This window comes from Ostrea edulis, chromosome 10 (genome assembly GCF_947568905.1).
Source record: "Ostrea edulis chromosome 10, xbOstEdul1.1, whole genome shotgun sequence".
Lineage (NCBI taxonomy): Eukaryota > Metazoa > Mollusca > Bivalvia > Ostreida > Ostreidae > Ostrea > Ostrea edulis.
Genome location: NC_079173.1, coordinates 6,264,119 through 6,336,207, shown reverse-complemented (window position 1 = coordinate 6,336,207; position 72,089 = coordinate 6,264,119). Strand labels below are relative to the sequence as shown.

General features: G+C 34.7%; 3 protein-coding genes across 4 annotated transcripts; all 3 read left to right on the top strand.

Moving 5' to 3' along the window:
* Window positions 1-18,730: 18,730 nt before the first annotated feature.
* On the top strand, window positions 18,731-40,440 carry LOC125666634 (uncharacterized). Its single transcript, XM_048899828.2, has 7 exons — window positions 18,731-18,908; window positions 19,053-19,147; window positions 22,688-22,788; window positions 24,303-24,455; window positions 34,090-34,166; window positions 35,912-35,977; window positions 36,160-40,440. Exons 2-7 carry the CDS (start codon window positions 19,109-19,111, stop codon window positions 36,285-36,287), a joined length of 564 nt encoding a protein of 187 aa, XP_048755785.1. The 5' UTR covers window positions 18,731-18,908; window positions 19,053-19,108; the 3' UTR covers window positions 36,288-40,440.
* A 2,158-nt stretch (window positions 40,441-42,598) lies between these two features.
* On the top strand, window positions 42,599-51,610 carry LOC125666624 (organic cation transporter protein-like). 2 transcript variants are annotated; one of them, XM_048899814.2, is made up of 10 exons: window positions 42,599-42,720; window positions 43,665-43,860; window positions 46,277-46,377; window positions 46,537-46,691; window positions 47,533-47,701; window positions 49,666-49,887; window positions 50,252-50,475; window positions 50,786-50,967; window positions 51,066-51,202; window positions 51,383-51,610. In XM_048899814.2, exons 2-10 carry the CDS (start codon window positions 43,786-43,788, stop codon window positions 51,462-51,464), a joined length of 1,347 nt encoding a protein of 448 aa, XP_048755771.1. In that variant the 5' UTR covers window positions 42,599-42,720; window positions 43,665-43,785; the 3' UTR covers window positions 51,465-51,610. The 2 variants fall into 2 exon arrangements, with proteins under 2 accessions (XP_048755771.1, XP_048755770.1); XM_048899813.2 differs by having other exon boundaries at window positions 42,628-42,823.
* Window positions 51,611-56,435: 4,825 nt separating this feature from the next.
* On the top strand, window positions 56,436-60,639 carry LOC125666627 (uncharacterized). Its single transcript, XM_048899823.2, has 2 exons — window positions 56,436-56,607; window positions 58,587-60,639. Exon 2 carries the CDS (start codon window positions 59,185-59,187, stop codon window positions 60,262-60,264), a length of 1,080 nt encoding a protein of 359 aa, XP_048755780.2. The 5' UTR covers window positions 56,436-56,607; window positions 58,587-59,184; the 3' UTR covers window positions 60,265-60,639.
* The last annotated feature ends 11,450 nt before the right edge of the window (window positions 60,640-72,089 follow it).

The following is a 72,089-nucleotide window of genomic DNA, read 5'->3' as shown; positions in this document are numbered from 1 at the left end:
TGTCGTGTCTTTGTGTCAGATCCGTTCTTTTCCCTGATAATATACAATTATGGACTGTTAAGCAGGGAGACATCACAAATTATCAGGTCTTAGTAAGGGTTATCGCCTGTGCGCCCGAGGGTGATAACCCTACTCAGACCTGATAATTTGTGATGTCTCCCTGCTAAACAGTCCATAATAGTTTTATTATCCTGAAGAATCTGAACGTTACAAAAACTATCACACATTTATTGACTTGTGTCATGTACCCCCCCCCCCCCTTTTTAAAAACATTCAAAACGTGAACAAATTCGTAATAACTTTCTCTGCAGAAAATTCTGATAACTTTTCAATAGTTTTCGAGGGGTGAAATCAATGTTACCCTCAACTACATGCAAGGTGAAGATAACGAACAGTGATCAATCTCATAACTCCTACAAGCAATACATGTACAAAATAGATAGTTGGGCAAACACGGACCCCTGGACACACCAGAGGTTTTACACTAAATGTCATATATATTTATTAGATATATATGTTAACGAAAGCAAAACATTGCAGTTTGAGAAAGTTAAACGAGAGAAAGCTTTCAATTGTGACGTCACAGTAGAATGACACAAAAACAAAATGTCAAACGTAAACATTTCGTAACGTATTTCAAGACAAAAACGTAAACATCAAGTGAAATGCAAAATTGCATTAGAATAGAAATATATTTCTTCTCGATTGTTATTTGTGGCCGTTAATGTTGATGCTGAAGTTTATGATTAACGATCCAGCATATTTTCATATGGTTACGTTGCTCGCTTAAGGTATCTTCTAAAAGGAGACACCACAGTTATCATCCTGCGCGTGAGGGAGACATCACGAATTGTCTCCCTTCACGTGACCAACCCTCGACCAATGAAATTGACTGTATTATTCTGAAGAATAATAATATATAAATATTGCATGTATTTGAGGGTAACATTGAAAATTTTCACCCCGAGAAAACCATTGTCAACCGAGGCGTAGCCGAGGTTGACAATGGTTTCTCGAGGGGTGAAAATTTCCAATGTTACCCTCAAATACATGCAATATTTGTTTTATTATACTGAATGTTATGTAAACTGGAAAGCAGAAAAACTTGCGTCTGTTGACATTTGATCAATCACTGCCGTGCGATATTTCGTATTTCGATGCGGGTACTCGCGTTTATTACAAACGCTCAAACGACGTCTAGCAATCTAGCAATCTACGGCGAACCGTACGCGCATAAATTTGACGCATGTGATAATTTTTTATAATATCACCCGTTGTCAAGTACTGTTACCCGTTGCTAGATACTATCACCCTGGGGCGCATGTTTTTTGTTCTCAGGGGGTAACAATATGTTTTTTCAAATGCTTCTCGACCAATCAGGTTGGAGTATTTTACATGAAAGTATAATAATACATCATAATGGTTGAAGTCCCGTGGGGATCCGGGTTAGAATAGGTATTCAGTACCCTCTTGCATGTCGTAAGAGGCGACTAAATGGAGCGGTCCTTCGGACGAGACCGCAAAAACCGAGGTCCTGTGTCACAGTAGGTGTGGCACGATAAAGAACCCTTCCTGCTCAATGGCCATAAGCGCCGAGCATAGGCCTAAATTTTGCAGCCCTTCACCGGTCTTGGTGACGTATCCATATGAGTGAACGTTAAACAATATTCAATCAATGAATCATAATGGTTGGCAGTTAAAGGATCTTCCGCGTATTACACGCGTAATTAACACTCCGACAATCCTTTTTATTATATGATTGAATAATTCCTAGCTCTCTCATTGGCTGAGATCCAACAATGTAGAAATCATACTACGTTATGTTTACCTGCACGGGACGTTCTAGGTGAACATAAGGAATTATTTTTTCCACATAGGACCAAAAATAGGTCGGGAATTTCCAATTTTCACGCGATCGATTATACTTATTTTTGCTGTCTAATGAAATTCCGCGTTTCTCATTGGGTTCGGCTAAGATTTCAGCAGGTTTGTTTTCCGGTCGTCACATTAAAAATCTTGAGGTTTTTTAAATCATTCAATCATATAATAAAACAATTATTGCTGTTTTTGAGATCAATACGATGATTTAGCCACCTTCAAAGTACAATATTCACCGAGCCCGAAGGGCGAGGTGAATATTGTACTTCTCAGGTGTCTAAATCATCGTATTGACCTCAAAAACAGCAATAATTGTATAATATAGGATCCACGTAACATCATCTAGGATTCAATTATCACCCCCACAATCCTGACAGGTCAGATGAGAAGAAAATATTACTAGAAGGAAACTGAATTGCCTATTTTAAAGAACCCCCTACAAATCTGAAGAGTATGTCACGACCTATTCTGCTATTAGAATATCCAAATTAGTTCTCATGTATCCAGATTTATTTTTTTTAGAGCTAACATGCTCATCAGCGGTATGGTAAAACTCAATGTCATCTGATGGTTTAGGCAAATTCGATTCTTTATCAACGCTATTTCTTTGAAACAGTTGACCTTACGCATGGGTAGGGAGATGGTGTTTCACAACACATTTCGGATTTTTCCCCTTTTCAAACTTTTAATACAGCATTCCAGCATTTAGTCGATACTCAATGATATCCTCCGGACATGATGTGAAATATTCTAATCACGCCAGGATTTGGTCCTGTTTCATCAATATACCGACTCACTAATCTACATTTTACAGACAAAAGCAATTTATTTAATCTATTTAATCTTTTATTAAATCACTTGCCTCCCTTCGGGTGATTGATGACTTCAGATCTGGTGCAAAACATTGGCCGAACAAATTGATTTTTGATGCGACCTTCGTCTGGATAAGGCGGGTTCTGACACATAACAGAACACGTAGCGTGCTTTCCTCGACACTGACAAGGACTGATCAGCGTTACGTCCTTTTCAAGTGTTTACAAATTACTTATCCAGTAACTAGATTACCAGAAAATCATGACCATCCCTTCTGATAATCTTCAATAGAAATGTAACCTCAGTCATGTCCTCAATAAAACGCCGTTTCAGTAACCTTGACCTCTCACATGAAGTATTGAGAGCCGATGGGAACCACGGTCTCTATGTGAGGTAACAATTCTGAGTCTGAAAACGTTTGCTAAACTAAGTAGCTTAAATAAATGTTTAGGGATTTTCTATGCAGTTATATTGACCTTTCACTTATGACCTTGAATCAATAGGAGCCTTCGTACTGGGTACCGTACTGCAAAACTGATGAAGTGTGGCATCCAGTGACCTCTACATCTAATAATTAGTGATATATGACATCTAATAATTACTTATATACAACATCTAATAATTACTTATATACAACATCTAATAATTACTTATACACAACATCTAATAATCACTTATATACAACATCTAATAATTAGTGATATATGACATCTAATAATTACTTATATTCAACATCTAATAATTACTTATATACAACATCTAATAATTACTTATATTCAACATCTAATAATTACTTATATACAACATCTAATAATTACTTATATACAACATCTAATAATTAGTGATATACAACATCTAATAATTACTTATATACAACATCTAATAATTACTTATATACAACATCTAATAATTACTTATATACAACATCTTATAATTACTTATACAACATCTTATAATTACTTATATACAACATCTTATAATTACTTATATACAACATCTAATGATTACTTATATACAACATCTAATAATTACTTATATTCAACATCTAATAATTACTTATATTCAACATCTAATAATTACTTATATACAACATCTAATAATTACTTATATACAACATCTTATAATTACTTATATACAACATCTAATAATTACTTATATACAACATCTTATAATTACTTATATTCAACATCTAATAATTACTTATATACAACATCTTATAATTACTTATATACAACATCTAATAATTACTTATATACAACATCTTATAATTACTTATATACAACATCTAATAATTAGTGATATATGACATCTAATAATTACTTACATTCAACATCTAATAATTACTTATATACAACATCTTATAATTACTTATATACAACATCTAATAATTATTTATATACAACATATAATAATTACTTATATTCAACATCTAATAATTACTTATATACAACATCTAATAATTACTTATATACAACATCTTATAATTACTTATATACAACATCTAATAATTACTTATATACAACATCTTATAATTACTTATATACAACATCTTATAATTACTTATATACAACATCTAATAATTACTTATATACAACATCTAATAATTACTTATATACAACATCTAATAATTACTTATATACAACATCTAATAATTACTTATATACAACATCTAATAATTACTTATATACAACATCTAATAATTACTTATATACAACATCTAATAATTACTTACATACAACATCTAATAATTACTTACATACAACATCTTATAATTACTTATATACAACATCTTATAATTACTTATATACAACATCTAATAATTACTTATATACAACATCTAATAATTGGTGTCCCGTGGGGATCCGGGTTAGAATAGATCCTTAGTACCCCTTGCTTGTCGTAAGAGGCGACTGAATGGGGGCGGTCCTTCGGTTGAGACCGTAAAAACCGAGGTCCCGTGTCACAGCAGGTGTGACACGATAAAGGTCCCTCCCTGCTCAATGGCTGTATGTGCCGAGCATAGGCCTAAATTTTGCAGCCCTTCAGCTGTAGTGGTGACGTCTCCATATGAATGAAAAATCATAGAGAGGGACGTTAAACAGTATTTAATCAATCAATCAAAATTAGTGATATACGACATCTAACATTTACTTGTATACAATATCGATTAATTAGTGATATACGATTTATTGATTGATTGAATATTGTTTTAGCGTTAAATTTTCAAATTTAAGATAAACCATGGTCTCTTGCTTAGAGGAATGTAAACGATAGAAGAAGCAACAATTTCTTCCACTCTCGGAGAAATAAATGACAAAATCTTTTTATTTATTGAATTACTTTAAAACTTACATTTTTTCCAAAAACCGTTAAAGTTTGCGTCATTTTATTAATTTCACCTTATCAAAAGTGACAGAAAATAGTAAAAATGACTGCATAGGAGACATATTTCTAGCCCTATAAAATCTAGGAGCAGGTCCCACTGAGGGCTTCAAGGCGGCCCCAGACACCCTGCCTCAAAAAGTTGCCCCCCCCCCTAATTGCAATTCCTGGATCCGCCCCTGTAGGTATATGACGCGGTCATGGCGCAAAGAGGCGCTCGATCGAACTCGCCGGTTACGAAAAGAACGCTCTACCACTGAGCGACCGCGGTGTCTGGTGTTTGGACTGTTTGTTTCCGTTATTTTGTACATGCACAGTTCGTGATATTGACTTATTTAATCCTCCACTATTTTGATGGTAGTATGGAATGATAATAATGTAATCTTGAACTGAGGAATTGAACCCATGTTGTGAAGGATGAACGCTTGCCAAAGTCTTCAGACAACATTCCCTTCGACTGCATCCCCCTACCACCACTACACACACACTTTAAAAACGCCGTGAGGGTAAAGTAATAATAATTCAATAAAATAAACATTTGAATTACAAGTGTACAGGATATAGAAATTTTGATTACCCGAATGATTAACTTTAAAGGTGAAGGTTACTTGTCAAGTTCAAATGACAAACTTGCCACCATTTATCCTCAAGAATATCAGGGACGCGGTCTTTCACAATCCCACCTTGTTTTGTTTTTTTAAATTTACTGGTTTCAGTAATGAAGATGTTTTCCCGACTAACAACGAAAGTCTTAGATTTTATCATCACCACTCCTCCAGCCTTCAATTTATTTTGTATTTTTTTAATGTATTCCACAGATACCTTATTGAGATTAGTTAAAGCAATTTGCAAATGGTTCTTTATGCTGGTTTGCCAAGATTAAAAGCAGGATTTTTCAGGGGCAATCCTGTTTGGACCCACCGGTATTTAAATGTTTTTAAATAGCAAAGGAATAGCTTTAATTTCCGCAAAAGTATTTATCTCGCCACGACTTTATGGCAAATAACCATCTCAGCGGAAAATGCATGGGTTAGTCAGTTACTCATTTCTAATAAAGTATTTCCCATAAAAATAACACATTTCATTTGCACGTAGTGTGATTTTTATTGTTTCGCTGATAGTTAGTGTGATTAAAAGACATAAATAATGTCCCCTGTTCTCCCCACAAGACAGAAGGAATGGATACCTCGTAGTCCTATCATTTTATGTCGACATAAAATGGAGCATCAGAAAATAGCTCGCATTGTGTTGATGACCGTTATAAGTCTCTTGTTACCTCTAACAGGTCCTGTTGAATGGTTCATTGAAAGTTCAGAACATTAGTATGACTTTTTGACGGATTTCCATCCACTTGTTTCAAATTATGGTTTCGAAAAATGAGATCAATTGTAGATTAATGTACTAAAGGTCACGTTTATATATTAGTTGTATTTGTTGTGTAGCGGTGTGATATATTGCTCACAAAGTTATATATTTTTGATTTTATGCATCAAATTTGATGAGTAATATAAAATTCGCTATTTATTATACTGTCATTTATAATGCGGTACTGACCTTCTAGAAAATGGATTGATTTATGGCTCAAATTTCGCCTAATACTCTCCAGTCAAAGGATAGAGACTCGTCTGTTGCTTATCCAATATGTATGGACATGCGCTTCGTAATACGCATGCACAGTATAGTTATAAATAAAGGCACGTGCAAATTTAGACATGTGACATCTTCCTAAAAATACTTCTAACAAATATTTGATATATCTTATTATACATAAAGTAATTTTATATTATATTTATGTTATAAATTATATATATGTCTAACATTACATAAATGATAATATAAAATGCATTCAATCCAATAGGCCCCAGACACCATTGGTAAGAATTATTCGGGAGTATCCGAGGATATTTTATCCCAACTGATATTGTAGGTTTTCAAATTAATGATGAAAATAAAAAAAAAAAAACCTGTGACGTCTTCATAAGTATGTCACACGTTTTCTATTGATAACACGTGATTTGTACGTGTGACTTTTGAAGATACTAATCTGTAAGTATCTCCTTGCTACAAAAGATGGTTGTGTGAAATCTACGTCAATGCTTATCACTACTCAGACGCATTGTTAACTGTATGTATTGAGGGACGATGAAGAAAGTCGTTATTTAAAACTCACAAGCGTTCCTTTCTTTAAAAAGATTGATAACGTCAGAACAATTATTTTCAAAGTCTGCGCAAAATGGGATCCAGAATGTTTCTAAACAGGAATGCAATAAGCAATTTGTGGAAAAATTAAGAATCTTCAATTGAGTCAAAGTTCAAGTGAGTCAAAGATTGAGTATGTCAAAGTTCAATCAAACACTTTTCTTGTCTTTCGTATGACTTTCATTACCACAAACAAGTTCAAACAACCTTATTTCATGTAGATCTAAACATGCGTATATTGTATATTTCCTATTATGATCTTGTAAAGGGCTAACATACTATATATTACCACGTAATACAACAATACAATACTATCTCAACACAGCACAAGAGATATTAAAGACCTTTGTATTTTAAAGAATTAAAATGAATCCAAATAATTCGTTCACTAATAAGTCATTTGCTGTGAATATTAACAATGTTATGCATTCACGAAAAGGTGAATATAACGAACAATAATGTTATAAAGATTACAAAATTATGAGTTGGGCAAACATGGACCCCTGAACATACCAGAGGTGGGATCAGACAAACACGGACCCCTGAACATACCAGAGGTGGGATCAGACAAACACGGACCCCTGAACATACCAGAGGTGGGATCGGGTACATACATGCAGAAGGAGTAAGCATCCCAGTTGAGCGCTCACACTCGCGTTATTCCTTTATCACGATCAAATAAACGGAGTAATCTACAGTTAATATCCACGTGTAAAGAAGGCCCTAATTGGTTGAACATGTAAGACAGAATGTCTGACAGTAGTTTACGCAATATGAAAGGTTGTATTGGTAAACTAGATCGTTATAACGACCGTGAAATTGAGGAACATTAGACTTTAAACGAGACTGTTGAAACCCCCTGCACCATCAACTTGTTTATCAGTAGCATTTATCTTACCATAAGCAGAACAAGCTCTTGCATATCGAATCAGTTGAGAGATATAACCACCATATGCAAGTGATGAAGGAATATTACTACATAGACATGGGAAGCTGACGATGGAGAAGCTGAATTCGTCCCATTTATCATAAATCTGAGCTGTTAGTTTGCCGTCAATATATATTTTCAATAAAATATTTCAGTTTAAAGCAGAAGTGGACGACTCTGTTGTGTCTTTTATTTCGAGTTCACAGGGATATATCGAATTGACATATGAATGAAAACCATTATTGTTAATAAATGATACATCTCAATGTTAAATTGAAGGCCACAGCAAGAGATTTTTTCTTCTCATGTAGAAGTTTGTGAATAAATTCTGCTTCGTAAGAATATTAAAAAGGTCAGCTAAAAAGGAGCAATATTTGTGCCCATGGGAATTCCAACAGTCTGCTGGAAGAACTGATCACTCAAAGACCACGAAGATACATATGTATTGTCAGTGAGGAACTCCAGCATATATTTTATTTCAACTTCAGAGTCCCTGTGCATGGAATCAGAGTGGTGTTTAACAAAGAGATTTTTCGGATGACTGATCACTAGATATGAATATTTTCCGTTTTCCATTTTATTGAAGAAGCAACTGTCTATGATGTCAAAAAGTCTAGTATTAAATTTATAGTAAGGAAGGGTCGTGTAAAGTGTTGAAAAATCATAGGTTTTAATGTTGTTGATTTGAGAAAATTTTGCGATTTTAAATTTACTATAAGTTCTTTAGAATATTTTGGAATGATATGGTTTATATTTTTGCACTATAAACTATTTGTGTAACTAAAAATGAGAAGTACATGTATATTTATAGGAAGTAGAAGATGTAGAATTGAACGTGAAACACGTGTATGCTGGAATACATCTCCTTTATAGCGATAATAATCTTCAAATTAAGTCCCTTGAATTTTGGTTTCCTGGACAAAAATTCAGTCTGCTCAAGTACAAGTTGGCTCCTTGTGTAACTTTGGACGAATATGCAATTATTCCAAAGTTGATAAATATCATTCATTTAATATATGTTTTTATATTTTAAAAAATGAATAAAATGCTATAGGGTCAGAAAAAAATCACCCCCCCCCCCCAAAAAAAAAGCTTTAAAATCTCTTTTATCCAAGGTATGGAATATTAGTAAACAAATATACAGATTCATTTATTTTTAATCAATTATGTCAACTAAAACGTTCTCGTTTAGAGTCAGCACTTTGCAATTTCTATGGTCGTTATGCCGGTCAGTTTTTGAATTGAGGCAGGCTACTGGCAAAGAAGTTGATGTTAAAGGGGCTTCAACTGTCTCGTTTAAAGTCAGCATTTAGCAAATCCTATGGTCGTTATAACGCTGTAGCTTGCCATTACAGCGTATCATTGGTTCACATGCTGTCTGACGTGTTTCATATCGACTGTTAAACAGTACGTAGCACACTGATTTTGACTACGGATAACTCCGTTTACCTGATCAAGGCGGTGTGACCGGTCGGCAGGGGATGCTTACTCCTCCTAGGCACATGACCCCACCTCTGGTGGGTTCCAGGGGTCAGTGTTTGCCCATCTATCTATTTTGTATTGCTTGTGGGATTTATAAGATTGATCACTGTTCGTTATCTCCACCCTTTGTCAATGAATTGTAAATGTCTTTTCTTTATGTATTTTGAAGGCTTCAATATGTACATGTACTAGTATGAAAAAAGATAACATGTGAAAGGCGAGCGATATATCAATGATAGGTCATGACAGGTTAAAAAAAAAAAAAAAAAGGGGGAAAGGTGAAGATAGCGAACATAGATCAATCTCATAAATCTTATAAGGAGTACAAAATAAAGAGTTGGGTAAACTTGAACCCCTGGACACCAAAAGAAGGGTCAGACGCCTAGGAGGAGTAAGTATCCCCTATTGACCGGTCACACACCCCGTAAGAGCCGTATATCTTAATCAGGTAAATGGAGTAACCCGTAGTCAAAGACAATTGGTATGAAACACGTCAGATAGCATCCGATGCATTGTTTTAATGATTTGTTACATTTGGTCGTTAGCATTTGAAAATAATAATTTGGAAATCGATTTCAGTCTGTTTTGAAAATCATATAACTAGCTCTCATCAGGGGCAGATAATACAGTAATTTGAAGGTATACGGCTGTACGTTATGCTGGCTGGAGAAATTTTGATTAATCATTTCTCCGAATCTTTCAACAATTCTTTTTTTTTACCAAGGCAATTCACATAAGTACAATAATTCAACATGCCATGTAAGTCTAAAATTTACTAACAGAATTTCAAGGCTCTATTAATATGTATCAATTCGTGATGTAGAATTCATTTCATTTTCTTTAAAATACATGGAAATTATTTTTTTTATTTTTACATTCTACTTTTACTATTTTTTCAATTTAATTAATTAATTACTTTTATCATTACACGTAATTGAAAAATGTTCAATTATAGATTTAATTACCTTTAAAAAGTAATCAACTGCAATTAATTACCATTACATTTTAATTACCCTATCCCCTGTGATCAGAAACGGGACTTGCTTTCCAGTTGTTAAATCTGATTAATTTACAACACCGCTATGCTTAGGACCGCATTAAAACGTAATTCATGATAGTTTATTTCTGTCAATATTTGAATTTCGTCATTATTTGATTTAATTATTGATTATGAATTCAACTGAATTAAATCTGAAACTTAAGAATCGCCAACTGTTTACCCATTTTCAACCGACCCTTCTATTCTCAAGATAGATTAAACCTGCATGAAATTTCAGCGATTACGGTTGAAGTACTGTGAATAATTCATAGTTATTGACATATTTTGGGATTATTCAGTACGTTTTTGCTGTAATTGAATTCAAGGTTAAAATCTACCCAGGAATCGTCCACATTAATTCCTGACAGAAACACCAGACCCCCACACTCCGTCAGATTCCTCATCCTCGATTTCACTGCGATGGCGGTAATAGCTCACATTCAATAGAATCAAAACTGTGTGATAATGCATGCACGGTAGGAATCTCAATGTGTTCCACTTCCAGTTTCTTCAAATATCTTTCTATATGTCAGGTCAAGAATCTGTAGATCAAGGTCGTAAGCAATTTGTACCTTAACTAAATTTGAAATATCGTTGTCTTAAATTTTTTAGAGGTCAATGATCACGCTTAATGTGTTGTCGTTAGAGATAACAGGCGGCGGGATCTGATAGCTGCAGCTCCTTTTCGTCTCTGTGTTTCTTTGTTTCTTTGCTCGTATTCATTATACACTTAATAGATTTATATTTGATACTTGAAAAAGCAACAGTTGTTTGATAATAAATATCGATATACATTGTCTACTTCTTACAAACAAAGATATGATTTTGTTTCTGTTAGCTTTTGAATGTATTTGCCCTCCGTTTAATGATTATACGACAATGCTTGGGGCATCACGTACTCCATTCTAAATTTACATCGAAAATCAGTAAAGCATGCATATCTTCATAAATTGTCACAAATGTTTGAGACAACGACGTCGATGATTGTTACCTTGAACTAGAATTAAGACTACAATTTTTATTTGTATGTATCATGTATGTAATACACACAAATCTGGATTTACCGGATGTATATCTGTATGTATTTTGTGGTAAGTGTCTTATATGCCGTTTCTGATAGTACGACATAAACCTCGCTTTATAAGACATTGATACACCTTGAGACACGCACGTGCCCGCGCGCTCATCATAGAACACAGTGTGGTCACGTGCCCACTCGCTCATCATAGAACAGTGTGGTCACGTGTCCGCGCGCTCATCATAGAACACAGTGTGGTCACGTGCTCGCGCGCTCATCATAGAACACAGTGTGAGTTGTTCTACACTGTCTCAGAAACACGTGACCACACATTGCCATAAAATGCTCCTAAAGTTTATTTTAGTTTTATTGTTTTGCAATGCATGAGGGCAATGCAATAACATATGTTGCCTTTTGACAGAAAGCAGTTGTGTATTAAATGAAGCAGGGTATTGCAATAGAGTATCAGGCAGAGCCAGTTGTTCTGTGAATTGACTGGTGCAGATTTATAAATCGTCAATGAGAAAGTAACACATTCATATAAATTTTCAATGTATTCAAACATGCACACATTTCTTGTAATACTAGTAAATTAAAACATTTTAAACTGGAATGATTTTTTCGTCACCCGCTAAATTCATTGATAAGAATTTGTTATTAAAGAGAAACACACATACATGTACATGTACCTATTATGCACGTGCATGTGGTTTTCTTTCAATTAATGGAGACACAATTTTCATACATACATGTACATTCACTGTACACTTATATATTTTGACAAACAAAGCTGAATGCTTAAACATTAAATATCAAAATAAAGGTTCTAATATTTTATTGGTTTATTTGAACAGACCCAGGTAAGTTACGGGTATTTGAACACACAAATGAAACAAATGAACAGGTAATTTATGGACATCTGAACACACAACTGAAACAAATGAATGGGTAAACGTCCACGACCAATTTTCATATAATTAAGAAAAAGATGAATTAAGGTTCTACATAAAGAAAGCACCTATTCCTGCTAAAGGACACCTAGAGCTGCACGATTCCTGTGAGTTTCGTCCTATTTCCGTCTCCTATTATTGTGTTTTGCTCGGCATCTCCCTGTTATACAGTGTACACGTGGTTAAGACATTTATCTATGTCACAAAATGTTGGGCGAGCTGTCTAAGGTTTTTGAGCTCGTATTCAATCCCAAATGTGCATTAAGTGATGCTAAAACAAATATGCAAGCCAAAAGATGCTGCTTGGTATTGTTTGGAGTATAATAGCAGGAAAACAATCGTGTCCAATATTGCGTCATTAATAGCTCTATTTCGGGCATTTTAACAATTGTTCACACGGCACAGACCTTTTATTGCATTGAGGAAGCCAGTTAATATGATAATATTATTAATGATAATAGTTTGGATCATAGCAGACATGCACTAAACCGGGGCCTATTAAATACAATCTTAAATTTCTGAAAAGTTACGAACGAAATCCGTTGGGTCATATCCAATGCCACTCTTCGTGTATTAGTTGAGTCACTGGAGACTGATATTACCTCGCTGATTGCATTATGTGGTATCCGGCAGAGACTACCCGTCCCCACCCCCGAGTGAATGATGAAATTCTGCGGTCTTCTTATCACCGTTTGATATACGAGTACTTGTTATCATTGAGAAATTCATCCAGATTTATCTCCGCTCAGATGTGCAACGCATATATAAAAGTACAGCCATTGCATTAACTTAATGGATTTCATATTGTATGAATTGTTTGGTTTATATTGCATTGAATAAAGAGCAAACTACGAAAACAAGAATAATTATCTCTGTATTTTATCAAAACAACTTTGATATTTTCCTCTTTGTTGCAAATCCCTATACAATTTAATTCAGTCATCAGACAAATTGTGGTCCGGTATTTGAAAAGGAACCTGTTCTTAATATTTGTGAACAGTATGAATTGTAGTATTTTCCAAAATTTTGTACAAATTCAATTGAAATTTAATTAAGTGGCCTATATGAATGGAAAGCGTTTCTAACTAATTTGATTCTAAGGATTTTCAATAGCTTGATACAAACTGCATAGTAAGGTATGCTGTTTTATTTCACCCAGTGCCCTGTACTTTTTAAAAAAAAATTATCATAGAATGTTGTCTGACGTGTTTCAAAACAATTGTCTGGCCGGTTTGTTTTACATCCCAATTTTGACTACGGATTACTCCGTTTACCTGACCAAGATAGAATCACAGCGGGTGTGAAATGCAGACTGATGGATGCTTACTCCTCTTAGGCGTCTGGTGTATCCGGGGGTTCGTATTTGTCCTTCTCTTAATTTTGTATTCTTTAATTTATAATATTCATGAGATTAATCACTGCTCGTTATCTTCACTTTTCCATACATTCTTCCATATGACAAACAATTGTACTGAAACATTGGGTTTTCCCCCATTCATTGTTGTTGAATTTGACAATACAGTACGGTACAATTCTACTGAAAGAGAATGCAACTTATTGGAAAACGTTTCTGCTGCAAGAACAATAACCGGGATGAGAATAGATTCCTGCAGATTTAGGGTATGCTGAATTACGTTGGAACACCTTGTATGTATGAAATGGAAGAAAAGCTCACATGCATATATTATAATTTTCATACCTGACTTTTAGGCATCTATCTATAGGATATTGATTGCATCATTGAATTCGTGTCTATTTCTTCATTATCACTGCTAATACCTTTCGTTATAGTATATATAAAAAAGGTTCTCTAACAGTCATATTCAACCAAATTTACGAAAGATGAAGGGAATTTGCGAGCATTGGTGAAATTCTGTTCTTCATCTATGTTTTTAAAAATTAAATCATCGTCCCCTCACATCACTAAGTCATCGTCCCCCACATCAAAGCTGGAGTGTAATTGCCTTGAAGTTGATGAATTAAAAGTAGAGTGTTACTTCGTTTTCAAGTTTTATGCATCATTGAAAAGGTCTTATCATCAAAGAAGCATAAGGCCACTGAACAGTGTACTCTTAATGATGTGGTTGTCAAATGGAGTGCGGAACTTGCCTGTCTTCAAAAACAACAACAGTTCACTCAGAGAATGTCATTTACTTCAGAATCGCCATTTTAATCACTGGCGTATTGGTTGTGTGTTAACACATGCGCGATAACTTGTGTGAAATAATGAATCTTTATATAGACCTGATTAACATGACGCAACAAAACCAATAGAGACATACAAATCAGTGACCTGGATTTTATATATATGCGTAGGAATTCGGATATGGAATTTTTCTGTTATACATGTCCTATTTATAATTCCGAGGACTGACTCCAACTTGTAGTAAAAGGTTTCTCTATACTACACGCATTGATGAAGTTTTCCGTCCAATTTTTCGTTTCATACATGCATCAAATAAAGAATTATAAGTTTCATTTCTTAAATACCTCAATACGAGAAAGCTATGCAACATGTAATCTGATTGGCCTAGATAGACACGTGCAGGGATGATAAATCTCAAACATCATATCTCACCCTTTCAGCAGCCCTGTGCACTTTCCGTAAATTTTACGTTAAGGTGGACTACAGTTAAGTGTGACGTCACAATAAGTCCGAGTCATTGTACTTTAATTCATAGTTCGTAAGGAACCTCACTATTCGCAACTTTAGGACTAGGCTATTGCGCATGAATGTTCGGGAGATATGAAAATATATTCACTCAAGAAAATTCACATTACATTCGGGCGTTGCCATTGGGGAATATGATTTTTCTTGGGTGAATAAATCTTCATATCTCCCTCACTGTCATGCAATAAATGTATAATGTCAAGTTGAAGGCCATAGCAAGAGATTTTTTCTTCTCATGAAAGGTGAAGATCATGAACAGTAATCAATCTCATAACTCCTATAAGCAATACAAAATACGGTAGATAGTTGGACAAACACGGACCCCTAGACACACCAGAGGTGGGAGCAGGTGTCTAGGAGGAGTAAGCATTCCCTGCCGACCGGTCACACCCGCCGTGATCCCTATATCATGTAGAAGCTCCTTTTAAGAAACTCTGCTAAATAGTTCAGATAAGAAAGATGCCGACAGACTGTTAGAAGACCTGATCAAGAGTACTTGTGCGTGGTATTTAACAAAGTAATTTTTTGGATGACTGATAACTTTTTATGAATATTTATAAGCAACGTAATAAAAATCGGGAACATTTCTATCGGGTGCAAGTAAATCTCATTCTTGCATTCTTGAAAATCTATCATTCTTGAAAATTTCACGAAAACTGGCTTGAGAAATCGCGTTCACAAAAATTTTAACCAAAGAAAATTACAATAACAATAATGATAATTAAGAATAATAATATAATATAATAAAACTTTATATTTCTGTTGAAAGAAGAAGGTGAGTTAAGACAATATGTTCCCAAACTTTTAGTGACGAGCTCCAACCCGCCGAGCCTCATGACTATCTTATTAAGGTGCTCCAACCCGCCGAGCCTCATGGATATCTTATTAAGGTGCTCCAACCCGCCGAGCCTCATGACTATCTTATTAAGGTACTCCAACCCGCCGAGCCTCATGACTATCTTATTAAGGTGCTCCAACCCGTCGAATATCTCAGTAAGGTGCTTCAACAACTGAGCTATCTAGTACAGGCTATGGACCCCCCCCCCCCCCCTTCTATCACCTACCCTGTAAATTCCGATAAAGCTGGTTCAATAGTTTCGGAGGTTAAACGTGTGATTACTCGGGCATAGATAGATATAATTAAAAATGTAACAGGTAAATTAGATCAATTTGGAGTGGTACTGATGCAGGTGCGATCAAACGAAATTTTAAATTCAAGTAGTTAAATATCCCAAACATTTCTGTCATCCAACGATCAATATGGCATAAACATCTTAATTTAAGAAGTTAAATATCCCAAATATTTTTGTCGTCCAACATCGATGGCATGATTTCTTTCTTACTCTGTAAATATACAAACTTTCCAAAGTGACATTCAAAGACTATACTTTCAATTGTGATGAACAGTAGAAAATCTATAGAGTGTTACTTGTACTTGATATCGATCAATTTGGATCAATACTCATCATACTCAATTTCAAGGAGGTGCGAAGGTATTGATGACAACAACGTTAATTAATTGTTTTGTTGGACATTGAACTTTTGATCCTGTCCCTATCAAAGAACGTATATGTCTGATGAATACTGATTATATACATTATTATATAGTACAGATTATGTCTGATGAATACTGATTATATACATTATTATATAGTGCAGATTATGTCTGATGAATACTGTTTATATAGATTATTATATAGTGCAGATTATGTCTGATGAATACTGTTTATATAGATTATTATATAGTGCAGATTATGTCTGATGAATACTGATTATATACATTATCATATAGTGCAGATTATGTCTGATGAATACTGATTATATACATTATCATATAGTGCAGATTATGTCTGATGAATACTGATTATATACATTATTATATAGTGCAGATTATGTCTGATGAATACTGATTATATACATTATTATATAGTGATGAATACTGATTATATACATTATTATATAGTACAGATTATGTCTGATGAATACTGATTATATAGATTATTATATAGTGCAGATTATGTCTGATGAATACTGATTATATAGATTATTATATAGTGCAGATTATGTCTGATGAATACTGTTTATATACATTATTATATAGTGCAGATTATGTCTGATGAATACTGATTATATACATTATTATATAGTGCAGATTATGTCTGATGAATACTGATTATATACATTATTATATAGTGATGAATACTGATTATATAGATTATTATATAGTGCAGATTATGTCTGATGAATACTGATTATATACATTATTATATAGTGATGAATACTGATTATATACATTATTATATAGTACAGATTATGTCTGATGAATACTGATTATATACATTATTATATAGTGCAGATTTCATGCATCATTAACATTGATAACTCATATTAAGTCGTTCCTTCAAGCTTCATCAGACTATATAGTGAATGGAGATGATCTTATAAACGGATGTCCCGTGTCACAGTAGGTGTGGCACGCTAAAGAACCCTCACTGCTCAATGGCCGTAAGCGCCGAGCATATGCCTAAATTTGAAATCCTTCACCGGTATTTGTGACGTCTCCATATGAGTGAAAAATTCTCGAGAGCGAGCGACGTTAAATAAGATAAAATCAATCAATCTAAAGCTGCAGATGAGGAGAAATATTGATTTATCGATTGATTGATTGTTTTACATCCTGTCGAATATTCAATTTTTCCATAAAAAAAAATCAATATATGTTGCAAAATGTATTTATAATTGACTGAAGAGTATTTGTCGTTCAATATATAAAATCGATGATCGTCAGCATTCCGAAATTGACGCGCATGTTGATGTGGATGCAGGTTAACGTAAGTGTAGTTTTTCGTGGACTGTGTATTTTTAAAAAAAGCAGACGATTGTGACAAGAATGGATGATTCAGTTTTACACTGCCCTTGAGCAGAGAACGATTATAAAGTTTAATTAAAAAGTTGGAGAATATTTTACGGAAATATACAATGTCCTATACATACAGTTTATGGTGATATTAGGACCTGCTAAAAGTTCAATATTTATTTATTAAAACTATTCACGCACGTGCACACTTACACACCTACTTTTTTTTTTTACACAAAATTGCTACACGTTTTATTGGATGTGAAGCAGAATTCATATTTGTAATTGTTTAATTAGTACCAGTATTACTTTAACAATTTCGCTCATTGAAATCAAACCCTAATTGTCACAGTACGTACTACTGGATCATCAACCACTAAATCCCTGGATTTACGTGGGGATAAAATTCACGAATGTTGTACATGTATATTTCATTTCTTGTCACTGCTTTGTTACTGGTCAACACTGTTTGTGTTTTCCGGGAAAATGTACTCCGCCCTGTTTTTAATCTTAATTCTATAATGTACTTTCGATTTCGTTGGCGCCTGGTACAAAAGTAAACAAATGCCAACATGGTAATATGATCATTGTGCAATTGTGTTATGAGGCTCGCTGACATTTGATGATAATCTATGAAATTTTGTTCTGATATTTAAGTGGCAGACACACTTCTCAAGCTCTCAAAAACGAGGTAAGTTTTCCAGAAGAACAGAATTCCAGTTTTTGAGTTTACCTGATTTCCAAATAGGCTATTTTTAACTTGTACACGTGTTTCTTGCAAACGAATTAATTGAAAGTTTTTATTTATTTTCTTATTCTATTCTAAATTTTTCAGATCTGCCACGCGATTTATTTAGAAGGTCAGGTTTCCATAGCTGAAGAAGACACGAAATGGCAGGGACTTCACAGACATCAAAATTAACAGAGGCGGTGAGACAGTTATATACATGTACATGTAACACACAATAAATGGAACTCGATAGGGATAAATAATATGTTTTACGGCGTGACCGTGTTTGAGGGCGAAGCAAAAAAGTTTTGACATTAGTATCTATATCCAAAACAGGACAAAAACAACCCGAAGTTAGCACGCAGGCAGAGCTGTATCAAAGCATCCTAATTTTTGGACGTTTGATCCACCTATATATTGAACGCGGGAAATATAACGCAATTGATGTAAACAGTACATTGTGACGTCAAATTCAGTGTCGTTATTTAGCAAATTTACAAACAAAGCGTTTGAACCACAACAAAAAACATGGCGTTAATCGTGGAGTGATTATATATGATTACGAAAATAAGATTTGCATGCTTTTACGGATTTTATGTGTAACATCTCAGAACGACGTGAACTAGGGTAGACGAGATTCAAAATGGAGGAATACATCTCCACGCGCTAATATTCGAATCGACGCCATTGGTACCAAACTTTTCAAGTTCCATAGGTATGGTTTAATTTTTCATTATTTTCCTATATTTTCCTTTTAAACATGTATATACGTGTTACCTATAGGGAGAGCTCCGCTCTCACGGCCCTTCGGGCCATGAGAGGGCTTCGCCCTCTATGAATGCAAGAACTGCATTTTATCGACAGGTATATCTAATATCGAAAATATTTGTATGACTGATTGACAGGGTTCCAGGGCTCGAAATTAACATATGCCCGTCAGTTTGTGACTGCTTAAAAGTCTGGCGGACTGACTGACATTTGTTTTAGTCAGTCTGATGGGACTGGTTAATTTTCTAAAGCATCATTTTGGAAAATATACTTATGAAATTTTATACACACATTTGGCATGCTTCGATCTGTAGATATCCGACAAATCTGATTTGTAAATATAAATCCCACATTTAAGTGAACATTACAATATTGTCTGAGGCATATTGAGTTAAATTTCATTTTAATAACATTAACGAAATATGTTTAATTATTTCTGGAAAACTGTGTTGGACTGGTAAATTTTTCTGCAGACTGGTTGAAATTATACCCCATCAACAGTCCGACTGGACTGGTGATCGACATAAAAAGTTAGCTTCAAGCCCTGATGGATGCTAAGTCCAAAGAGTATGTTGAACTTGAATACTATGTTGGCAAAGCTACCACTAGAGCGAGTGCAGCTATATGTATCTGAGCAGATCCAGACATTACCCCCCCCCCCTTCTTCAGGAAAGTGTAAAAGGAAAGGTTCCACCTCATGCTGTGTTAAGGGCCCAATTATGTGGCATTTTTTACAACCAGAATTATGCTTACAATAACGAATAGGCAAATAAATGGATGGTGGGTTCACATCCTTCATTTCCGCATATGTATGTTTCTGAAATAGCCTCTAGCAGGGGAATTAAGTAATGTGATTTTAAAAACAAACTGGAAAAATTCATGTTATTGTACTGGAAATTGTACAATAGTCTTATAGGGTAATAAAAATCATCAACAATAATATTGTGGTCTTAGTAAAGTTTTAAATGTAATTGATTTAATCTCAGAGATCTATTATAAACGGATCCCGTGGGGATCTGGGTTAGAATAGGTCCTCAGTACCCTTTGCTTGTCGTAAATGGGACGGTCCTTCCAGGGTTGGCTAAAAAGTGGTCAATATGAGTATTGACCGGGCCGGTGGTCAATACTGGTTAAAACCAGTCAATACTGGTTAATACTGGTCGATTGAAAATTATTTGGTCATTATTAACAGTCTGTGTTATTTATTTTAAATGTTTTAAGTGACCATTATGGTAAATACTGTAATTCATAACATACACTATCAGTTTATAATATACTTATAAGTCATAATATTAAAAATAAATAATGTACAAATGACTGTTGAATTTGGGATGATGTAAAAGTTTCTGTTCAAATTCCTTAGTTTAAGAAGAACTACCTATAAGTATTTTTTCATCAATCTTCATTTTAACTGTTGAATAAACATTTGAGGGGGTGGGTTGGTGATGTTTTCATAACAATAACATGTACACTGGTCCTCTCTGGTCCCAGGCTATGCTTAATATTAACACCTGTCAACTCTGCTTCCTGTGCTCAGGTAATGTCCAGCTACCTTTTATTCTTTCTTAATCTGTCCAGGTACATGTATTAAGAGGTATGTCTCCAATTGTCAAGCTATGCTATAGAACTGTGACCCTCTGATAGGTACTGAAGATATTTCGGTCAGTTTCAGCAAACCAAATATTGAAACTTATGAAATTATATTGGATTATCTAATGAAAAATATTAATCAACAATTGATCCATATAATGAAAAGACTTGATTTATCTTTATCTTTGCAAGAAATGTACAACAAAAAAAAATGGACAGTTTAAATCACAATTGACCAGTATTGACCACTTGGGGAGTATTGACCGGGACGGTTAAAACCACTGGCTAAAACCCAACCCTGGGTCCTTCGGATAAGACCACAAAATTCGAGGTCCTGTGTCAGAGAAGGTGTGGCACGATAAAGACCCCTCCCTTCTCAAAGGCCGTAAGCGCCGAGCATAGGCCTAAATTTTGCAACCCTTCACCGGCATTGGTGACATCTTCATATGAGTGAAAGATTCTTGAGAGGGACTTTAAACAACATTCATTCAATCAATCAATTGTTATAGATGTAATTTGCTACCTCCATTAAGTTTAAAAATGCTGTAAAAACTACAGGGAGTGAACATCACTTCACTATAAGCAGGAATTTATTATCAGCAGGTTTGTTGTAAACATGTTTACTGTAATTTGTTTTCAAATCCCACATGCGCATAGAAAACAAAAATTTAATATGAATGTAAATTATGAATTATTGATTTTGAAAAACAAAACCAAAGTTACGATTTAATTAGAACTCAACAATACATGACTGTACTGTAATACTGTAACTCGTGCCTTTCTTTGAAGTTGTTGGGAAATTAACACGTAGAACACTAGACATGTGTGAGAGGTTCAAGTTCAATCCCCGGCCACGACGTAGAACTATTACTCAATGTTCATTGTGAAAATACGCAACAAATGCTTCTTCACCATGTGCTTTGTTTAAGGAATGAAAGTCCCTGATCGAGACCTTGTTCCTGGTAGGAGTAAATATGATTAAGAGTCCATTGTGCTATATAGGCACCTAATATTGAGAGAATGTTTTTACGAATAGAATCTCTAAGCAATTCATTTAAAACACCTACCCAAAGCAATTCATTTAAAACACCTACCCAAAGCAATTCATTACGAAGAAGAGGAGAGGAATACTGCATTTCCCTAACTTGAAATTCATAACTGGGAGTGTTACATGAGCTTGCACTTAGGATTTCAATCAAAAGAATCATATATACATGTATTATTTTATGCCTTCAACAAAAGCTTTCTAGGGATACCAACTTCGATTTTATCAATGTAGTGAGAGAATTGTGTGTTTGAAAATTATCAATGAAGATACGATAGTGTACGCCATTCCCACAACTGATGAAATGGTCACACCCCTTTTTCCTTTCTATTTTTAGCTGATGGTCAAAGGTATGAGGAAACACTACAATGAGAAAGAAGAAGGATTATCTCAGGTCAAAGTTCAAGTAGACATCATTTGGTCAACAATTCAGAAAAGGTACTCCCTAAATAGTACTAGACATTACATATATACATTGTAGTACTAGACATTACATATATACATTGTTTTACTGGACATTACATATATACATTGTAGTACTAGACATTACATATATACATTTTTTTATTCATGAAGTTCATCAAGAATTTAAAAGTTAAGTTTCAGAAGAATGACAAGTACTATTCAAAGCCACCATCTATGGGGCTCATGTTAGTCTGATATCATTAATATGAGGTTTATGTCAGTATGATATCATTGATTCGAGGTTTATCCCAGCCTGAAATCATTGATACAGGGTTCATCCCAGTCCGAAATCATTGATACAGGGTTCATCCCAGTCCGAAATCATTGATACAGGGTACATGACAGTCTGATATCATTGATACAGGGTTCATATCAGCCTGATATCATTGATACAGGGTTCATATCAGCCTGATAACATTGATACAGGGTTCATATCAGCCTGATAACATTGATACGAGGTTTATCCCAGCCTGAAATCATTGATACAGGGTTCATGTCAGTCTGAAATCATTGATACAGGGTTCATGACAGTCTGATAACATTGATACAGGGTTCATCCCAGTCCGAAATCATTGATACAGGGTTCATATCAGCCTGATAACATTGATACAGGGTTCATATTAGCTTGATAACATTGATACAGGGTTCATGTCAGTCTGATAACATTGATACAGGGTTCATATCAGCCTGATATCATTGATACAGGGTTCATGTCAGTCTGATATCATTGATACAGGGTTCATGTCAGTCTGATATCATTGATACAGGGTTCATCTCAGTCTGATATCATTGATACAGGGTTCATCTCAGTCTGATAACATTCATGACAGTTAAATATCATTGCTGATACACCTCATCAACCAGACATTACCAAGATCTGGGTTAAAATAGGTCCTCAGTACCCCCTGCTTGTCATAAGAGACGACTAAATGGAACAGTCCTTTCGGATGAGACTGCAAAGACTGAGGCATTGTGTCACCGCAGGATTGGCACGATAAAGATCCCTCCCTGCTCAATGGCCATCAGCACCGAGTATAGGCCTAAATTTTGCAGCCCTTCACCAGCAACGGTGACATGTCCATATGAATGAAAGATTCTTGAGTGAGACGTTAAACCAATCGATACTCTTTTATGACCAGATAATAAACTATTTCATTTCATTTAATTTTATTCAAGTATAAAATATCACAGAATGTCATGATTGTAAATTTAAAATAACAAATTGAAACCTGGCACAATCTATAGCACTATGCAGTTATAACAGTTAAATAATAAGTGACTGTATGAATAACATGACAAATGATGATATCTTAACCTAAGGATAACCCATAAAAGCTTAAATTAGCTTATATCCAATGGGGTCAACTATACCCTGATCCGATATTTTTCAATATTTTGGACTGGTCAGAAATTAGCAAAGTTAAAATATTTTACAAGGATGTTTGCAAGCATGCAGTCAAAATAGTTGATGTTCAATTTTGAAACAGATTCCAGCACTTGCATGCAGGTGACAAGGAAAATGCTGGGGAACCAGTGCTGGGCCCTGATGACAAAGAGCAGTTTGTGTACCTTAACCAGCAACTCTCACAGCTGACAGACAACCTCAGGAGCCTGGTGTCTGATGAAAACCAGGAACAAAGGTAAGATTAGTGCTAAAGGGGTGGAGGAAATCAACTCAGCTGAAAATAACGAACAATCAGTGATCAACGACAACATGTAGACATATTTTTAAAAATTCAAAAATGAAAGTAGAAGGCTGCTGAATTGATTTCCATTAATACAGAATTACAAGAGATAATACTTTAGATCCTTCAAAGGTACCCTACTGAAAAATATTGATAAGATATAATGTTATGTAATGCAAATGACACTCTAAGTACTGCAGTGAATGTTAGTAACACTAGTACTGCAGTGAATGTTAGTAACACTAGTACTGCAGTGAATGTAGGTAACACTAGTACTGCAGTGAATGTAGGTAACACTAGTACTGCAGTGAATGTTAGTAACACTAGAACTGCAGTGAATGTTAGTAACACTAGTACTGCAGTGAATGTTAGTAACACTAGTACTGCAGTGAATGTAGGTAACACTAGTACTGCAGTGAATGTTAGTGATGTTAGTACTGCAGTGAATGTTAGTGATGCTAGTACTGCAGTGAATGTTAGTAACACTAGTACTGCAGTGTATGTAGGTAACACTAGTACTGCAGTGAATGTAGGTAACACTAGTACTGCAGTGAATGTAGGTAACACTAGTACTGCAGTGAATGTAGGTAACACTAGTACTGCAGTGAATGTTGGTGACACTAGTACTGCAGTGAATGTAGGTAACACTAGTACTGCAGTGAATGTAGGTAACACTAGTACTGCAGTGAATGTATGTGGTAGGTTCCTCTCTATCCTTAGATTTAGTATGGAGGTTAATTATGGGAGTTAATTCTAGAGATTAGGTGGGTAGCTTTAATAGAAATCTTAATCAATCTGTCTTCAACAAATGTGGATATGTCATGTGCATATGTAGTATAGGAAATGTGTAATTTGCAGTCTAGAAGAAATGAAGTTATTTATTTGTCATGTGATAATTTTAGATATAATTATGTACTTTCATTAACCCAAATGCACCAATCCTTTTAATGACATCTTGCTTTGTGAATCAGTCTTTTCCAGTTTTCTTGCCCTGGTCTCACATTTTATTTAAATCAATTTTGAAATATTTCAACTTCATTTTAAATTCTTTTAGCAATAAGATGAAATAAAATAAAGGATTGCTCTTTAAATCATGTTTTAATTCGCATGGACAAGAGTTGCAAAATAAGTTTCTCAGGAATAATACTAGTATGTTAATGTGTACATATAGCAATGCTATGTGATTAATTCCACCTTCCTTATATAGCTGTGTGTAGATGACTGCAAGGAGAAGAAGTGGTAGTGGGAGGGGGTGTAGGTAAATAGTCCGATGAACAGATTGAATGTTATGTAAAATTATTTCTCGCCAATAAATCCTATAAGATATTGGAAATAACATTTCTCCAGCTTAATTTTAGGGATTTAGAGTAATTAGGATGTTCTTATGATGAAGATCACAACAGCAGATTACAAAGTTTAACCTTATTATAACTGTAACTGACCTGCTCTCACAGCCCCATGTACAAATAACCAGTACAGTGAAAACTGACTAATCCAACACCTGAGGCAGAGCAATCCATTTAATTGGGCATTCCGATCCTTATTTTCATTCTCAATTTCATATTTCATAGTTTTACGCTGTTTATCTCAACACACTCGTATTCTGACAAACATTTTTTATCTCCCAGTGCATGTCGGAATAGACAGGTTTCACTGTAATTAAATATATTCATTGTATAAAAACTGTCGTTTTCTGCAGTACCTGTATGATATGAAGCAGGGTCTCATGCCTCGTTCACACGAATGCGCATTAAATTTTACTTCGCATTAAATTTGATGCGAAGCAAAATAATGCGCATTAAATTAATTCGAATTAAATAGCGTTCACATGGCGGTAATATTTAATGCGAAGTAAACTAATGCGCATTAAATTCGATTGCATCTCTAAATTAAAGGGTACGCACAATAAATAAAAGAATATAGATTATATCATTGAAAATTATTTTATAGATATTTTAATGAATATTGTGGAGATACAGAATTCATTGTTTGAAAAACACTTTATATCTTTTAACAATGTACATGTAACTGATCTACATACAAGGAGTGTTGTCGTGTTTGTTTTCATATGTTCCCAAGAAATCACTTGTTATTTCTTCTGACGACCAGCATTCACTTTAGACATTATATTGCTTCTTCATAAGCCCAGTTAAAACATTGGAACATCTCTTTCACCATTCCGCTGACTACTGTTGTGACGTAATTTTTAATTACTAACACGTATTATACACTGTAAGTCTACTATGACCTCATATGGCATAAAGAAATTCAACAATGATTGAGCGGCCTAATATTTGTTTTACCGTAAAATCATATTATCACTATTTCAAAACATTTTTGTCGTATTTAAGAGCAATTCTTTCCATATTGTATTACTCAGTATGCCTATGAAGAGCACATATTTACGTCTGACATTATCTAATGACATGCTGTTTGTACATGTTCTTTAGTGATTACTATCATTTTGATTAGTTTTTCGCACAAAATTAACATTGATATGTATAGCTGACCACGGGTATGATGCATGTGACCCAAATTTGCCATTACGCATACGTCTACATTTAATGCGAATTAGCTTCGCTTAGCGTTCACACGGAGCTAATGCGAAGTAAATTTAATTCGCTTTAAATCGCGACGTCAATTTTAATTCGAAGTAAACTAATGTGCATTAAAATCTCCGTGTGAACGCGGTTCAGATTTAATTCGCATTAACTTACGTTTACAGTGCAACTAGTGCATTTTCTTCTGACCTCTGAGACCAGGGGTCATTTATTTAAGCCCCCCCCCCCATCTACCAAACATACACGGATGTCACATTCAGGGTGCCTTTATATGACAGATCACTTATTCTGAATTGTCAGAGTCAGGTAATAATAATTCCTCTCCCTCAAGCTTATCATTGTTAAAGTGTCCATTTATATCCTGCATGCTTTTAACACATGCTCCATTGCAGTGAATCATAAGTGTATGTCAATAACAGACACGGATCAGTTTCATTCATTCTTATTGTCTTTGACGTGTTGGCGGCAATGTTTTGTCACTTTTGTAAGAAGACGTTGTAAGGATTAAGTGTATGGGTGCAGTATCCCCTTTATAATTTTTTTCTGTATGGATTTCAGTGTCATAAGGTTCGGGAAATGACTGTGGTAAATGGGATCGTGATGACAGGACTGTATTTGTTAAAAGCATTGTTTGTTAATACACGTATATTGCCCCTGAATTCAAATATCAAACAAAACTCCCCTTTGGGTACAGATACTCTGTTTAATGCATTTCTTTTTATTACCATCTTATTTCAAGATTAACACAAGATGTGGGGGTTTTAAGTAGGAGGGGTGTACTTTGACATTGAATACTGAAAGGACAAAGGGATCGTAGGATAATGAGACAATGGGATGATAGGAAAATGAGACAATGGGATTATAGGATTTCATTTGAAACAATGGGATTATAGGATAACGAGACAATGGGAATATAGGATTTCATATGAGACAATGGGATTATTTCACATGAGACATTGGGATTATAAGATTTCATTTGAAACAATGGGATTATAGGATAACGAGACAATGGGATTATAGGATTTCATGAGACAATGGGATTATAGGATTCCATATGAGACCATGGGATTATAGGAAAATGAGACAATGGGATTATAGGATAACGAGACAATTGGATTATGACCTTTGATATGAGCAATAATTCTTCAATATTAAGTATCATGGGTTTACAAGACTGCATCAGAATTTATAATCTGCCCCTACCCCCTTCCTTTCACTCCTCCTGTAAAACAATGCTACAATTGGATTATTAAAACACAATGGTGTCTTACTACTCCTCTTAGTTACATTTTCTACATGCAGAAGTTTTAAAATTGAATTAACCCCCAACACCTGGGAGAAAAAGCTTCACAGCAATATAGTTTCGAAATGGTTGAATTTCTACGTTGAAATGTACATTGAAAATGTGTATTATGATTATGATTGATAATGGGATTGATTGATTGACTGAATATTGTTTAACATCCTCTCGAGAATATTTCACTTATATGGAGACGTCACCATTGCCGGTCAAGGGCTGCAAAATTTAGGATATGCTCGGTGCTTATGGCCATTGAGCAGGGAGGGATAGTTATCGTGCCTCACCTGCTGTGACAGGAGACCTTGGTTTTTGCGTTCTCATCCGAAAGACAGCCCCATTTAATCGCCTCTTACGACAAACAAGGGGTACTGAGGACCTATTCTAACCCGGATCCTCACGAGATCTTGATAATGGGAATGTCTTGATACATGTATGTTTCTATGATGATATGAGTGCTGATGTGTACCCAGCAGGTACTTTTGCTGCTGTATATGCCTTGTGTTTTTCAATGTTTTCTTGTCTCATGTTTTTTTCAAAATTTCATGTACAATTTATACTAAAATAATGGTTCTTATATACAATGAAGCACATATGATTATGTTTATGATATGTTCAACATTTGAAGAAAAGAAAAAGAAGATAGAAAGTATATTCAATTTACATTGAACAACTTGAGCTCAAAAGTAGGATTTATAATGGATTATTTGGAGTAGTAGACACTTGAAATTCATGCTGGGGATTATCCTAAAATAGCTGTTCCTCCCACTTGCCCGAATTTTTCAATTTTCGTGGTACATTCAGGAAAATGTCCTTGACCTTCAGACATGCTTCATAAACAAATATTTAGGTTAAAGTGAAGTCTATACAGAAAATTTAAAATAATCATAAATCTGTAGTAAATTCTGCTTAAACAGGATGATAGGGATGAAATGTCTGGGGGATGAATTCACACTGGGAATATTATGTTGCATACAGAACAGATGTATGTCTGTGTTTGTGACAGTAAATGTCTATACCACTGTCAATTGGTATTTCACAGTCAACACATTTGCTGTAAATGATTAGTATATGTTCATCCTAATTTCTGAATTAATCTAGATCGACATGGTCTCTTAGTATGAAAATGATAACATCTGTTACACGTGTTATACCAGTTAAGTAGTTCTGTTGATCAACATTTGATAGTTATACAGAATTAATGGGTTGTTGTTTTAGTTCAGACGGATCAATGTTTTACAGATATTTTACCGAGATTCTATGCAAACAGAGTAAATGCGAGGAAGCAATTTCAAACAAGTCTTGATGTATGCATACAATATTCACGAACAAATGACATTCAAGTAGGGTTTGCAGTTTAGTAGTATTTAGTGCAAATGTATTTAGTACAAATGTGTCGTATGTAGTACAATCGTGTCGTATTTACTACAGAAATGTCGTATTTAGTACAAATGTGTCATATTTAGTACAAGTGTGTCGTATTTAGTACAGATGTGTCGTATTTAGTACAGAAATGTCGTATTTAGTACAGATGTGTCGTATTTAGTACAGATGTGTCGTATTTAGTACAAATGTGTCGTATTTACTACAGAAATGTCGTATTTAGTACAGATGTGTCGTATTTAGTACAGATGTGTCGTATTTACTACAGAAATGTCGTATTTAGTACAGATGTGTCGTATTTAGTACAGATGTGTCGTATTTACTACAGAAATGTCGTATTTAGTACAAATGTGTCGTATTTAGTACAGATGTGTCGTATTTAGTTCAAATGTGTCGTATTTAGTACAAAAGTGTCGTATTTAGTACAAATATGTCGTTTGTTTGAACTGCGTAACATTTATTGCTGTCTTTATAAACATTCACTGCCAACAATGCATGCTTGATTTTGAAGTGTATGTTCTTACTTCAGAATGAAGAGGTTTTGTTGTACTTATATTATTGCTTTTGGGAGTGTATGCCACTCATTCAAATGTTAAGTAGTACTGTATGAGTGGGGAAAAATATCAGGAGTGCAGTGCACACAGAGAGTTGAAGAAGCGTACAAACATACCATTATAACAATGATGACAATAAGCTTAATGATATTTCAAACTGTATTATCCCTTGTGGATCCGGGTTATAATAGGTTCTCGGTATCCCTTGCTTGTCGTAAGAGGCGACTAAATAGGGCAGTCCTTTGGATGAGACCGCAAAAACCGAAGCCCCCTGTCACAGCAGGGTGTGACACGATAAAGATCCATCCCTTCTCAAAGGCCATAAGCGTCGATCATAGGCCTAAATTTTACAACCCTCCACCGACAATGGTGACGTCTCCATATGAGTGAACCATTCTCGAGAGGGACGTTAAACAATATACAATGAATCAATCAAACTGTATCATCGTATTGTGTGTATGACTAGAATAACAGTATTTATCGTATTATGTGAATGATAAGTACATGTATAAGAGTTCAATTTGTATATAACTATATACATGTATCACATTGTGTGATTGACTGTAGATTTCAAACGGCATTTTTTTCACCGTGCTTTCACTATTTGTCCAGCTCTCAGTCTTTTTTCCATTGTCTTTCGGAACTCCAAAGTCAAATGATCGATCTTTAAATTATAATAAAGACAAGGGATGTATGCGCAAGAGTAGAAGGACACCTTCATATTGCATCAACGATATCAAAACTCTAGATAACGATTTCTTAATGATATAAACAATGTGTATATCAATACAGAGAATTTTAGGACGTCTATTTCAACAGTTCAAAATTTCAACAGGCATGGAAGTAGAATGAAATATAAAAAATAAACCCCATTTTTGAAAATACAGGAAGGTATGAAGTGCGACGCTTCACGCCGGCATACTTCATGACCATGCCGGGTTGAAGTACCGCAGCTCATACGTTTATTTTCAAAAATTGGAATTCATTTCTTAGATATACATGTTTAGTCATAAAGCTTTTAACATAACGTAAGGTTAAGGATTGTTTAATCCAATAACACTTACCTTGGTTTTGCAACCAAAAACTACAGCATATTTCTTTGTTTGATAATTAAACTTATTTAATATGTTTGCTATTCAGTGTGATATTTGTCTATAATTGTGTTGTATGCAAGGTGAAGATAACGAACAGTGATCAATCTCATAACTCGTACAAGCAATGCAAAATAGATAGTTGGGCAAACACGGACCCCTGGACACACCAGAGGTGGGATCAGGTGCCTAGGAGGAATGCTGCTACATAAATATGATAATGGAATGCTGCTACATAAATATGATAATGGAATGCTGCTACATAGATGCAAGGTGAAGATAACGAACAGTGATCAATCTCATAACTCGTACAAGCAATGCAAAATAGATAGTTGGGCAAACACGGACCCCTGGACACACCAGAGGAGGGATCAGGTGCCTAGGAGGAGTAAGCATGTGAAGTATAGGAACCTGCCCGTTTTCCGTCTCTCTGCTATCAGGAATATGATCGCTGAAAGTCAGCTTAATTTCCCACCATAAGTCCTTGTAGCATTTATTACTGTTAGCAACCCTTGTTTTATAAGCCTTGTAACTTGTTTTAAATAAACATTTACACGATGATAATTCTTTCTTTTTTTTTTTTTTCTTTTTTTTTTTTAGATATATGTATCAAAGTTACTGCTACAGTGAAATTAACACAATACATTTATTTGTTAAGGACGTGGGATACTCGTGCAATAAGTCTGTTGTAGAATTTTGTAAAACTATTTGTAAATGTTAGGAAATAACTTGTTAAAAACCCTCATTATCAAGGTATTTGTCTTTTGAAATTACCTTTGTTTTTGCATTATTTACAAATCTTTACTTGACAGTTTAATGACGAAACGATTCTCCAAAATCGAGTCTTTTTATGTAAGCAAACAAACCAGTGAAACGTTAATTTTGTAATTTAAAGCATGTTCATTTTGTACAATCACAAATTTTAACATTTAAATGACACATTTTACCTTAAGTATACTTGAGATGTGGTATATTTATTAAACTTGAATCAATATCCATTTATTTTGAAAACCTCGTAAACAATAACACACATCAATCTTTGTTTTCAAAACAAAAAAATAAACTCTCTATAATGAGCTTATGTCATGAGGAATAACCTTAATTTTTTTGTGAAACCTTCTAAACATATTAGACTGTAGATTTTGATCATTTAAAGTGAAAAACAAAATTTGAAGAAAAATCGTGAATCAGTCCCTTTAACACAGCGAAATCCCACGTAAACACAGAAAATCTTACTTCATTTGATATGTCAGATATCCAGGGTGTCTTAAAGTATGACCATAATACAATGACATATATATATATATATATATATATATATATATATATATATATATGTGTGTGTGTGTGTGTGTGTGTATGTATGTATGTATGTATGTATGTATGTATAGATAGATAAATAGATATTATACATTTATTGCATGATAGTGAGGGAGATATGAAGATTTATTCACCCAAGAAAAATCATATACTGAGCCAGAAAAGCTGAAATTTATATGAAAGCTTCCTTATATAATACAGATTCTAAATTGTTAAAATCATGGCCCCGGAGGTCGGATGGGGCCACAATAGGGGGTCAAAGTTTTACATACAAATATATAGGAAAAATCTTTGAAAATCTTCTTCCCAGAACCATTAAGCCAGAAAAGCTGAGATTTATATGAAAGCTTTCTGATATAGTGCAGATTCAGGTTTGTTAAAATCATGCCCCCCTGGGGTAGGATGGGGCCACAATAGGGGATCAAAGTTTTACATACAAATATATAGGGAAAATCTTTAAAAATCTTTTTCTCAAGAACCATTGGGCCAAAGAAGTTCACATTTACATGAAAGCTTTCTGACATAGTGTAGATTCAAGTTTGCAAAAACCATGGCCTCCAGGGGTAGGTTTGGGGCCATAATAGGGACTACGGTTTTACATGCAAATAGATATGGAAAATCTTCTGATATGGACCAAGGTGACTCAGGTGAGCGATGTGGCCCATGTGCCTCTTGTTATTATATACTTTCAATTTCATTTAGAAACTAACAATAATTTTATTTTTAACAATAACTTTATCGGTTTAACTGAGTAAAAGATGAAAAACACGAAAAATTTGAAAATTAACGGCGTAAAAATTTGATTGTGACGTAATGTTTGCGGGCCAGAATGTTTCGTGTGATATATGCCCGCAAACTTTTAAAGAAAAAAGAAGAGATGAAATTGAAAGTATATAATAAGATAGGGGAATATGATGTTTGAGAGGGAGATATGAAGTTTTGTTATTCCTGGCATGTGACCGTCTAGACCAATCAGATTACGCGTTGCATAGAATTCTCATACTGAGGTATAATAAATAGATATAAACATACGAGTTGGATAGAAATCATATCAAACCACGGGAGATTCTTTTCATAATGTTAACCCCTCTCTCCATCCCCACCGGTCTGGTTGTTAATTCACGTTATTGTATTGTTGGGAATTTTGTTTCGTGATGCTTTGTAAACAAAATACGTAAAATTGGCGTTTGTGACGTCATAATCGGCATACGAAAACATAGTGTAATAATTGAAATTTATGTAATGGCTGATATGTTTGCCCAACTATTTATTTTGTATTGCTTGTAGGAGTTATGAGATTGATCAATGTTCGTTATCTTCACCTTTTATGTGCTGTATAAAGAAGTAAACATGTGATAAATGTTTGAATTTGCCTTTCAACAGACACTTGGATTACATCAAGGCATACTATCAGCAGTGTTCAAAGGAAGACAACTCTAATTTTGTTGCTGCGATCCAAGGTAATATAAGAAAATCTGATAGAGATGGGAAAAGAAGGATGCTATATATACAATAATATTTTGAAATTAAAAACTTTCAAATCTACCATGTTTAGTTTTTAAAAGGCAGTTTTAGTAGAAGGTAACATGAAAATAAGAATTAAAAAAAAAACTCTGCTAGACTTGAACCCTCGATCTTTTCTGTATTTGTCCACTTTTTGTATTTTTTTTTAAATTGTACGGATATGCAAACTTTAAAAAAAAAATTACAATCTATGTCTATCTGTCTTCATACTCCTGAAAAAATAAAGTAACTATAGTCAAGTATACTCAATCGCCTTTGTAATATTTTCAATATATATTATACAATTATTGACATTTTCAGTCAATACAATGACGTAGCTACCTGAGAAGAACAATATTGACTGAACACGTAAGGCTGAGTGAATATTGTACTTAGAGGGTAACTTAAAGCATCTCATTGACCGAAAAAGGGCAATAAGTGATTTATAGCATGATCGAATACATCAATGATTCAAAATTCATTTTTAGTTTCATTAAAAATTATAATGAATGTCCATGACAATTTGGTTAGTGATGGATTGGTTTTGTTAAGAATTTCACTTAAGACTTGCATTGTAATTAATTGTAATATCGTATGAATTGTTTACTGAGTATCATCAAATGTGGCATAGTTGATGCAAAATATTGAATATGTCTCTGAGGTTCAAAGTCGGGCGAAAGTGATATCTCCACTAAATAGATTCGAAATACGAAATACGAATTGTACTTTGCATAGCAATGCATATTGTGGTGTCAATTATCACCTACATATTGTGTTTATATCTCTTAACGGATTCGATACACATGAGCTTGTTCTGCGTATGATCAGTTTTTAAATAGAGGCAGCTACTGACAAACCAGTTGATGTCACAGGGATTTCAACAATCTTGTTTTAAGTCAGCATTTTGTAAATTCCATGATCGTTACAACGACCTAGTTTGCCAATACAACTTGTCATTTGAGTCAAATGCTGTCTGAAGTATTAATACTGATTATTAGGTCGGTTGTTTTTTTTTTGGCACACCGAGTTTGACTACGGATTACTCCGTTTACCTGATCCAGACATAGGACTCACGGTGGGTGTGACCTATCGACAGGGATGCTTACTCCTCCTACGCACCTGATCCCACCTCTGGTATGCCCAGGGGTTCGTGTTTGTTCAACTCTTTATTTTGTATTCCGTTTAGGAGTTTTGAGATTGATCCCTGTTCGTCATCATCACCTTTCCTTTAACTGGCTTACTTGTCATAACATTTCATCAATATATCGCTCGTTTAAAAAAACAAAAACATTTTATCTTTATGCAGAGCAAAGTTCCGATTACAAGATCTAGTCGAAAGTGATTAGAGAACTAAGTTTTCATTGGACAACCGCCACATTCATAAACAATCGTATCAATATTTAAATTTCCAATGATTTCGGTCTGATTGTGGAGAAATCAAATGTTATATTCACCTCAAAGGCACGTGTGTAGATGAACATAACTATTCTATTTCTTCTAATTTGGGGGGGGGGGATTTCAACCAATTGGAAAGCTTTGAAATTTTTTGATCATGTAATAAATATTTATATTAATGATTGTCCTATATTCATTATATATATGTGCCCCAGAGGAATGTTTGCTAAAGTGTATACAGGAATTCTTGATATGCTCTGGGGAAACTACAATAAGGTCAACCATACTACTCGGATATTTTTTTTAGACTTGGAATCGATGCATTCAGCAAATTGTTCAGAAACAGAAGAAATAGAAAATCACATTAACAGAGGTATGGAAAAACTGTTGGAGTCCTCTTATACTTAATTTGCTCTCATTGGAATATTTGTAAAGTACGAAATAATTTGTATGGATCACACACTATACACAGGTAAAATTGCAACATATGTTAAACATAAATATATATCCAATCATAGCAAGTTCACCTGTACATACGTATGTCTTCTTCTGCAGCCATTCGACATTTGTCCAAAATTACAAAGACGCTGAATGGGGAAGGTCAAGGAAAGATGAACCAGTGCAAGGTCACCTGTAGTAAGCAGGTCACCAAAATGTCAGGTCTGCGGGAAAGAAATCAATAAAGAAATAATCCGAGAAAGTGACCACACTGCCTTCATTGTTCGTGTTCAAGTTTCATATATGGTTCATCCAATATATTGTATTTTTAAATCCTTTCCCCCTTTTACATTTACTCTTTGTTGTCCAGAATGTATTTTTTCTCAACGACTGCAATTCATGATTGGGATTAGTTTTTAGCTCTTCTGAGCCGAAGGCTCAAAGAGCTAATCATATGGCCATATGTCTGGCGTGTGGTGTGCAGTGTGCGTCAACTTTTTTGAAAAATGGTTATATCTCAAGAACCCCTAGGCCAATTTTTGTCAAATTTGTCACAGGGTATCCTTGGCCCAAGGGCTTTCATTTGTACTAAAACTAGAGTTGTGACCCTTTAACAAGGGGAGATAATTAGGAAAATGCAAACAAAAGTAGTGGTTCCTAAAAAAAATCTTCCTTCTCAAGAACCACTGGGCAAATTATCACCAAACTTATGCATAAGGATGAGGATAGGTTGTAGATAAAAAATTGTTCAAGACATCATCCTGGGGCATAGGGTGTGGTCTCAAAGTCACTTCAAAGTTGACCTAGAATTTTGTTTTGTTAAAACTTTGATATTTTGCTTAGTATAAGGATTAGGATCATCAAATTTTGTCAGTTGATGCATCTTAGGACTTAATATCATGTTGTCTCAAAAGTAGGTCATGGTGACCTACTTTTTGAATTTCGCAGGTAATTATTATGAAATGGATTTTGATGAATATCTTGGACACTTTTGAGCCTATGATCATCAAAAGTTGTCAATTGATGGATCATGGGACCTTGAACTGCATCATGTAAAAAGTAGGTCACCATGACCTACTTTCTGAATTTTATGGCTAATCATTTATATATACATTTTAGGTTGTTATTTCAGATACCAAGAGGTTTAGAATCATCAAACCTTGTAAGTTGATGCGTCTAGAGGCCTTGAAACATATTTATAAAAAAAAAGTAGGTCACAGTGACCTACTTTTGAATTTTTGCAGACATTCAAATTTCACATTTTCAATTTTAGATGCATATTTTGGACACTATGAAAGCTAGGATCATCAAACTTTGTTAGTTGATGCATCTTGAGTCTTCATAGTTTGTTCACCAAAAAGTAGGTCACTGTGACCTACTTTTGGAATTTGACGTCTATATTTTAATATTTCAGATACTATTTGACTTACAATTATCAAACTTTGTCAGTTGTTGCATTTTGAGTCTTCAGAGTGTGTTGACTAAAAAGTAGGTCACCGTGACCTATTTTTGGATTTTGACGGCTATATTTGAATATTTCAGATACTATTAGACTTACAATCATCAAACTTTGTCAGTTGATGGGTCTTGAGTCTTCAGAGTGTGTAGACCAAAAGGTAGGTCAATGACCTACTTTTGGAATTCGACGTTTATATCTGAATATTTCAGATATTATTTGACTTCAGTTATCAAACTTTGTCAGTTGATACATCTTGAGTCTTTGGAGTGTGTCGACCAAAAGGTAGGTCACTGTGGCATTCTTTTGGAATTTGACAGCTATATTTGAATACTATTTGACTTGTCAGTTGATGCATCTTGAGTCTTCAGTGTGTCGACCAAAAGTAGGTCACGGTAAATGTTCAGGTACTATTTGATTTAACATCATCAAACTTTGTTAATTGATGAATCTTGGTTATTGTGAATTTTTGTCTTTTCTACAATGTAGCAGAAGAGCGTTTCTAGGTCCATGGGCCTCTTGTTAAAAATTCCTATAGAAGCTTACTTAAATATGTCATCAGAAAGCATTCGTAATTTAGTCAATATGAATTGCTGTTGTTGCAAATTACATGTATATCCATTATGCTCCTGCCTTTGTATTGCAATTTTTGTGTAGCTTATATTTAATATGTTGCCGTGCTAATGATTGGCTGGTATCGTGACATTGCTAGTAATGTACTGTAATATATACTTGATTTTCGCCTGTGATTTTTATACAAATTTCTGTAACAATTTATATAATGGTATAGCGAAGCCGTTTGTCTGCCCATTAACTATTATTAAGTTTTCTGTGTCTCCGTATAGCTGGGACATGTTAGTGCCCAAAATTATCAAACCATATCAGTTTTTGCATTTTAGGGAGGGAATGTGTTGGGCCTAAAACTAGGTCACAGTGACCTTGGTTAAGAATGTTATGATAAGATTTTATAAAACCTAAAACTAGGTCACAGTGACCTTGGTTAAGAATGTTATGATAAGATTATATAAAACCTAAAACTAGGTTACAGTGACCTTGGTTAAGAATGTTATAAGATTTTATAAAACCTTGCCCCTACTTGGAAACCTAACACTATATCATTTGAATGCATATTACATTTTTGTAGGTTAGGTAAAACATGACTTAAAACTAGGTCTCAATGACACAAATTGTTCGTAGTTTGAAAAGAAATAATAAAATATCTGCAGGGCTTATGACCAAAAGTTGGTGTGTATGTTTTATGTAATTAATTCCACACACACACAAAAAACGCAACTCCACATACCTATTATTTTGATAAACAAATACATTGCATGTGGATACCAATTCAAGCATTACATTTGCCAATACACTTCCTTATATGACAGTACTAATGAAATCGATGTTCGATTTCGTGTAACATGAATTTGGTCACGTGATAATTTTTTAGTTCTCTTTTTTGGTGAAGTTCATAGTTAGGAAAGGTAATTAATAATTTGATATTTAAACTACAATAGGATATTTCTAAATGCTGGTTTGTGAAATGCTTTGATTTGTTCTATGAGACCTGATTCATAGAATTCTGGAGATTTCAATGGCTGTAACATCAAGGGGATTGTAAGTGTCAAGCCTGGGGATTTTTCTTTTTAAATTTTCAAACATCACATTTGAGAATTTTTTCACCCATGTTGAAAAATCACGAGCTTTATGTGAAATGCCACAATTTTTCACCTATGTATAGCACTAGATTTCCTGACTCCTGCTGCTAGTGCTGGTCACCCGGCGAAATAACAGTCACTGCTTACGTTACGGGGTAGATATCTGTCACTGCCTAAGTAACCGGGTAGATAGATATCAGTCACTGCTTAAGTTACCGGGTAGATGTCAGTCACTGCCTAAGTTACCGGGTAGATGTAAACAAGTTATCACGATGCTGGTATCGAAACTCTAAACGGGGACCTCATACCAGGCTAGTGCGACTGATGTCTGAATTGATTGTTGTACTACTACAAGGCAGTGTCTTGTCACTAATGAAACCATGAAATGACATGGTCTACTTGCAAGTGATATTTCCACTGAATAGAGAATTATGATTTGGTATGTCCAGGGCTCCGTTTTGCCCTTCTCTTAATTTAGGATCTTTTATAGGATTTATAAGATTGATATATATATATATATATATATATATATATATATATATATATATATATTCGTTATCTTCACTTGTCCATCCTTTTTCTTAGTTAAATTGAGAAAACCAATAGGATCGGGCAACAGGCATAGCCTATATAGGCCCTCTCTCAACAATGTTGTGTTTTTGATATTACTATTATGTTTTTGATTTGTTGTCTTTTTGATATGTTATTTTATAAATTTTGATATGGTTTTTTTTTTCATGTGTAATGTGTTTGATATAATGTCATTTTGATATGTGGTCTCTTTTGACTAATATAACACATATTGTAGTGTAGGAATTTTTCCTCTCGAGAAATTATAACAGACTTTGCCCCAAGACCATAAACTGAGAATAAACTGAGAATAGACTTAAGTCAAACTTCTGATTACTTGTATCTAAAGATTTAAGTAGCACAGATGTTATTAAAAAAACAAATGTGGGTTGATAGAAATTTCAAATGCAAAAATATACCAAAAGTTTTATTTGTTTATGAAATTATTGCAAAAGTTACCTGGATTTGAAATTTAGACTTGAGTCCATCCTTAGTAAATGGTCTTGAGGCCTGGTGTCAAAAATTATGGCTATAGTTATCATTGTGTTCTAATTGTTTAAGAACAAACCCTGATTGGGTGTACCATGTGCCGTTGCGATGCTCTTTTTATATACATTGTGATATAACGATTTAAATTTGCCAATTAAGACTATTTTTAGTTATACTTTGTCTAGTCGCTTTTTTGAAATTTAACTAAATAAATTATCAGTAGGTGATCATGTTTTTTTTTTGGTTTTGTTTAATGATTGTGGGTTTTTTCTCATTATCCTCCACCAATGTTATGTAAGTGACGATATTTAAAGTCAGGTTTTGCAATTGCATACAACATAAATTTAATTATGATAGAATATCTATTCTCTAATCTTACTGTACTATATGAGCTCAAAGTGTACCAGACAATTTTCAGATATAAAACAACACTTTTATTCATAACTCAACTTTTTGACAAACGGGGTGATTTCAGCTTCTCCATCTTCAACTTCCCATATTTATTTAGCAGTATCTATTATATTTCATTATCATCTGTACATGGAGTTTATGTCTTTGATTCGTTATACATAACCTCCATTTATGTCTCTGATTCTTTATGCAATAGCCTCGGTGGTCTAGAGGTAGAGCGTTCGCCCCGCACGCGAAAGGTCGGGGTTCGAATCCGACCGCGACAGATCTCATTGAATAAAACGGGTAGTGACAGTTACATCGCCAAACGCTCGGCGTTAGGTGTGAATGTCACTGGTCCTCGGAGATGACCTTAGAAACGGATGTCCCGTTTAACAGTATGTGTGGCACGCTAATGAACGCCCCACTCCTCAATAGCGGTAAGCGCTGAGGATAGGCCTAAATTTGAAGTCTTTCACCGGTATTGGTGACGTCTCCATATGAGTAAAAATTATCGAGAGGGGTGTTAATTAAGATACATTCAATCTGAATCGTTATGCATGAGTTTGTTCTGCGTATGATCAGTTTTCAAATTGAGATAGGCTACAGACAAAGAAGTTGATGTTACAGGTGTTTCAAAAAATCTTGTTTAAAGACAGCATTTCGCAAATTCTATGGTCGTTATAACGATCTACTTTGTCAACACAACCTGTCACTGGGTATAATGCTGTCTGACATATTTCATACCAATTTTAGGCCGTCCTGCCGGTCAACAGGGGATGCTTACTCTTTCTAGGCACTTGATCCCACCTCTGGTATATCCAAGGGTCCGTGTTTGTCCAACTCTTTATTTTATATTCTGTCTTGGAGTAAAGAGATTGATTACTTTTCATTCATATGTACGGAAACTCTTTCATATGCAAATAAACACTTTCAGTTATTCATATGCACAGAAAACACTTTTGTATGTACAGAATCATTTTGAAATAGAAATAAACTCTTTATTCTGTGCAGGAACATTTTTCGTATGCACAGAGCAAAAAAACAAAACAAAAACCCTTTCATATATAGAAGAGCACTTTCAGATAGATTCTATAATATTGTAGCTACTTCTAGCAGGGCAAGGAATGTGCTCGCAAATTTCCCTGATTTTGTATAAAATGACTGGTGTGTTCGTACTGTTTGATAACTTTGCACGGGATGTGTAACGATGCTAAGCGCCCGACGAGTGTTACTTCATATTCATAAACAAATTCTTTTAATTGCAAGTTTTTGATATGGAAAAGAGTATATGCCATTCCTATTATATCGTGTTGAGAACTTTTCGCGGAGCTTTTGGCTGTATTTCATCCCACATGCAATATGCCTGCTTGTGATCACGGTTGGCGATAATGGTGAACGAACTTCCTGCAACGTTTTCGTTGCCATCTGCAGAAACTTGCAACAAAATCGGGAACTTCTGAACACACCGACTAGTTTCAGTATTGTAAAAACAACAATTTATTTAACTCCGAAGAAACAGAATCAGTAGAAAAGTACGCCCCCTATCTAGGATACTCAAGTTCATCCACCCTCTGGTGTCTGTGTTTGCCATAGTCGGAATTTCGTATTCTTTATACGGATGTATATATAATTGCTGTTATAAAATTTAGAAATTCATTTCAAAATTAAGGATTATCTCCCTCATGCATAGCTCTTATCCTTGAACGAATTTGGCTCCACTTTTTTGGCACGCTGTTTTTGGCTATATTTAGCTCTAAAACTTCATAGTTATTTCGGATTTCAAACATTTCGGTTGAGCATCACTGAAGAGACATTATTTGTCGAAATGCGCATCTGGTGCATCAAAATTGGTACCGTATAAGTTTTACATTATAAGAGTTCACGTTACGTTATCTTAACCTTTTCATTACAAATAGAAATTCCTATTCACGCTTTCCAGTGATTTTATTAAATAATCAAGACAGCGCATTCATTTTGTATTTTTCATGAATATTAATGGAAAGTGAAGAATAGCTAACATCAACACAAATCATCAGGCACTTCAGTAACATCGTCCAAGCACTTAAGTAGCGTAGATGGATTATGACGACATTATCGCGGATTTGGATTCCTTCGGTAAATACCAGCGGCGTATTTTTTTCTTTGTTTCCATACCGTGTTTGTTTACAGGATTTGGAGCTCCTGCTACGAACTTTATTATAGGTGACCACAAGCACAGGTAAAACGATCCCTCTCTCTTGACTGTTGTAGTCTTGTACATGTCTTAAAACATCAGTGGAGTAAAATGTAATCGTGATTTGAGGAATAGAGTGCTAGTTATAAGAGGTTTCAATGAGGGAGATTGAAAATGACAAAACAAATATACCCACGAAAAGACCAATGTATTCAATGACACACCGTCGAAATTGCTATATTTTTCTCCTTTGCAATGCATAATTAGATCCACTCATTTCTTGTAACATGATCTTCGGATCCGTCTTATGGATGGCTAGTTGATACATCTAATATGGGTAATGTTTTTATGTAATATAATATGAAAAACGTAAATAATTTTAACATATTTGAAAAGACATTGCAACCTATCTTTGGGTCAAATGTTGTTTGACGTGTTTCATGCCGATTGTTAGGCCATTCTTGGCACACTGATGTTAACTACGGATTACTCCGTTTACCTGATCAAGACATAGGGCTCACGGCAAGTGTGGTCGATTGACAGGGGTTGCTTATTCTCCTAGGCACTTGTTCCCACCTCTGGTATGTTCAGGGGTCCGTGTTTGCTCAACTCTCTATTTTGTATTGCTTACAGGAGTTATGAGATTAATCACTGTTCGTTATCTTCTCCTTTTATCGTTAATATATATTTGCTTTTGGTTTTGTGCTGATTTGCGCTGATCCGGCGATACAGTTCGTATTGCAGCGCCAGTTTGACACAATATTTGCATTGTAAATGGTGTTTCAAACAATTGTATTTCAAACCATATTTTTGACATTGGTATTTTTCATTTAATGTAGATATTAGATATTTGTGCAATTCATGCTAATTGTTATAACTGCTGTAGGTGTCGAATCCCATACTATGACAATGACACGTTTGCTGTACAGTCAGACGTACATTTGGCAGCCATTAATAGAACAATACCAAGGAATTCCGATGGAACATATTCATCGTGCACTGTGTTGATGAATGGAACAGAACAGAAGTGTTCAGAATGGGTATACGATCAATCACAATTCACGCGCACTGTGACGTCTGATGTAAGTTTACATGTGTTTATCAATGAAATTAAAATATCATAATTTGAAGAATGTGCATGGATTTAGGAGGACCGATCAGTAAAAAATGAACGTTAATACGTTTATAATATGTATTGACAATCTGATTGTTCGTGTCGTTGGTCATTTTGGTGGGTTTTTTGAATATATATTTTTTTTTGTATGACCGTATATTCGTGTTGTGGATCCGACACTTTTAGGTATCGGGTGTTGTTGGAACTTACTGCATATATATATATATATATATATGTGTGTGTGTGTGTGTGTGTGTGTGTGTGTGTGTGTGTGTGTGTTTACTTGTAAGATTTAGAAACATAAGTAACATAAAAAAGACTAATCCTGCTCGATAGATTTATTTGTTTAAAGTCCAATTCAAGATTTTTTAAGTCATAGACACATCGCACATTGTAGGTGAAGTGCCCCAGATTTAGACGTACGCATGGTACTCCGGGCCGTGGTATTGAGGATTCTTTATCGTGCCAATGCATATACCATGATACGGGACCTGTGTTTTATCCGAATGATTCGTGACTTGGAATGCCAGTCGCTTGATGAAGGAACAACCACTGTCTATGTTAACCGTCTTCGGTTTGAGATGGCGCCGTAATTTAGAATCTACATGTCACACGTAGTCTCTCCATTGCACTCCCTTGCCCCTAAGGCCAAAATAAAAATATTGTTTGTTTCCCCTCGCCCGACCGAGTCTGAAAATTCACACCGACCCATAAGTTTTTATTACACCATTCTGGTGAAGTTTTTTTTTTTATTTTAAGAAAAATTCAAGGTCGTTTCTGGTGCAGATCAGTATTTTATAATGACAAAAATTTTCTATATCTTCTTTGGTTTCAATCCAAAATTAAAAAATAATGATAATACGAATACAGGAGGTGTTCTGGTCCGAAATCTAGAAATTTCGCTGCCTCCAGCTGGAGGCGGCATTCTCTGGCTGATTTCAAATACTTACAAGCCGAATTTAATTTTAAGCTCATAACTAATCAATAAAACGATTCTTCTTGTACTTACTAATATCGATATTATGGGTTCTTTCATCACATAAACAGTCTCTTGAAAACATTTTATCAAACTGTCAAGCTTTGTTTTGAGTCACGAGACTCGTTTGCTCAAATGCCAGTGAAAATTCGGTTGACTACAATTGTTGTCTTCTGTTTAATATCGAATTTTGGATTGATATTTTCTTTTAATCGATATTAATAAGTACAAGAATCATGATTGTTTTATTGATTAGTTACAAGTGAGTTTAACATTGAATTCGGCTCGCAATTCGGACTAGTGATCTGCAAGATCGAGATGGAGAAATGTTGTCTATACGAGAAGCGAGGAAACAAGAGAATTCGGGGCATCCAGTGTGCAAGTTGTGTTATTCAGTAGGGGAAAGTGTTGATATTTCGGACGGATGCGATATTTTTGACAGTCAATCAGAAGCATTCTCAATTTAACTTATTTCTGAACTAATGCTATATTTACAAACTGGAAAACACCTAATTATATGCACATGTGTAACTCAGCTCTGATTGGTTGATGTCAGCATCCATTTTGTTTGATCGGCAAAATCAAGTCCCATTGAAACGTTTTCTGGTAAACTAGATCTACCGATATCATTTAAAAATATAATGAAAATCACTATCATATATAAATTAAGATAATGTGCAAAAAACAAAAGCATAAAATGTCAGTGAACCATAAATAAAAGACAGCAACCGAGTTTACCAATTTTATAACACCATGTGTCCAAAACTAACACCACTGTCCATAGTTGCAACATTCTCCCTAACTTTATTTAAGTGTTAGTATGTGGTATAAATAGCAGAGAAAATTCTGATGAAACCCAATGTTCGTCGAATCAACCAATATGTATGCATGTAGTCCAATGCCTAAGTTTAGTGGTTAGATAATGAACATTTCCAAAATACATGAAGTACTGTCCGAAATATCGACACCTTTCCTAATTGCAAAACGTGGCAATCAAAGCAGAATTTACGCGAGAACTGACTATACGAGTTTGATGAGGAAACATGGATGATGTGCTTCACGACGTTTGGTATCGGGCATTGTTAATGGTTATGGGAATTTCATAATAAATAAAATTCTGCTAGCTAAAAAAAAAACCTTTTTACCTACCTACCGACCTTCCTCTGAAATTTAGGGTCGGGAGAGGGGAAACAAACATATTTTTAAATGTGGCCTAAGTTTCCATGACCTGTATGTTATTCTAAGCGAGGCCTTGAATTGTGCACTTTGTTAACGTGTTCTGATATTTCCAAATAATGATTTGTGTTTCATATTTTGAGAGAGAATTTCCTTTCTCAGTCAAAACTCTAACGGTCATGCCGTGTTTTTGGAGAGTTTAACTGAACATATCAATGTTTCCTGGTTTTAGTTCAACCTTGTGTGCGATTCACTCCACATCCGTTCACACCTGAAGATCACCTATTTGATAGGATTCCTGGTGGCCTCAATGTTTTCCCAAATTGGGGATGTGTAGGTATTTGATTTGAGTTCAATAGTCTTGTAAATGGAAGATGAATGCTTTATTCACTTAAATACTTCAATATATAACTTTATTAGTCCCCAAAAGTTTTGACTAAGAGGTGCTTGATTTCTATAGCATAATGCACACTTTCCGTGTACGATTGGCAGGTATGGAAGACGGACTCTGATGTTGATCATAATCACTGCCAGAGCAGTAACTGTCTTCATCCTCCCGTTTTCAAATAGCCCGGCCATGTTTGGGACATTGAGATTCTTTGAGGGGTTAACTTCCCTTGCCTCCTACCAGTTGTCGTTTGTAATTGGTGAGTGAAATCCATACTTTGTAATTAGTGAGATAAATCTATACTTTGTAATTAGTGAGATAGATCTATAGTTTGTAATTAGTGAGATAAATTTATACTTTGTAATTAGTGAGTTAAATCTATACTTTGTAATTAGTGAGATAGATCTATATTTTGTAATTAGTGAGATAATCTATACTTTGTAATTAGTGAGTTAAATCTATATTTTGTAATTAGTGAGTTAAATCTATACTTTGTAATTAGTGAGATAAATCTATACTTTGTAATTAGTGAGATAAATCTATACTTTGTAATTAGTGAGATAAATCTATACTTTGTAATTAGTGGGTTAAATCTATACTTTGTAATTAGTGAGTAATATATAATTTTTGAGTGAAATCCATACTTTGTAATTAGTGAGTAAAATCTAATTGGTGAGTGAGATCTATACTTTATAATTGGTGAGTAAAATCTAATATTCATTCGTGAGTGAAATGTATATTTTATAATTGATGATTGAAAATATGCTTTTTAATTGGTGAGTGTAATCTATACTTTGACTGTGTCAATATAGCATTTTACCATTGTAGTACTTCTAAGACGTTTGAGGCGTTCAGAGAAAATAGAAAACTTTTAGACTAAATACGCTTACAGAACACCGTAATTACGATAGCTATTAAAAGAGCGAGAGAATGTAAAGTCTTTATAGATAAATCATTTAGTGATATTTAAAACATGTGCAAACATCTGTAGTTGAGAAATAGTCTTACAATGTTAGTTTAAATTGCTATACATTTGATGACTTATTCTTGTAATGCTGCCAAGTAGCGCACAGTGAAGTTTGGTTTTCTTTAAAAATCAGTGATAGAATTGGTTGGCCCAGCGGAGAGATTATTGACGGCCAACTTTTCCAAGGTTCTGTACTGTTTGGGAGAATTTCTGCTGATCTTACTTGCTTATGTGGAGAGAGATTGGGTATACCTAACTCTATGGCTGGCCATTCCCTCTGTTGCACCGATCCTGTTCTGGATGTATGTAGTGTTTTTTAATGTAAATCACGGAAGTATTAGAGTTTTATGGGTTCTCACTTTTTAATGTCTTATCCGAAAGACCCACGTCTTGTCTTTTAATGCTGAGTACTTAATGGACTACCTTTTGCGTTATTTATTCAGCTTTGATGTTCAGCATACATTTTCAACGTGTGAACAATGCTGATTTGAACATATTCTATTGCATCATGCATATAACAAAATTGGATATATATTTTTCCATCATAGTGAATCCTTTCCTGATAATACATGGATTGATTGTGAAAAATAGATTACATTTACGACCAATCAGTGACAGTACCTCAGTGGTAGATCGTTTGGTTCGTAAACGGGAGGTCGTGAGTTCGACTCCCAATCGTGGCAAAGCCATGTCAAGCATCAGCAATCGCTGATCTTTCGGATATGACCTTTATGACCTTCGGATATGACCTTTAAAATGGAGGTCCCGTGTTGTGACAGTGATTGGCACGATGAAGAACCCTCGCTGCTACGGCCCTGATCACCAAGCATAGTTCTAAAGTGGTTCTTCAAAAACGCTGGCAAATGAAAAAATATCAAAGGACGTAAAGGAAAGAAACAAAAAGATATACAATAAAGATTTTGTTTGGAAAAAGTTATCCAAAATACTCAAGTGTAGATACACATTTTAACTGATATTGTGAAAATATGATTTCGGAAGACCAAACTTTTTAAATACAAAGAAGACAGCGTTAAATTCTGAAGGATGTAATATACATTAAGATCCCGTTTAATGTTATACTGTACAGATGAAGATAGATGTTAATGGCAAACTAACAACTCAACTTTATGACAAACAGGTTGACTTCAGCTTCTCCGTTGTCAACTTCCCATATTTATGTAGCAATATTCCATTATCACCTACATATGTTGTTTATATATCTCAACTGATTTGATACGTAAAAGCTTGTTCTGCGTATGATGAGTTTTTAAATCGGTAGGCTACTGACAAGCAAGTTGATGTTATAGGAATTTCAAAAGTTTCGTTTAAAACCAGCATTTTGCAAATTCCATGGTCGTTATAACGATTTAGTTTGCCAACACAATCTGTCATTGGGTTAAATGCTGCCTGGCGTCTTTCATACCAATTGTTTGACCGTTCTTGACACACTGCATGGTTCTGAATACGGATTGCTCCTTTCACCTGATAAAGACATAGAGCTCACAGTGGGTGTGACCGGTGGACAGAAGAAGCTACTCCTCTGGTATATCCAGGGGTCCGTGTTTGTCCAACTCTCTATTTTGTATTCATTATAGGAGTTTTATCACTGATCGTTATCTTCACTGTTTTCTTACTCCTCATTTTAAAAACAAGTAATTTCTGATAATTCGTTTCTGACTATTTGATATCTTCACCTTTCAGTATGTGATTATAGTTTGCACATTGCCTTTATGTTAATTTTTTATTAAACCTATGTAACTATTGTGCCCAAATTCTACACCATGATATGATGTACATCGGTTGCACGTGTACTAAACACGACTCGTTTGTTATTGAAGTTACCATAAATGAACAGAAGTTCTGTTTGTTTCTTGAATGTTTTTTTTTTCCACACGAGAATGTTTCATTTCGTATTGAGACGCCACAGCTTTAGGTGGAGATACACAAACTTAGACCAATGGTGAACGCAGAGAGCCTTAGAAATGACGATTCTTTTAAAACGTGCCTAAAATCTGTTGCAACATGGGACCCCTGTTTCTAAGGTCATATCCGAAAACCCTTGTAAATTTAGAGGTGACGCATTGAGGGGATTAGTTACTGTGTATGTTAAAAGTCTTAGGGTTGATGTAGCTCCAGACATCGGGAAGATAGAAATAATTGTTTATAGTTGGATTAAGGAAGGATATCTTGACTGATTCATTGTATTTTGATTATCATTATATTGTTGTACTTAAGTTAATTATTCATTTGCGCATGACAATTTTAGACCAGGTGTGATTCCAGAATCCCCGCGTTGGCTGACGTCACGTGGAAGAACAGAGGAGGCCACGAAGATCCTGACTAAGATGGCGAAAGTTAACAAAATTAAAAAGAATTTCGATGCTAGTAAAATCAAACGACAGGATGATCGAGGAATCAAAGTTATCCTGGGAGAACTTCTACATTCCAAAATCCTGATGAAGAGACTACTGATAGTCCTAGCGAACTGGTATCACTGTAAAGCACACTTATAATGAATTCTCCCTCAGAGCGTGCTGGTAACACTGTAAAGCACGCTTATAATGAATTCTCCCTCAGAGCTTGCTGGTAACACTGTAAAGCATGCTTATAATGAATTTTCCCTCAGAGCGTGCTGATAACACTGTAAAGCACGCTTATAATGAATTCTCCCTCAGAGCGTGCTGGTACACTGTAAAACATACTTATAATGAATTCACGCTTAGAGGGAAGTGATTTCTAATCCCTGTACTTTTGAAACATATTATGAATTTATTGGATATAACAAGTTATGTTTATTACGAATCAGTTTATTTTGTTAGTCCCAAACTAACTACAAAACTTGAATTAAACAGGTTTGTAGCCGCATACACATACTATGGTCTGACTATGAACGTTGGGTCACTTGGCGGGAATTTGTATGAGAACTTCTCTCTTCTCGTGCTAGTTGAATTGCTTGGGTACACTGTAACATACTTCTTGAACAAGACAGGAAGGAAACCCGTGCACCTTCTGGCTATATTTGGATGTGGTGCTGTTTCAATTGGATCTATTCTGCTTATTCTCTTTGCGGAAAACAGTAAGACTACAAATACTCGTTGGTTATGAAGAATAATATTATTTTTAATGTAAACGTCCTCTTCCTTATTCCTAGTAACTAAACACAACGATTATAAACATGCAGTCATATACTCATGATTTCTGATTTATTTTCTCTCACGGATCAACGGAATGTATTGGGAAAATATTAATTTATATTCCCTAAAAAGTAATATACAATGTAATACGAATGTATCATAATTACGTGTCAGAAGCGGTAAAGGAGTTGGAACCGAGGATGATATAAGAAAGATGATACGACTTTCGACAGTACCTCTCTTTTATTTCAGCCCTGTATTCAGTGCACATCGTCCTTTCCCTATTCTCCCGGTTCTGTATATCTGCTCTCTTTGCTGTGTTGTACGTGTACACCGGGGAACTATTCCCAACCGTGATCAGAAGCATAGTGATGGGAACTGCCAGTATTGGCGCCAGAGTCGGAGCGCTGATATCACCCTACCTATATGGCATCGTAAGTATCGAAACACCCAACCTTCTATAAATTACATCGTCTACCATTACATTCATCAGAGGAATGGATTGTGTTATCGAACAGAATTTCGTTTTCAGACTGATGACAAGGTAGGGAAAATGTTGCCATTAATCACATACGCCGTCCTTTCGATAACCGTGGGACTGTGCTCTCTGAAATTACCCGAGACAAACAAAAGGAAGTTGATGGAAACAGTGGGAGAAATAGAGCTGAAGTAATTTTATTTTCATGCCTCTAACCATAATTTTTGAAATTTTTCATAATTTGCTTTTTCTATTGAGCTCATCATAAATACAATAGCAGTCTTAAATAGGGAACGAAAGTGTTTAGAATCGGTGATGGCATTTCGAAGCTCAACCAGGGATCAACAATCCTTTATTATTATTTTTTACAGAGAGGTGGGTAAAGCTGAGGATGTTGAAGATCTAGACGAGCCGTCAGATAGATTGCCTCTCCAATGGAATCCCTCTGCTTAGATGATTTATTATCACTACTTAGAAAAACCGGCAGAACTCAGTATTTTGTGAATCTGTGAATACAGACAATATGATTCGACTAAATTCTTGTTTACAATGCAATATGCATATTTATGTATATTCAAATACAATTGTTATTTGCTATACATATTTTTAAAAAACACGATTTTCTTAACCCCAGGTACGATTTTACTTGATGGATAGGTAAAGATAACGAGCAGTGATCAATCTTATACATATAACTCCTATAAGGAATATGAAATTAAGAGTTGGACAAGCACGGACCTATGGACATACCAGAGGTATGACCAGGTGTCTAGGAGGAGTAAGCATTCCCTGTCAACTGGTCACATCCTCCGTGAGCCATAGATCCTGATAAGATAAACGGAGTAATCCGTAATCAAAATCAGTGTATAAAGAACGGCCTAACAATTCATATAACGATACGGTGAAATCAATACACTAGTTTTCTAGAGTTATCTTACAATGTAAATTCAAGTGAGCTTACATTCTAATGCAACTTGTGTGTATATGTAATTTGATTGGTCAATTTACTTGACATGTCCTACTGTATATACCAAATGAACTAGAAACAAGAGACCAAAGATGCTATTAGCAAATTAACAATTCAACTAAATGACAATCGAAATGACTCCAGCTTCTCCATCGTCAATTTCCCATTAGCAAAATTCCACTATCACCTGCGTATGGTAATTATCTCTCTCAATAGATTCGATACACCAGGACATGTTCTGCATATGATCAAATTTTCAATCAATATCCCATGGTCCGTTGTTTTCAGTAAGCTTTTGAGATGACAACTTGTGAGATACTAATAGGGACACATCTGCTGGTTTATAAACGAATATGTTTTTTTAATTGTTAGTTCTTCGACTTGAAATCTGTATTCCCTCACACACACAAAAGACCGAAATTGATAAAAATTGGCCCTTTCAATTCAAAATTTCAGAAAAAGAACAAGATGCATACGTTTGAAATATCGTTCTCGCAAAGTACATCTGAGTATAGGGATACTTTTCTCCACTGGTATTATTTGAACATGCAAGGTGAAGATAACGAACAGTGATCAATCTCAGAACTCCTAAAAGCAATACAAAATAGATATTTGGGCAAACACGGACCCCTGGACACACCAGAGGTGGGACCAGGTACCTGAGAGGAGTAAGCATCCCCTGTTGACCGGTCACACCCGCCGTGAGCCCTATATCCCGATCAGGTAAACGGAGTTATCCGCAGTCAAAATTAGTGTGCCAAGAACGGCTTAACAATCGGTATGAAACACGTCAGACAGCATTTGACCCAATGATAGGTTGTATTGACGAAGTAGATCGTTATAACGACCATAGAATTTGCGAAATGCTGACTTCAATCGAGACTGTTGAAACCCCTGTACCATCAACTTGTTTGTCAGTAGCTTACCTCGATTTAAAAACTGACTAGACGCAGAACAAGCTCTTGCATATCGAATCAGTTGAGATATATAAACACCATGTGCAGGTGATAATGGAATACTGCTACATAAATATGGGAAGTTGGCGATGGAGAAGCTGAAATCATCCCGTTTGTCATACAGTTGAGTTGTCGGTTTGCCGTTAATGTCCACTTGTCTACATTCAAATTGAGGTGGGTTTTTTTTTCATTTCCAAATATTATTAAAGAATAGGATGCGCTGGTGTAAATAACATTGTAAATACTGGTATGTAGTTGTAAAATAGGGGATTGTTCAGCAGACCCACCTACATGTAATGTCTACTAAAACCTGAAATAACGAAGTGATCAGACGGTCCACCTAATGTCTACTAAAACCTGAAATAACGAAGTGATCAGACGGTCCACCCAATGTCTACTAAAACCTGAAATAACGAAGTGATCAGACGGTCCACATAATGTCTACTAAAACCTGAAATAACGAAGTGTTCAGAAGGTCCACATATTGTGTACTAAAACCTGAAAGAACGAAGTGTTCAGAAGGTCCATATATTGTCTACTAAAAATGAAAGAACGAAGTGGTCCAATGGTCCGGACTAATGTCTACAAAAACGTGAAATAACAGAGCACTTAGCAGGTCCACATATTGTCTACTAAAACGTGAAACAACGGAGTTTTCAGCAGATCCACCTAATATCTACTATATATATAGCAGGACCAGCCTGATCTCTACTAAAACGTGAAATAAATGATTGTTCATACTGTTTTACTATAACATTAACTTACGGAGTTTTCACCAGGCGCAGGCTTATGTCTAAGAAAACGTGAAATAACAAAGTGCTCAGCAGGCTCAAGCTAATGAAGTAACGGAGTGTGCAACAAATTACTATAACACGAAATAACGGAGTGTGTAACAGATTATTATAACACGAAATAACGGAGTGTGTAACACTATAACACGAAATAATGGAGTGTGTAACAAATTACTATAACACGAAATAACGGAGTGTGTAACAAATTACTATAACACGAAATAACGGAGTGCGCAACACTATAACACGAAATAACAGAGTGTGTAACACTATAACACGAAATAACGGAGTGTGTAACAAATTACTATTACACGAAATACACACATAACAAACACACATAACATAATGCCTACAAAAACGTGAAATAACGGAATACATTTTGTTTGTAACTTAGTGTAACAAACACACATAACAAAAACACACATAACAAACATACATAACAAACACACACACATAACAAACACACACATAACAAAAACACATAACAAAAACACATAACAAACACACATAACAAACACATACATAACAAACACACATAACAAACACACACATAAAAAACACACATAACGAACACACGTAACACACACACACATAACAAACACACATATAACAAACACACATAACAAACATACACAACAAACACACACATAACACAGACACATAACAAACACATATAATAAACACACATAACAAACACATATAATAAACACACATAACAAACACACATAACAAACACATATAATAAACACACATAACAAACACATATAATAAACACACATAACAAACACACATAACAAACACACATAACAAACACACATAACAAACACACAAAACAAACACACATAACAAACACACATAACAAACAGACACATAACAAACACACATAACAAACACACACATAACAAAAACACATAACAAATACACACATAACAAAAACACACATAGCAAACACACATAACAAACACACATAACAAACACACATAACAAAGACACACATAACAAAAACACACATAGCAAACATACATAACAAACACACATAACAAACACACATAACAAAAACACAACAAACACACATAACAAACACACACATAACAAACACACATAACAAACAGACACATAACAAACACACATAACAAACACACACATAACAAAAACACATAACAAATACACACATAACAAAAACACACATAACAAACATACATAACAAACACACATAACAAAGACACACATAACAAAAACACACATAGCAAACATACATAACAAACACACATAACAAAGACACACATAACAAAAACACAACAAACACACATAACAAACACACACATAACAAACACACACATAACAAACACACACATAACAAACACATATAACAAACACACATAACAAACACACATAACAAACACACACATAACAAAAACACATAACAAATACACACATAACAAAAACACACATAGCAAACACACATAACAAACACACATAACAAACACACATAACAAACACATATAACAAAGACACACATAACAAAAACACACATAGCAAACATACATAACAAACACACATAACAAACACACATAACAAAAACACAACAAACACACATAACAAACACACACATAACAAACACACATAACAAACAGACACATAACAAACACACATAACAAACACACACATAACAAAAACACATAACAAATACACACATAACAAAAACACACATAACAAACATACATAACAAACACACATAACAAAGACACACATAACAAAAACACACATAGCAAACATACATAACAAACACACATAACAAAGACACACATAACAAAAACACAACAAACACACATAACAAACACACACATAACAAACACACACATAACAAACACACACATAACAAACACATATAACAAACACATATAACAAACACACACATAACAAACACTCACATAACACACACACATAACAAGCACACATAACACACACACATAACACACACACATAACAAACACACATAACAAACACACATAACAAACACACATAACAAAGACATATAATAAACACACACATAGCAATCACACACATAACAAAAATACATAATAAACACACATAAAAAAAACACATAATAAAAACACATAGAACAAACACACATAACAAAGACACACATAACAAATACACATATGCCACCAGATCTACCTTGACAATGAGTATGACAAACTGGTGCCAACATCTTAAAACCACCAATAGCAACATCTTAAAACTACAAAGCAACATAATCTACTTTGTCAAGTTTTGTTTCTTTCAACAGACAAAATCCTAAAAGGTAAGAAATTCAACCAAAACTAAGCAACATACATTTAAGTTTTCTAAAACTGATATTTGATTTAAATTTTCTTTATAAAAGTCGGATAGCACGGGTTTATTGTCATTATGTGCAGATTGACGTGCGTCGCGCGAACAGTGTTCTTTTCTTTTCTCGCTCTCGTACAACTCAGCGAGAACTAAAGCCCTAATTCAATTTCATTAACACCAATTCTAAACAAGTCATCTGACGAATCAACCACATAAGACCTCCAAAATATATTAAAGGTAAACACTTAGACTTTTATATAAAAATGATTTATTCTCCTGTGCCGAAATTATCGTGAAACAGTCTATTGCTTATGTATAACACCAGATCATCTTATTCACGAAGTATAATAAAGGAAGTTAAACATATATTGAAACGATGAAATAGTCTGACGTAAATGTTGACATAGCTACGTACAGTGTATACCTAATATGAAAGAGCTCAAAACAAACTTTAAAACTATTTACGTAGATAGTGTATACAGGCTGACATTTAACGGCAGAACTACATTGAACGTCGAAATAACAGGGAGGCCGTGTTGGATTTACAGGTGAGACAAAATTGATATCATATTAGTGTGATCAATGAGATGGATCTGATGATAATATCATATGATTCAGCTGTAGCTGTCTGATCCAGTATTTTCTCATCTAGAGTTGTAGATCTGTAGCTGTCTGATCCAGTATTTTCTCATCTAGAGTTGTAGATCTGTAGCTGTCTGATCCAGTATTTTCTCATCTAGAGTTGTAGATCTGTAGCTGTCTGATCCAGTATTTTCTCATCTAGAGTTGTAGATCTCTAGCTGTCTGATCCAGTATTTTCTCATCTAGAGTTGCAGATCTTTAGCTGTCTGATCCAGTATTTTCTCATCTAGAGTTGCAGATCTCTAGCTGTCTGATCCAGTATTTTCTCATCTAGAGTTGCAGATCTTTAGCTGTCTGATCCAGTATTTTCCCAGTGAATTGCAGATCTGCAGCTACAGATAAAACAGGCTACCTAACATGGGCTTGGTGTAAAATGCTGTCTCGGGGTCCTCCAAATTGTCATATCTGACCCACGTGCTGTTTTTGTTTAACTCTAACACTGTGTTATCTTAAATATTTCTCTGGTGATCCAGAGTACACATGGACGATTAAATTATTATTTTGCCATTTCTTTCTCCGGTACAACACCCTTTAGCTTCCATTTACAATTTCAATTTGCAAACATATTCCTGTTGATCACGATATGTGTGTCCTGTTTAGCAAGGAAAACGTGTGTTATATTGCCATTTTTCTTATTGCTATATTTCATGTCCCGGGTCCTCGGAGATGACCTTAAATACGGATGTCCCGTGTCACAGTAGGTGTAACACTCTAAAGATCTCTCAATGGTCGTAAGTGCCGAGCATAGACCAAAAATTGAAGGCCCTCACTGGTCGTGGTTCTCGAGTGGGGCGTTAAACAAGACACAAAACGATCTTGAATTTCAGCTCAGTAAATGATACAGAAAGTTTTTGACAGATGCGTTATTATTGAGATGTAGAGCATATATCAATTTTTGAATTTTTATCTTTCATGTTTGTTTGATACATTAGATTGGGTCTGTACTGTAATGTCTATTGGACAGCACAAAACCAGTCTACATTGACACAAGGAATTGAAATGGGAGACATGATAAGCTGTGTATTGAAATTCACTTCAGTAGCTCTACAGTCTCTAAGAGATTCCACCCTCTCCGTTTTGGAGGTTCAGTTAGGGTATGTTGGGGGCGCCCGAAGCAGCACTTTACACTAAGCCATTTAGAATACTGCGATATTAGACCTCAATGACTTTATCTGCGCCTTAAAGGGACTGATTCAAGATTTCCCCCAAATTTTGTTTCTCACTTTTAATGATCAAAACCTACTGTCTAATATGTTTAAAAGATTTCGCATAAATATTGAGGTTATACATTATCAGAGTTCATTTTAAAGAATTTATTATTTGTTTTGTAAACAAAGATTGCGGTATATAATCGTTTACGAAATTTTCAAAAGAAATGGATATTGATCTAAGTTTATTTTATCTTTCACATTCCAAGCATTCTTTGGGTACAGTGTAGAATGTGTCATCTAAAAGTTAAAATTTGTGACTATGCAATATTAAGATGCTTTATATTACAAAATTAATATTTCACTTGTTTGTTTGTATACATAGAAAGACTCGATTCTTTGTTTACATAACACAGATTTAAGGCTAAAATATTGCTTTCATTCTTGCATTCAGGTCAAAATTTTGGCGGTCAACATTAAATGAGTTATATTTTTAATGGCGTTTAACATCGAAAATGCAAAATCTTTTTTTTCAAAAATCGTGAGCCAGTCACTTTAAATCAAAGGTTTGTCCCAATGTTTTATCAGGGAGCTTACATATATGCAGCTACATATACTTCTGAATGGGGTGACTTTAGTATATTGATGACTCGAATGTAAATGATCGCAGTTTATATTATACATTTTAATTCTAGCTAGTTATTTGGTTCAACCAGTCAAAATATTATTATTGACAGTGAGCTTCTCATGTGATCAAAACATCAGAAATTGACCGGTTGGGCTGAGCCCAGATCATCCTACTGTGTGACTCCTGTAAAACTGCCCACCTACAAAGTCACTGTGAACTTTGTCATATAAACCTATGCAAGGTCTGTGTTGGGGAGCACCTCTCGGATTCGTCGTGCCCTATAAATACGGAACGCCTCCTCCTAATTACACAAAATGTCCAGACCACGCCGATGAACAATGTAACATTACTGTGAGAAATGTAACATTCCTGTCTGTTCTACCTGCGTTTCCTCTGGTAAACACAAAGATCAATATATATTAGATATTCTGAAAAAACTCAGCTCTAAAATACAAACTTTACAAAATGATTTGGAAGAACTCGTGACCAGGATTTATCCCTGATATGAAGAAATGGCGTCCGATGTCTAAAGTGAGGAATCCGAGTTAGAAACAAATTACAGAAAATTGACAACAGCGACTGACCAACAAGGAGAAGTCTGGCACCAAGAGATTACCGCCATTGTCAACCAACATAAATATGACATTTTGGAGATAAAAACAAACACCTATCTACCCTGCATAAAAATACAAAGGAAATTACAGAAAATGACTGAACTCAAACAGATCATGTCTGACTTGAAATCAATCCTAAAATCAAATAACGTCTCCTTAACCTCTACCTACAAATCTAGGAATTCCGAATTTAGAACATTACCGCCTAAAGTCCGAGTTACAGTACCCAGTTTTACTCCTCAGAAAATAAACAAAGATCAGCTTAATCAAATAGTTTGTTCTCTGCTATCATTATCTGTTAACACAGAAGAACATGGCGACACAGTGAAGTCAGCAGAAGCTGCATCGCCTCCCCCAGTCAAACCACTGCTTGATGACCCGCGTCTTACCGCCACCATAGACACTGGGTATGACTATCTATTCAGTGTTAGCTGTGTCAGTGAAGAACAAGTCTGGACATGTGGGGATTGCAACATCATGAAGCTCCTCAACCTTCAGGGTAAACTACTGACATCAATACAAACCGAGTCAGGGGACGAACCATGGGACATAGCAGTGACACGGGACGGAGATCTTGTTTATACTGATAATTACAATAAAACTGTAAACCTAGTGAAGAATGAACAGATACATACCATGATCAGACTACAGATGTGGAAACCGCTCTATGTCTGCAGTACCTTCTCTGATGATCTCCTGGTTGCCATGGAGAGTGACGATAGAAAACAATCCAAAGTTGTGCGTTACTCTGGCTCCACAGAGACACAAACTATTCAGTTTGATGATAAGGGTCGACCTCTCTATTTACCTGGTTATAACACTAAATACATCAGTGAAAACAGGAACCTGGATATCTGTGTGGCTGACTGTAGAGCTAAAGCAGTCGTGGTGGTCAATCAATCAGGAAAACTTAGATTTAGATACACTGGTCATCCCTCTAATACCAAGCAATCATTTGATCCAGTCGGCATCACTACAGACAGCCAGAGTCACATCCTGACAGCAGACATTGACAATCACCGTATCCACATCCTAGATCAGGACGGTCAATTCCTCCGTTACATTCAAAACTGTGATTTATGCACTCCATGGGGTTTATGTGTGGACATCAGAGACAACCTCTTTGTGGCTGAGCATGTTACTGCTAAAGTGAAGAAAATCAAATATCTATAAACACGGTGTTAAGTACATATCTCAAACACAGTGTTAATTACACATCTAAACACTAGGTTAATTAAATCTATATACAGCTTGGTCTTGATTGCATCTGCTTATTAATTATATCTGATTTTTAATTACAACCCTGTGTTAATTACAGCCCAGTTTGTGATGTGTCAGTAACGTTTACTTGTTTTTGTGTTACTACTGACTGAACATTAGTCTCTCATTGCTTTTTAGCCATCATATCTTACAATATCTGTTTTATTATATCTTGTGAAACATTCAATTTAGTGAATTGTTAACTAATTTAAATGTATTACTAGTTGTATATCGATATGCAATTGAACACATGTGAATCATGAAATGCAAATGAACATGAATAAGTTATTATGATGTCAAACTTAAACGGTACATGTACCAATTTTGATGCACCACATGCGCATGTCGACAAATTATTTCTCTTCAGTGATACAAAAGCCGAAATTTTGGAAATTCGAAATAACAATAAACTTGTAAGAGATCAAAGGAAAACCAGAGTGCCAAAAACTGGAGCCAAATTCGTCCAAGGATCAGAGCTATGCATGAAGGAGATAATCCTTAATTTTGAAATGAAAACCGTAATTTCAAGCTAGTAACGAAGTACTTAGCTACTGGGCTGTTAAGACCCTCAGGGACTAACGGTCCACCAGCAAAGGCCTCGACCCAGGGGTCGTAATGTAAAATTTGTACGGTACCAATTTTGATGCACCAGATGCGCATTTCGACACATAAGGCCCGTCTGCGAAGCAATACTCTAAAGGTAACACGCATGCAAAAGAGAAAATCATTAAAAGAATACAGATAATCTCTGCATACGTTCACAGAAAATTTCGTGATCCATATGGGCGCGGCCATATTCTTTTGTTCATCAGTTGCTTCTACAGTTATTTGTGTTTTGATCTTGAATGGCAAAATATACAAGACTGACGTGTAATTTGTAATTCAAACATCCAGTTTGTTGTTACAGTCTTTAGCCAATCGTCAAATAGAAAAATATGAATACGACTAAATAGATGAACGAGTTCATGAGTTTCCATCAATAAAAAATATACCATATGTTTACGCCTACCTTTTTACCACATTGAATTTGTTGGTTAATTTTTGTTTAGTTTTAGCTTTCTTTCAAATATTGCAAACGATGTATATTGTTGTTTGTCATTGTTTGATTTAAACATCACAGTGCACGGTTTACGTAGGCTGGCGTTATATTCACCGCGGTAAAGAAATAGGTGGATCCTGTAATTATCCTCATATATCCCCCTTTAATATTTAGATGTTACTGGGCGTTTAGAGCAAGGGTAATTTCATAAATAATATATATTTTACATGTATTATAATTTGCCGTACTTAACAGAGTTGTGATTATCACTTGGGACACGCCAATGACCATTTCATGCTTCGCTCGGTCCAACGGTCACACCGTATATATTATATGATGTACTAAGACAATTAACTTCGTCAGTTTTTTTGTGTTACAATGCATAATAGCGAGCGAAGCTCGCGTCGCGATGAGCTCATTCCAATAATTGCACAACTGAATCACGTGATTTGCTCTTCATCATCTGAAAAATAATGGGGACTACCCATAAGGCTTCCGGAAAAATGTCGCCGTCACTGCGGTATACTTCATTGACAACCCCGTAGATAAAGCAAATAAATAGTTTAGAAATTACCACAAATGATTTTAAACTCCATACAAGCTTCCCCATACCTTCGTACGTTTTCGTGGGTTGTATGGGGGAAAATATCACAGCTGATGATGACGTCACAATGCACTGTTTACATCAACCGCGTTATATTTTCCGCGTTAAGGTAGAGACGGATAGTAACCACGTGATCAGTAAAAATCGTGTATTTTCACGTGAATTTATTTTTCGGAATTCCATACACCGTCATAGAGTAGTTGAAAAACAAAAAGGGGTTCCGAAAGTGAAAGTTGTTGCTGTGACTGACTTGATGATTAAGGGGGTCGTCTCGACGAAAGATAGAGAAATTTGGCCATAATTTAGATTAGGAATACGTCAATAGCTGCGCTACGTAAACAAAGTTGTTGATGTATCGTGATCATGATGTCCGAGTGCTGTGAGTTTCAATACTGTTGATGTAGTCATGGAGAGTTTAAACAAAGTTTCTTCTGAGAAGAGGAATTCGATGGATGCATTCAACGTGGAATTTCGTTTGGTAAGTGAAAAAAATGGCTAATTAAATGTGTCAACCCACTTTTCCTCTGCTATTTCACAACGCGATTTTATAATAACATCTATCAACACACAGCTTGGAAATGTTTCATTTTCTGTGCATTTATGTATTCCATATGTGCCCAAAATATAACTCCTACATGCGCATGTAATTGTAAATGGATGCCATGCATATGCCACATTTAAAAAAAAAATAGGCTCTCACAAGTTTGAGGAGGGGGGGGGGGGAGTGTTGCACTCAAATTCTATTTCAGTATTTGGTATACATAATATTACTTATAGTATCTTGAAATTTCATTGACCTAAGATATATTTCAAATCTTGGGTGTCATGGTTCACACAACTTGCGACAAGCATGTAGGTCTACAAAACTTTATTTAAAGAGACACTACAGCTCATTTTCCACATTTTAATGAAGTGTTTTTTAAACCATATATTGATAAAATGATAAAATTCACATCGATACTGACAATTTTGAACATTTGGGATTCATCAATTTACTCTCAACTGCGCGTTGAAGATCGTCCGGAATTCAAAGGTTTCTTCATGTTGACTCGGACTTTTGAATGCTTATTTACATCACGTGGTTTTGAATGACAGCAAAGGTGTTGTGTAGGAAATTATCTAAATTCCCCTTCAAGGGGGTCCACACTCACCTTTCAAGTACATAAGATTATTCCCTGCTCCTTATAATAACTAATTATAAATAATTATTTCAACAGAAACCCTTCCATGTTCCCATTGACCGATGTTTTTACAACTAACACGTGTCGTGTTCAGATAAAAATAGCACGTACTTACTTTTAAACGTAGTGTCTTCGCAGCTAGTCTCAATGGCAGATTTAGGGGGCCAGTATCCCCCTCCCTTTTTACGCCACAGATTTTGAATGAAAATCAAAATTTTGCACCCGAATGGCCGATTACTTTGGCTAATCTTTGACTTTCACACCCCTCTTCGGAAATCCTAGATCCGCCACTGAGTTACATGCGTTTCTCCGAGCTCTCTGTTTTCCAACGGTCATACTGATCCCTAGGTAAATTTTATTTCACATATGAGTTTTATCTCATTCTATTTTTACCTCTTTTCTCACAGAATCTGTCAAAATGCTAGATCTATCAACTACACTTTCTCTCACTGGACGACATGCTGCACTGTTTACTGTCTATGCGCATGCGTCTGAAGACTAAAAGGAGGAGACTCGATATTTTTTGTATAGGCCATCAAAAAGTATTAATTTTTACGTTAAAAGGATAATTTTTAACTTTAGATAAGTGTTATTTTCGTAAAGTTCATACTTTCAACAATGCAACAAAAATTGAGAAAGCGCTGGGAAAATTGTCATTTCATGATTTTTGCGCAAAATGAGCTGTAGTGTCTCTTTAAAGTATTTGTAAAATCACATGCCGCCTCATAGGCAAATATATGTATTATATGAAAATAAGATATATATGTCCTTCTCTTGACCCACACTTGGTAAAGGAAACATGTCTGATAAATCTATAGTTGACTTGTTTTGATATTATTAGAATGAACTGGCAGGTTATGAAAACATATCTGTCATGTCATATTGCAATATGATAATCATGATATTTACTCACCACATTAAGGACCCTGGTGGGGGGTATGGGGTATGTACAGTTTAAACAGTAGTTAGCTATAACAATATAAATAAATAACAATTATTCAGATGTACTACTACTGTAAGAGTTCACATTGCTGCACTGCACACATTTAACATAGTGTTACATTTGTAATACTGATTTCAGACAAGATTTTAAAAATTAACATAATGAAATGTATACTATGTTCACTGAATATGCATCCAGACACACGATTTTAAAATTGGCATTGTCTGACATAGTATACTTAATGGTTAATAACTGTGCAAATATTAATTATGATGATTTTTTTTCTAAGCATCATCCTAAGGACCAGTGCAAGTTGAAATGGGCTTCGAGGCAACAAGTTCAACAGCAATTTGCCTTGACAATCAGCAAGAAAGGTACAATATTTTCTAAGATTGAATTTTCATTTTAACACCAGACATTTGTAAAGGCAATTCTTAGTATATTAGATATTCATCTTTTTTTCAATATTTGAATATAAAGAATCCATTATAACAGGTACTCCATTTACATTGATGATGTCATATCCCCTAAACAATACAACTTTACAGGTTACACAGAAAATTCAAAAACTTCTGCAAAATGTGGGACTTGGAGAGAATCAATAATGTATTTGTGAGCTCAGAGCAATGGATATATTGTGCAACATACTAAAGTGTGAATTTAATTATAGGATTAAACATTCTTTTTGAGTAATTTATCGATGTGTAAACTCCGGACATTTTACTCACAAACTGAATAAAAGTGCGAAGTACTTTTATGCTAAATTTGTGAGTAATATGTCCAGAGTTTACACTTCGATAAATTCTTCAAAAAGAATGTTTGATTCTTATTATTCCAATCCATACACTGTATTAGCAATTTCAAAAAATTAATTAGTTTCCCAGCACTACGTTTTTTTTTTTTTCAGGCGCGTATGAATACATGACGTTTTCGGATTTACTGATGTGTAAACTCTTGTTCAGCTTTATTTTTGTCCAATCAAAACAACCGTAATAAATAACATTGGAATTATTGGAAAACAAGTACATGTACTCGTGTATTACATGTCTTTTTTAAAGACAGTAATTTTGCATAAATAAAGAGGAAGTGTCATTGTTGATTATTCTAAGTCTTTGATATATATCAAAATCAGTAAATATTCCTAAATGAAAATAAAATACCAATTTTATACCTTTAATTAATGTGTTTGAATTTCTCACCCCCCCCCCCCCACCCTCCACACACACACACACACACGCACACATTCAGTGCACATATACCGTGAACTGGGAGAAATTGCAAATTTAATGCAATATGCATGCATTCTAAGTTATCCAATAGCGAGTTTTTGTTTCAATGTGAAATTATAAGTAGGACTCGTAAATTTATGAAAGACATATATATTTGTGAGAGCAAGATAGCTAATATGGGCCTTGAGATCCATGGGTCGAGCCACGGTGGTGGTCCAGAGGTTAGAGCGTTCGCCCCGCATGCGGAAGGCCGGGGTTCGAATCCCGGCCGCGACAAACCCAAGTCGTTAAAACAGGTAGTGACAGTTCCATCGCCAAATATCATCAGGTGTGAATGTCATAGGTCCTCAGAGATGACCTTGAAAACGGATGTCCCATGTCACAGTAGGTGTGGCACGCTAAAGAACCCTCACTGCTCAATGGTCGTAAGCGCCGAGCAAAGCCCTTCACCGGTCTTGGTGACGTCTTCATATGAGTGAAAAATTCTCGATCGATCGATCGAGAGAGAGAGAGAGAGAGACGTTAAACGAGATACAATCAATTCATGGGTCGGGTTGAACTATTCCCATTGGTATGGAATATAAAGTTGTTATGTAAACATATTTCGTGCACTATGCTGTATAATCTTATCAATTTCTTCAAATAGGTATAATAGGTAATTATGTCTGGTTTAGCTGTAGAAAAATATTTTGACATAACAGAGAGCTTACAGATCCACCCCTTATAAAAACCCTTCGATTTACGGCGCACAAAAAGCTGCGCACGGTTGAGGCCTTATATTGTTGTATTCTTGAGTTGCTGTCTCATAAATTTAATATCAAAAAATTCTTAACATATTTTCCTACTATATTTGTGTCTAAACATACCTTCAAATATTCATTAAAGCCGCATACGACCTGAAAACTCCCAGCTTCCAATTATTTCGTTTGTTGACGTAGCCATGTTAGGTAGCCGGTCAATTCGTGCAGAAGAGGAAATAAAACATACTTTCATATATTAAATTTAATGGCCTAATTCAAACAAATATTGATACGGTCAGTTCAATGTATGCCAACGGCTGATATGAGCAAAATTTACGCTTTCATAACTTTTATTCTTATTTTCATAGCTAGTCTATAATATTTGTATACATATTGTACCCATCCAAGCATTCAACAGAATACTGAACATACCTCCTTCACAGAAGAGCTGATATCTCGGAAGGTATGTATTGCTTGTTGTAAGATGATATGGATCTTCGCTTTTCTCAACGGTCACACCGTAAACATTTTAGTCATAGGCGTAGCTTGGGTTCGAATATTACCGAGGCAGAAGCTATCGACATTTTAACAACGTAAAAGGTGGGGTTTTTTTTACCGAGGCAGCTGCCTCGGTTGCCTCAATGGAGTCTACGCCACTGTTAGTTTAACGACTACTGAGTACTTACATGTACACATATACAGTTCGTGTTTTTGTGTGAAAAATTACAAATGGAACATTATTCTGTTTAATAATTATATGTTTCAAAGAGTTTTATTTTTCAATGTATATCACGGCGGGTGTGGCCTCTCGACAGGGGATGTTTACTCCTCCTAGGCACTTGATCCCGTCTCTGGTATATCCAGTGGTCCGTGTTTATCCAATTCTCTGTTCGTTATCTTCGCCTTTCATCAGATAAACATGATTTGTTTACAGTCTTGCATAATTTCTGAGTACTTCAATATGTAGTACTGTAACAGAGAGTGACCCCAAACGTCCGGTCTTCATCACAGATCTTCAGATCCAGGGTCACAGTCTTCTGTTTACCCTCAATAACATCACACCACTTATCTAAATCTCCACTGTCCTACAAAATAAACAAAGTGTGATCATATCAAACTGAATTATCTGTATTTCAGAAATTAATTATCTTACAAAACAGACCAGTCTATTACAGTGGGATGTACTTAGTATATGTTTATACAGTATTACAGTGTGATATACTTAGTACATGTTTATACAGTATTACAGTGTGATATACTTAGTACATGTTTATACAGTATTACAGTGTGATGTGCTTAGTACATGTTTATACAGTATTACAGTGTAATATACTTAGTATATGTTTATACAGTATTACAGTGGGATATATTTAGTACATGTTTATACAGTATTACAGTGTGATATACTTAGTACATGTTTATACAGTATTACAGTGTGATGTACTTATACAGTATTACAGTGTGATATACATAGTACATGTTTATACAGTATTACAGTGGGATATACTTAGTACATGTTTATACAGTATTACAGTGTGATATACTTAGTACATGTTTATACAGTATTACAGTGGGATATACTTAGTACAAGTTTATACAGTATTACAGTGTGATATACTTAGTATATGTTTATACAGTATTACAGTGTGATATACTTAGTACATGTTTTTACAGTATTACAGTGTGATGTACTTAGTACATGTTTATACAGTATTACAGTGTGATATACTTAGTACAAGTTTATACAGTATTACAGTGTGATGTACTTATACAGTATTACAGTGGGATATACTTAGTACATGTTTATACAGTATTACAGTGTGATGTACTTATACAGTATTACAGTGTGATATACTTAGTACATGTTTATACAGTATTACAGTGTGATATACTTAGTATATGTTTATACAGTATTACAGTGGGATATACTTAGTACATGTTTATACAGTATTACAGTTGTGATATACTTATACAGTATTACAGTGGGATATACTTAGTACAAGTTTATACAGTATTACAGTGTGATGTACTTATACAGTATTACAGTGTGATATACTTAGTACATGTTTATACAGTATTACAGTGTGATGTACTTATACAGTATTACAGTGTGATGTATTTAGTACATGTTTATACAGTATTACAGTGTGATGTACTTAGTACATGTTTATACAGTATTACAGTGGGATATACTTAGTACATGTTTATACAGTATTACAGTGTGATATACTTAGTACATGTTTATACAGTATTACAGTGTGATATACTTAGTACATGTTTATACAGTATTACAGTGTGATGTACTTATACAGTATTACAGTGGGATATACTTAGTACATGTTTATACAGTATTACAGTGGGATATACTTAGTACATGTTTATACAGTATTACAGTGTGATATACTTAGTACATGTTTATACAGTATTACAGTGTGATATACTTAGTACATGTTTATACAGTATTACAGTGTGATGTGTTTAGTACATGTTTATACAGTATTACAGTGTGATATACTTAGTACAAGTTTATACAGTATTACAATGTGATATACTTAGTACATGTTTATACAGTATTACAGTGTGATATACTTAGTACATGTTTATACAGTATTACAGTGTGATATACTTAGTACAAGTTTATACAGTATTACAGTGTGATATACTTAGTACATGTTTATACAGTATTACAGTGTGATATACTTAGTACATGTTTATACAGTATTACAGTGGGATATACTTAGTACATGTTTATACAGTATTACAGTGGGATATACTTAGTACATGTTTATACAGTATTACAGTGTGATGTACTTAGCACATGTTTATACAGTATTACAGTGTGATGTACATAGTACATGTTTATACAGTATTACAGTGTGATATACTTAGTACATGTTTATACAGTATTACAGTGGGATATACTTAGTACATGTTTATACAGTATTACAGTGTGATATACTTAGTACATGTTTATACAGTATTACAGTGTGATGTGTTTAGTACATGTTTATACAGTATTACAGTGTGATGTTCTTAGTACATGTTTATACAGTATTACAGTGTGATGTGTTTAGTACATGTTTATACAGTATTACAGTGTGATATACTTAGTACATGTTTATACAGTATTACAGTGTGATATACTTAGTACATGTTTATACAGTATTACAGTGTGATGTACATAGTACATGTTTATACAGTATTACAGTGTGATGTGCTTAGTACATGTTTATACAGTATTACAGTGTGATATACTTAGTACATGTTTATACAGTATTACAGTGTGATGTGTTTAGTACATGTTTATACAGTATTACAGTGTGATGTGTTTAGTACATGTTTATACAGTATTACAGTGTGATGTTCTTAGTACATGTTTATACAGTATTACAGTGTGATATACTTAATACATGTTTATACAGTATTACAGTGTGATATACTTAGTACATGTTTATACAGTATTACAGTGTGATATACTTAGTACATATTTATACAGTATTACAGTGGGATATACTTAGTACATGTTTATACAGTATTACAGTGTGATATACTTAGTACATGTTTATACAGTATTACAGTGGGATATACTTAGTACATGTTTATACAGTATTACAGTGTGATATACTTAGTACATGTTTATACAGTATTACAGTGGGATATACTTAGTACATGTTTATACAGTATTACAGTGTGATATACTTAGTACATGTTTATACAGTATTACAGTGTGATGTACTTAGTACATGTTTATACAGTATTACAGTGTGATATACTTAGTACATGTTTATACAGTATTACAGTGTGATATACTTAGTACATGTTTATACAGTATTACAGTGTGATATACTTAGTACATGTTTATACAGTATTACAGTGTGATGTACTTATACAGTATTACGGTGTGATATACTTAGTACATGTTTATATAGTATTACAGTGTGATATACTTAGTACATGTTTATACAGTATTACAGTGTGATATACTTAGTACATGTTTATACAGTATTACAGTGTGGTTTGCTTAGTATATGTTTATACAGTATTACAGTGTGATATACTTAGTACATGTTTATACAGTATTACAGTGTGATGTGCTTAGTACATGTTTATACAGTATTGCAGTGTGATATACTTAGTACATATTTATACAGTATTACGGTGTGATATACTTAGTACATGTTTATACAGTATTACAGTGTGATGTATTTAGTACATGTTTATACAGTATTACAGTGTGATATACTTAGTACATGTTTATACAGTATTACAGTGTGATATACTTAGTACATGTTTATACAGTATTACAGTGGGATATACTTAGTACATGTTTATACAGTATTACAGTGTGATATACTTAGTACATGTTTATACAGTATTACAGTGGGATATACTTAGTACATGTTTATACAGTATTACAGTGTGATATACTTAGTACATGTTTATACAGTATTACAGTGTGATGTACTTATACAGTATTACAGTGGGATATACTTAGTACATGTTTATACAGTATTACAGTGTGATATACTTAGTACATGTTTATACAGTATTACAGTGTGATGTACTTAGTACATGTTTATACAGTATTACAGTGTGATGTATTTAGTACATGTTTATACAGTATTACAGTGTGATATACTTAGTACATGTTTATACAGTATTACAGTGTGATATACTTAGTACATGTTTATACAGTATTACAGTGTGATATACTTAGTACATGTTTATACAGTATTACAGTGTGATATACTTAGTACATGTTTATACAGTATTACAGTGGGATATACTTAGTACATGTTTATACAGTATTACAGTGTGATATACTTAGTACATGTTTATACAGTATTACAGTGTGATATACTTAGTACATGTTTATACAGTATTACAGTGTGATATACTTAGTACATGTTTATACAGTATTACAGTGTGATATACTTAGTACATGTTTATACAGTATTACAGTGTGATATACTTAGTACATGTTTATACAGTATTACAGTGTGATATACTTAGTACATGTTTATACAGTATTACAGTGGGATATACTTAGTACATGTTTATACAGTATTACAGTGTGATATACTTAGTACATGTTTATACAGTATTACAGTGTGATGTGCTTAGTACATGTTTATACAGTATTACAGTGGGATATACTTAGTACATGTTTATACAGTATTACAGTGTGATATACTTAGTACATTTTTATACAGTATTACAGTGTGATATACTTAGTACATGTTTATACAGTATATGGTGATCTAGGCCAATATCCATATATTAACTTGACTCGATCGGAAATCGAATCCGATACCCCTGTCCTACTAGTCAGGTGCTCTAACTACTGATATCCATCCACACATACTATATAGTAACCCACGGGTCTCGGATTCGATTCCCGATCGAACCAAGCTGTTGCTATCAACTTGGATAACTTACTGGTTAGAGCACGTGACTAGTAATACTGGGGCGCGTTTTACAAAAGAACTTACGACTTACGACCAACTTTACATACTGGAATTTTCCAGTTTATTGTTATATGCAAAATAATTTTTAAAAAATTGTTGAAAATTAAGCCTCAGAAATTTTTTACTTCATTCATTTAAAGTAATAACTGTGTAATAGAATTTAAGACTTGCGACTTTGTCGTAAGTTGTTTTGTAAAACGGGCCCCAGGACTCTTGGATTTGATTCCCTGAGTCATACCTAACAGGTCGCGAGTTTGATCTCTGATCGTGGCTTGACTTCGTCGAACTTAAGATGTAAACATAGGTAATGATTGCTCTTTCGCCAAATGCTCGGCATTCATAAGAACCACATGTCTTTTTGGTATGACGTTAAAAATGAAGGTCACATGTCAGGACAGGTGTTGGTACACTTTTCCTGTTTACCCGATATAGGGCCCGAGGCAGGTGCGACCAGTCGATAACTAGGGGTACTTACTCTTCCTTGGCACCTGACCCCGCCTCTGGCATATCTAAGGGTGTGTTTATGTCCAGCTC

Coding starts and splice junctions, on each gene's coding strand:
- LOC125666634 (XM_048899828.2), top strand. CDS start 19,109: ATGGCAGGGACTTCACAGACATCAAAATTAACAGAGGCG. Junction 19,148..22,687: donor CATCAAAATTAACAGAGGCG/GTGAGACAGTTA, acceptor TTCTATTTTTAG/CTGATGGTCAAAGGTATGAG. Junction 22,789..24,302: donor TGGTCAACAATTCAGAAAAG/GTACTCCCTAAA, acceptor ATTTTGAAACAG/ATTCCAGCACTTGCATGCAG.
- LOC125666624 (XM_048899813.2), top strand. CDS start 42,681: ATGGATTATGACGACATTATCGCGGATTTGGATTCCTTCGGTAAATAC. Junction 46,378..46,536: donor TTTTCCCAAATTGGGGATGT/GTAGGTATTTGA, acceptor TACGATTGGCAG/GTATGGAAGACGGACTCTGA. Junction 46,692..47,532: donor CCAGTTGTCGTTTGTAATTG/GTGAGTGAAATC, acceptor TTTAAAAATCAG/TGATAGAATTGGTTGGCCCA.
- LOC125666627 (XM_048899823.2), top strand. CDS start 59,185: ATGACTGAACTCAAACAGATCATGTCTGACTTGAAATCAATCCTAAAA.